The 72,089-nt window shown below is 38.5% G+C and overlaps 1 protein-coding gene and 1 pseudogene across 2 annotated transcripts; one reads left to right on the top strand and one right to left on the bottom strand.

Moving 5' to 3' along the window:
* Positions 1 to 19,743: 19,743 nt before the first annotated feature.
* Positions 19,744 to 71,116, bottom strand: GXYLT1 (glucoside xylosyltransferase 1). 2 transcript variants are annotated; one of them, XM_087442557.1, is made up of 8 exons: positions 70,881 to 71,116; positions 62,350 to 62,442; positions 49,560 to 49,731; positions 46,841 to 46,966; positions 43,773 to 44,024; positions 37,950 to 38,073; positions 37,138 to 37,310; positions 19,744 to 27,374 (listed from the first exon to the last, which is right to left on the bottom strand). In XM_087442557.1, exons 1-8 carry the CDS (start codon positions 71,099 to 71,101, stop codon positions 27,213 to 27,215), a joined length of 1,323 nt encoding a protein of 440 aa, XP_087298683.1. In that variant the 5' UTR covers positions 71,102 to 71,116; the 3' UTR covers positions 19,744 to 27,212. The 2 variants fall into 2 exon arrangements, with proteins under 2 accessions (XP_087298683.1, XP_087298684.1); XM_087442558.1 differs by lacking the exon at positions 62,350 to 62,442.
* Positions 23,485 to 25,090, top strand: LOC101398772 (cyclin-dependent kinase 16 pseudogene; annotated as a pseudogene).
* Positions 71,117 to 72,089: the final 973 nt, after the last annotated feature.

Genomic DNA, 72,089 nt, shown 5'->3' with positions numbered 1-72,089 from the left:
GTGACCTCATTATCTTTGGTTTATGTCAGAGAGTTACATACTTTCTCTGACTATCATATATGAAGTGCTTAATTATGTTAGAAGCAGGGCAGTGCCCCTTTTTGCTTCTAGATGATCAAAGTGGAATTTGGAGCCACTAAATTTGGCACTGGTGTTCAGAACTGGTTGTTGAGATGAGCAGAAGACTATGTAGGTCTGAGCTGCATGTATTTTCCAGCTTCACAAAGAAACTGAGGCAGAGGGGTTGACTGATCTGCTCAATAACATATTGCACAATGTAGCTAGACCGAAGTATGCAATTAATAGTACAGCTGTCGGCCCCACTGTCCAGCCCTTCTGATTAGCCTGCTGAACCATTTTACTTCTCTTTCAATAACTACCAGTGAATTAATTCAAGTGTGGGAGTGTTTTGGAGTTACTGTCAATAAGACAAATGATACAAGCCCCACCAGCAGCGCCCATCATTCAATTATTCATAATTAGGCAGTGCTAAACTAAGGAAGAATCATCCTGCAAGATCCTTGATGCCTCCCTGGATATATCAGCATTATTGTCAGAGCATCTGCCTCCTTTATTGCTAATTCCAAAACATATGATTTACCTCTCATTTTATTATATTGTAGAGTTTTCCCCCTTGAACCTGGAACGTGCAATTGGTATCCTGTTATTACGTTTTTCATCTGGCCACAGAAGGAGCAAGGGAAGTTACAAATATGCCTCAGTGGTATCATACTGATTCAGACATTAAGAGATTCCCACTATTTCTGCTACCTGGCTCCATCTGCTTCCATGCTATTGGAAGGAAGCTCTTTCTAAAATCTTGACTGTATTTGTTTGGCCTTTACTATACAATGGACTTTCTGTTATTCAGTAATCGTGAAGCATAAAAAAGTATGATATTTCTCTATAATAGGATTTATAAAGCAGAGAATTATTTCCGTATATGTTATTCAAAGATACAAAATTCAGAGCTTCTCAGGTCTTCGTTTGTGTCACACAATTTTTTTTTTTTTTTTTTTGGTGAGGAAGATTAGCCCTGAGCTAACATCTGTTGCCAGTCTTCCTCTTTTTGCTGAGGAAGATTTGCCCTGGGCTAACATCCCTGCCCATCTTCCTCTACTTTAAATGTGGGATCCCTGCCACAGCATGGCTTGATAAGTGGTGCACAGGTTTGCACCCAGGAACCCAGGTTAAGTTGCGGAGCAGGCAAACTTAACCTCTACGCCACCTGGCCGGCCACTGTCACACAATTTTTTTTAACAGAATGTTGACTGGGACTTTCCTGTTATCCTGATATTGCTGTTAACTTAGTTGTTCTTTGTACTGGTTTAACATACAGGGGGCCATCTGACAAAATATTCATGTAGCTCCACACTTTCAATTACAATCGTGTCTGTGAGCACATGTATAAAACTGCAGTAGGGCAGTGAGAGTTGGTGGTGGAGGTAGGACAGAAAGAGAGAAGGACAAATTACAGATGTTTTGAACTTCAGAGTAAAAAGGCTATCAAAATGCTCTGAATAAAATTATATTTTGTTGGTTTTTTTATTATATAAAATAAGTTTTTACTACTTTGAAATTATAATAAATGTAGTTACGTCACAAGTAATATCTGAGCAGGACTGAGAATACTTCAGAGATGTTTTGCTCATCAACTGACCTCTTAATTTAATTTTAAAAAAAACTAAATTGTAAATTAGTGTAATGTAAGTTAAAGTACAAATAAAACTTTCCCTTTAAAAGTAATTTTTGAGAGTAAAGCTTGTCCTATGAATTTTTGTCTTTTCCCCACCGGTAGCAATTTTCACCTAAGCTGTTTTTTTGGCATTTTGTTGAGAAGCGTTGTGTTGTCTCATAGGGTGGTAACACTAAGGCAGCAGGGACCCTCTGCTCAAACTGGATTCTAGAATGGGAAGCTGAAAGTGTGTCGATCACTATGGCCTCATACATATACCACAAAATTTAACATCTTAACCATTTTTAAGTGTACAGTTCAGTAGTGTCAAGTACATTCACATTGTTGTGCAACCGGTTCATCTCCAGAAATCTTTTCATCTTTCAAAACTGAAACTCTGTATCCATTAAACAACAACTCTCCATGCCCTCCTTCCCCTCCATCCCTGGCATCTATGCCCTTTTAAATAACCCCTGATTCGTTTCCTTTCACTGCTGTCTGATTGTCCCCACCAGTTTTCTGCTTCTGGGAATTACGATCATCAGCTTTGTCACTTTCCACTCCCTGCCCATCCCTAGCCCTCTTACTTTGTCACACTGATCCCCATTCTTTTCCTCGCCATCACTCCCCTCCTCTTCAGATTCCTAACCCTACTCATTGCTTTCTATTTCCTCCTTAGCATTCAAACTGGCTAGTGTAGCTCTTTCTTCTCCCCAAATTTCTTTTCCTTTAGATTGATTCCCAGTCAGCATTTTAGACCCGGGTTTAACACTTTGCTGATGGCTGTGTTAGCTGCAACAGCGGGAGCAGCAGAGGCGTTAGCAGCTGTAGCAAAACAAAAAAGACACCAAGGAGACAATGCAAAGACGGCTGCTTAGAGCATCCAGGCCAGAGTTCATTTATCAAAACTACACCTTCGACCATGCTCTTGTTAATAGTCTTCTACCTTCCTTTTTCAACCATAGCTCTGTACTTCCACTCTCTTCAAGCCACTCCACCTTCTAGCCTGATGTTTACAAACAGCGTTGCATAGAAATAGTCTTCTGAAGGATAGGTGGTGGTGAGAAAGGCTTCTCTGAGTATACAAATTCAGGAAATGCTGCATACTCTTTTACCCTCTTGGAAATTCCCAACATTCATTCGCATAATAAAAGCTCTGACAAGTCTTACGATGAAGAAATCAGTGTAATTTTGTCTAAAATAGCACTTTCCAAATTATTTGACTATGGACCTCTTAACTTGGTGATTAACACAGGTTTTTGGATTCACAAAGCTCTCGATTTCAGGACCAGCTTTGCTATTCACAAGCTACATCAAGTTATTTACCCTCTCTGGGCCTTGGCTTCCACGTCTGTGCGATAAGTTAAATAACACTACCCTTGCCAGATTATTGTGAAGATTAAGTTAGATAATTATGAAAGTATCTGGTATACAGTAGATGCTTAGTAAATGGTAGTCAGTTGTGGCCTAGTAATAGACACTAGACCAGCAAAAAGAAGAAAGTATACATCACTTAATGTACATGTAACTCATATTTTTGCTACCGAACCAGGTTCGTTTTGCCCACCACCCAGAAAGCCAATCACCGAGACGACGAGATTGCAGAGAGAGAGGGTTTAATCACAGGGCAGCCACGTGAGGAAATGGGGAGAATGAGTCTCAAATCCACCTCCCCAAAAACAGGGACTCAGGGTTATTTATCTGGAAGGGGGCAAGGTGGTCTGAAATGTGGAGATAGATTGGAGGTGAGGAGAGGTGAGGTAATTCATGATCTGCGCAAGCGTAGTCAGACTTCATGCCTCGTCATAGGATGCATGTTCACAAAATGGTGGTGTTGGCATGACCCGAGGGTGGAGTTTTTAGCCTCTTGACATCAAAATGTCACTTATCAGACATCTGCACGGGGCCAGTTGATGAGTGGGTGGTCTCAACCAGCCTGAAATGGACAAGGGGTTCTAATTCCTGAAAAAACAGCTCAAACATCCATTACCATGATGACCTAGGCTTCAAGAAGATGTGATCTATAGGAATCTAGTGGGAGTCAGATAGCATATTGCCTAAACAGCACAGTTAACAATGGGCAGGGAAACAGCTAAAAGCTATAGCCAGTAATTGCAAAAAGGAAAAAAACTTTAGTCTTTAGTCCCTAGCTACTTAATCATCAATGGCCAACTTTTTGCTGGTTTCATCTTCTGTTTTCCAGGGCCACACTAGAGCAATTAAGACTTGAGCATCAATCCTAGGAGCATTTAAATCCCAGCCCCCAAGACCCAGTATTGTTACAGGAACTCTTATGTCTCTCTACCACCTGTCAAATAAATTGAAATTCTGCATTGTGTTTAAAATTAATCTATCACTTTATTTTTTATAAATACAATTCCCAAGGAGAAACTGTCTTAATTATGTTTCTAATTTTAAGAGTATTTGCGCCATATTTTTATACTGGGTGAGTTCATTATAACTAAATCAATGATGTCTTTGAGAATTAATCTCCACCAAGGTTTGTGACTAAAATCGCATGCCTGGCCAGCCCCACGGCTTAGCGGTTGAGTGCGCGCGCTCCACTGCCGGCGGCCCGGTTCGGATCCGGGCGCGCACTGACGGGCCGCTTCTCCAGCCATGCTGAGGCCACGTCCCACATACAGCAACTAGAAGGATGTGCATCTATGACATACAACTGTCTACTGGGGCTTTGGGGGAAAAAATAAATAAATAAAAATTAAAAAAAAAAAATGGGCAGAGGATCTGAATAGACATTTAAAAAAATAAAAAAATAATAAAATCGCATGCCTGTCCCTAGCACAGCTTAAACTTTAGGTTGATCTACTCAGCCTCCTACAATAAAATACCTATAAATGTAGTTTCTTATAGCATATTCTAATCTCAAGGAAACAAGTTAACAATCCTCGAAACTATTAAAATAAAATTTTTATTTTTACAAGAAAGCTCTTTGCCTTTAGCAAAAACAAAAAAGGAAAACAGGAAGGAAAGGGAGGCCTATAAACTCAACTTTATGACGACATAAATACGATAGTATAGATTTAATCTAAATGTTATAGTAACAGCAAAAACAAAAAAAAGTCAAGATCAAGAAAAACTAAGAGAAGCTGAGGAAAAGTTCCAGATTAAAGGAGACTAAAGAGACACACAACAATTTAACCCAATGTATGAGCATAGATTAAAACTTGAACCAGAAAAAAAAAACTATAAAGGACATTATTAGGACAATTGACAATATTTGAATATAAGCTATGTATAAAACAATAGAATTGTATTTTTCTATTGTATTGTATTGTTAAATTTCTTGATTTTGATTATTGTACGGTGGTTATGTAAGAGAATACCCTTATGCCTAGGAAATACACACTGAAGTATTTAGGGTAAAAGAGGCACAATGTGTCCAACTTACTCTCAAGTGGTTGACAAAAAAACTCCAGAATGAGAAAGAGAGAGAGGAAGAGAGAAAGAGAATGACAAAGCAAATGAGGCAAAATGCACAAGAGTTGAGGATATACAGGAGTTCCTTGTACTATTCTTGCAACTTTTCTCGTTTGAAAGTCATTAAAATGAAAAGTTACCTAAAACTCATGATAACAAATATAAACATGTAACGGCTAGCTCAGGGCTTATCTTCTCAAAAACTCCTATATCTAACAACACCTGGTGCTGGGTATCTCCCACTTGCCCATCCAGATCTACCCCCACCTGGGTTTGACCTCTGGGAGGCTGACATCTAAGGACCCTATCATGGGCTCTGAGGATTTCCCAGTGGGAGATGCTCTCTGGGTTCTGGCCACCTCTACCTCCTTCCTCTGCCGCTTTAAACTTAGAAGTGATAATAGTTCCCCACTTTATGGGCTCTGGATATTCCACCAGCCGGTGTTGTTTTCACGAAAACTTGACCGCATATTTGTAAGTCGTTTCTTCATTAACTTCTCCTCAGTTACCCAGTTTGAACACTCCATCAGTTTCCCCCTGCGACCCTGACTGACATCCTATTCTTTCAAAGGTTCTTATTAAACAACTAGTCAAAAGCCAACTTCAGTTATAATTTCTAGATAAATTTGAATTTTATCTAGTATTTGATTTGTAATTTTTATGCTTCCACACTCCTAAGTTCCTTTCCTTTCTGCACACGGGTAGATATACGTTCTTCTTCAGCTACTGATATTGTCAGTTAATTGCTGCACCATTTCAGAGTGGCCTAACTGGACCGTTCCTTCCAAAAGGGGCTCGCACTCCTGCCGGCCAGGCTCTTGGCCTCTGTTATTTCTCTCACTCTCCCAGCCCTGCTGGACATGCCCTGCTACTTCATCTAAGGTCAGTGCTATCACAGTTTAGTTCAATATTCTAGACACTAGTGATACAAAGATGGCTGAAGCATCGGCCATGCTTTCTAATTGCTCACAATCCAAAGCCAGAACGTAAGTAAATACTGTTAAATACAATACACTCAGGGTATTGGTACCCTTAGTCATCACCTGAATTACTAAGTCACCTCCCCCAACCCTGTCTCACCTGGCCTGATGGTTCAGAGATGAATCCTTCCTAAGTGTCCTCCAGATATATCTGAGCCGCCTCCACGGGGGCCACCTCATGGACACTCAGGAGCAGGGTCTTTGGTCTCTTCAGCTTTGGTCTCCTTGTGTCCATGTGCCCCTGTTTTTGATGACAATGACATTTGTAAGATCACCACACCACTGAGCCCAGTTAATGCGGCCATCACTCCTTCCTCAGTGGTATGGTCTTCGCTCTTAATTTCATAATAGTACATCAGGGAAAATGTAGTCTATTTTAATAACAATTTACTAAAAGTCCTGGAATAACAGAAGATTATAATTTAAGAACTACCACTCTGCTCTGGGCTATCCTGGTGTCCATCACCTGACTAACTGGCTGCTTCAGTCCATCACCAGAAGCACTCAGACTAAACCTTCAGTGTTAAACACTCAGGATGATTAACAAATAGATCAAATAAATCCTCTAAATGATGGGAGACTCAGCAGTCATTAAAATTATGCTAAAGATCCATATAAACACTGATAATGACACCAAACTTCTTAATCTCACGTTCGTGTGCTGGATGCACAGTAAGCAAAACAGTGACACATTGGTGCTTAGAGATGGAGAAAGGTTTTATTTGAATTGGCCAAAACAAGAAGATGAGAGCATGGGTTCACTCAAATCTGCCTTCACAAGAGCAGAAAACAGGGGGTTTTATAGAGCTAAGGGGCTTGGCAGGGGGAGCTTCAGAGAAACAAAGGGGTCACTCCCGATAAGCCTCTGGGCGATCTGACATCTAAGCGTCGACAGCAGCTGGAGCCCAGCCATCTGGTGATCGCAACCTCCCCAAAGGCATTCTCTTTCCTCTGCAAAACAAGCTCACAAATCCTCAAGACCCCTGAGTCACCCCTCAAGTTAAATAGGAAAACAGCAAATTCTTACTGAATATCTACAGTAACCCTCAGTGCCTAGCTTCAATAATGTTCACAATGTTTTAAGTGAGAAAAAACCAGATTACAGAACATCTTGTAGAATTTGAATTCATATATACACACACACACGTATACATACATGTGCACATATACACATAAATATACACATGTATATATAAACATATGTATACATGTATATACAGACACTGGAATTACATATATTCAAAATACATATATATACACATATATATTATAGACACACACACATGCTATTGTCTACTTTGTTAATCTGGGAACTGGGTTTCCCAGAAGCCCCTTCCCCATCTGGCTCTGGGTTCAAGCGGGCAGCCATACTCTCTGAAGGAATTCTCAGTCAGATACACTGCCAGACAGACAGACTTGCCCGGCGGGTTCCAGCTTGTCTTCACTCTTCTTATTCCACATCCATCTCTTCTGCTGCTGCCACAGCAGCCCCCTCCTCCAGCCCTCACCCCCAGAGGAGGCCGCAGCTTCCCAGAGGCCTCCCCACAAGCCCCCGCTTTGCAGCGGGACACGGTGGGCTTTCTCGAATTTCCCTGCCAGCTCTGACTTGTCCACCTGCCCCCGCGCCTCAGGAGAGCTGGCTCTGTCTTGATCCTCCACCACACGCATCTGGACTTTCACTTCGCCAGCTCCCCCCACAATTGGGTAAGGTCTAATTCCTATCATCAAGCCCTTACTCTACAACATTCATGGCAGCTCTCCTTCCCTGACTGATACAGTATATGTGTGTGTGTCGGAAAATGTCCGAAAAGATACCAATCAAATGGAAACTCTGGTTGTCTCTGAGCGCTAGGCTTATAAGAGTCTTTTTTTCTTTTTACTTATTTGTGTTTCCTAACTTTTTTTTAATAATGACCATGGGTTAACTAAGTTTAAATAATTTTTTAAAAACTTCTATTTACATGACAGCAATTGAGTAACAACCCATTCTTAATCATTTGTTAAACAGAAACCCTAGTAGGCATGAATGGGACTCAGGTTGGCTGGCATCAACAGGAGAACTTTCTCAATATATGCAGCTGGAAGTACTCAATTTATTCCCTGGGACAATTAAGGCATCTCTGAAATATTATGGGTTGTGTTTTTTTTTTTAAAGGAGAGAGACAGGATAATTATAAATTTTCAGACTTTTAATCACCTTCACATTTCTTCATTGATACTTTTCTCAATCTTGGCAAAATAGATATATAAATCTTAATTTTACAAAGGGAGAGACCGACACACAGGGCAAATGAGAGTCAAGTAAGGAATTTATGATAAAAATTTTATATTTAGTGTTTTTCTAAATCCATTCCAAATAAAGATCAAAGATATTTGTGAGCATATACAAATTCTATATATATTTGGTCGGTCTTGGGTGGGTGGGAAGGTGGTTATCAGGGTTTTTTGTTTGCTTTTGCAGGGTACGTTGGTTTCTAGTAGGCAAAGTGGGCACATGTTTGGGATAATTTATATAAATATTGTAAGTTAACTTTACAGATGATATTTTGGTGTAAAAAAGTTGGCAAATGATCAGCAGACTTGACAATGCTTTAAAAATGAACATCTTATCAAATGAATCTGCAGTGTGCAGCATATGATTACAGAGCTGTGGATACGGTGCTAAGCTATCAAAAGGAAAAGTATCAGATAAGTTGGCCTCCTGGAGCATGAGGGTAGTGAAAAGCACATTACAGCACCCTAATAAATTGCCCATCTCAAATGACTTAAAATGGTATTAACATAAAAACCAAGAGAATGCCCCTTTATAAATGAAAATTAAATGATTCATTCAGCAGTTAACTACATTTTCCCCAAAAAGACAATATAGTAAAAAAAAAAAGGAAGAATAACAACAAAAAAGCAAAAGGATGCACATTTGTTGCTCTGAGTTTAAGAATAAGAGCACTAAAGTCTGCTTTTGCCACTTCTACGTTGCTTTGCCTTAGGCAAATATCATAGCATGTCTATCTCTCGGTTTTCTCATCTATAAAATGGGGATGGTACTAACTAACTCCTGGAACTGTCATAAAGATTTCACCAGATAATCAATGTAAAGCAAAAAGCATCCTACTTAGTGCTCAATATTAGGAAAGGCTTAGCTCCTTTAATAAACTCATCCGTGGGGTAGAGTAAGGAGCTTTCTGGAAGCACATGGAGCTTAAAACAGCTAGAGTTTAGCTAAATGAGTCTTTTGCATGTAATTAAGGCCACTAAAAATGTACAGATAGTAAAGTGAGAAGCATAGATAGAAAAGAGAATTAAAACTCCTTCTGTTAAAAACAATGAATGGCTGAATTAAGCATAGTTAACTGAACTCACGTATTTACCTTTGCTTCTTCACTAAACTCCACTCTAGTGATGGTAGAATAGGCGAGGCATAAACCCACGTGGTCCAAGAAAACAGGAAAGGAGACGAAAGCAGCAACAAAAATGTGAAAGCTGCAAAGCAAACGAACAAGTTGCTATTTTCTTTGCTGAAATGTAAGCAGGCAAGGGGGACAGCTCAGAAAAAGCTACTTGAATCCAAGAATCCTAGAGAAATACCAGGAATTGGAGGACAAGATGCTACTGAAAGCAGAGGAACTGGTGAACTCAACAAACGAGAATTCGCTGAAGCTCTTAGGCCTCCCCCACCCCAACCCCGTGCCTCGGTACAATGCCGTTCCTCCACTATGGCGGGAGCCTGGAGGTCGAGTTTGAACTAGAAGACTCTGAATTTAGGTACATCAGGGTCAATTGATGGTGAGGGGTGCTTAACCAAAAAAAAGAAGGGGGATGAATTTAGTGAAAGGCAACAGCCCCCTTCCCCTGCTTAGATCCCCCAATATTTTAGTCAGGCTCAAACCACGTAAATGAGGATTCCTTTCTGAGGTATCTGACCAGCCCAAGAAAAGAGATCTACACATATGAGAGAACCAGGAGTTCCCAATAAAACAGCACAGATTACCTGATAGTAAAGCCCATCAAGTGGTAAATCCTACCCATGTGCAGAGCTTCCACTCAGCTTTTAGGTACCTCAATACTAAATATGAGAAGACAGTCAAAGATCACTAGACATTAGAAAGATTCAGTCTAACATGAAAGACAGACCAAAACAAAGAATTAAAAAGAAACTTTGTGACTGACATAATGCAAAATCATTAATGTCCTCTAGAGGTAAGAGAAAAGAATGCGTATTTGAAACAAGACCAAGATGCTATTAAAAGGAACATTCAGAGAGCAAAAACTATTCTTGGAAACTAAAAACGTGAAAATAAATGAAAAACTCAAAAGAAGCATGGAAGATGAGTTAGACTTATAAAAAATAGGAGAGAAATGACAAGATTATTAGAGAACTATTCCAGCCCATACAATAGCTGAAAAATTGGCATTCCAAAAAGAGAGATAAAAGGCACAAAGAAAGTATTCAAGACAATTCAAGTACTCAAGACAATTTCCTTCAAGAAATGAAGGACCAAATGTCCAAATGAAAATATTTATTAAGTACCCAGCACACTGAAGGGAAAAAGACTCACACCAAGGTGAATCATAATGAAATTTCAGAACTCCAAGGAGAATTCCCAGCAGAATGAAGGAAAAAGAAAAGGAAAAAAATATCATAATAGTTTCAAGAAAGAAAACCATGCCATGTACAAGAGCTCAAGAATCAGAGTTCCAATCAGACATGTCAACAACAATGTGATGGTTAACTTTATATGTCAGCTTGACTGGCCAAGGGGTCCCAGATTAAGCATTATTTCTGGGTGTGTCTGTGAGGGTTCTTCTGGATGAGATTAACATTTGAATTGGTGGACATAGTAAAGTAGACTGTCCTCCCCAATGTCAGTGGACATCGTCCAATCCACTGAGGTGCTGAATGGAACAAAAACCAAGGAAAGAGGAATTTGCCCCTTTTTTCCCTGCCTCACTGCTTGAGTTGGAACATCTCATCTTCTCTTCTCTTGCACACGGTCTGGGATTTTTTTTTTCCCCAGCTTTATTGAGGTATAACTGACAAATAAAAATTATATATATTCAAGGTGTATAACATGTTTTGATGTACATATACATTGTGAAATGATTATGACAATTAAGCTAATTAACATATCTATCACCTCACATAGTTATCATTTCATGTGTGTCTGTGGTGAGACCACTTAAGATCTACTCTCTTAGCAAATTTCAAGTATACTATACAGTATTATTCACTATAGTCACCCTGCTGTACATTAGAACCCAGAACTTATTCATCTTATGACTGAAACTTTGTACTCTGACTAACCTCTCCCCACTTCCTCCACCCTCCAGCCTCTAGTAACCATCATTCTATTCTCTGCTCTACGAGTTCAACTTTTTTAGGTTCCTCATATAAGTGAGATCATGCAGTATTTGTCTTTTTGTGTCTGCCTCATTTCACTTAGCACAATATCCTCCAGATTCATCCATGTTGTCACAAATGGCAGGATTTCCTTCTTTTTATAAGGCTGAATAATATTCCATTGTGTATATAGGCATACCTCGAAGATGTTACAGGTTCAATTCCAGACCAACGCAATAAAGCAAATATCGCAATAAAGTGAGTCACACAAATTTTTTGGTTTCCCAGCGCATATAAAAGTTATGTTTACACTATACTGTAGTCTATTAAGTGTGCAATAGTATTATGTCTAAAAAACAATGTACATACCTTAATTAAAAAATACTTGATGGCTAGATAATGCTAACCGCCATCTGAGCCTTCAGCTGGTTGTAATCTTTTTGCTGGTGAAGGGACTTGTAGAAAACGCAGTTATCTGTGAAGCGCAATAAAATGAGTTGTGCCTGTGTATTTTTATCCACTCATCCACCCACAGAAGTTTAGCTTGTTTCCGTGGCTTGGCTATTCTGAATAATGCTGTAATGAACATGGGAATGCAAGTATCTCTTTGAGATACTGGTTCCATTGCAAACTGGGATTTACACCATCAGCACCCCTGGTTCTCAGGCCTTTGGACTCAGACTGAATTACACCTTCAGCTTTCCTGGGTCTCCAGCTTGCAGACAGCTGAGCACAGGACTTCTCAGCCTCCGTAACCATGTAGGCGCGTTCCTCATTATATATATATATATATATATATATATATATGTATGTATATATATCGGTTCTGTTTCCCTGGAGAACTCTAATACAAACAATATTGGAAATTAAAAGAAAATAGGACAATGTCTTGCAAATTTGAAAGGCAAATTGTCCAAAAAAGAGTTCTATACCCAACCAAATTATCCAACAGGGGAAGTGGGAAAAAAACACATTTTTAGATGTGCAAGGTATCTCAGTGATTGTTTTCCCTCAATATTTATTCTCCTCTTCTTTTTCTTCTTCAGTAGTAGATACAATAAATTTTATCTGGGCCCATGTGAAAATATGTAAAAATATCCCAACCTCCACTGCAGCTAGATATGTCCATATGACTAGGTTCTGGGCCAAAGGAATATAAGTAGACGTAATTTGTGATACTCCCCAAAAGTTTTATTAAAAGCTGGGAGTAGGCCCTTTCTCTTCCGTTTCTTCCTCTCCGCTAGCTGGAAAGCAGACATGCTAGATGGCACCAGAATGACATTCTTGTACCACTCATAGAAGAATGACATATTGGGAATGACAGAGGAACAGGCTGGAAAGAGATTGAGTTCCTGATGATAGTGGAACCTCCAAATCAGTCTTGACAACCCACATTTATGTGAGAGAGAAATAAGCTTCTATCTTCTTTAAGTCACCATTATTTTGGATTTCTGCCATTTGTAGCCAAATCTCATCCCAGGTAATCCTACCCAATATACAAGTTTATGAAGGTTTTCTTTGCAAGTTATTAAGTTCTATAAATATGGATATATAACATGGCGTTTACTTATTGCATTATTTAAATCCTCTCAATGTATCTGTTTACTTTTGGTCTTCTTGATGTGCAAATTCTGAAAGAAGATGGGCAAAATCTTAAAGATTGAGACTATGATGGTGACTTTATCAACTTCTTATATTTCTGGGAAATTTTGCTATATGTAAACATTTACAATGTTTGATACATAACAATTATGGTGTATTTTGGTAGACTACTATACAATATTGTTAAAAAATATTCCTGTCCCCTTTTAAACTTTGGATCTTGATTTTACTTTTTCTGATAATATTACATTTGATTTCTTTTGTTTTTATTTTTTTCCTTGTCTTTCCCCATTCCTTTATTTTCTTTCTTCCTTGGTCACTTTGCTTAGTTATTGCAGGATTAACCTCAGAGAGTTCTGAAGGCTAATTCTTTCAAGGGATGCTAGGCCTGCCTGGGAAATTGCCCTTAGCTTCACCCACTCTCATGGTAAGCACTCAGAAATTTATTGGGATTATTTTGTCACTGCGGAGTGGGCAGGCACATAGCTTGAGTCTTCAGAACAGTCAGGATGGGAGGAAATAGGCAGAGGAGGGGAAAAGGAGGAGGTGAAAATCCTGTGAGAATGGCAAGGTAAGATGTGGCGGAATCCTTACTCAGTGCAGCTAGACATATCCACAACTCTACGTCCCCACGGAAATCACTGGGGACTGAGAAGTCCATACCACCATCAAGAAGCTTGCTGTGTCATCTCCTGCTTTGTGAAATCAAGTCCGTAAGTTTCTACATCCTTTTCTATAAAGAAACCTTATCCTCTAATGACATGGGCATTTTTTCCACCAATTACATCATCATTTTGTCGTTCAAATCACCAGATACGTTTCTCGTCGAGAACGTGAGGCTGGTTTTTTAAAACCAAACATGAGAATTTTGTTCTGCTTTTTAAATCACTTTGTTTATACAAAAATGATTCATGCCTATTTTAAAGAACACCTAGCATGAAGAAGACTAGCAGGAGGAGGAGTATTAGAAAAAGGGGTGAAGTTAACATTTATTGCGATTTCACTATATGTCAAACAATACTTTAAGTACTTTCTGAGTATTAACTCATTTAATCCTCACAATGGCGTTATGAGGTAGGACCATTATTGTACCCATTTTACAGATGTGGAAACTGAAAAACAGGTAAGTAACTTGCTCAAAATTACAGTTATTGAGAGGCAGAGCTGCTATTTCAATCCTCCCACCCAGCTCCTTAGCGTCTTACACTTCGCAGCAAAAATAAGTTAACAACATTATCATCACCTCAAATTCCACCACCTAGAAACAACTATTATTAACATCAAGTGAACATCATTTCACAGATCCTTCTCTACATATATACAGGTAGAAGGATAGGTAGAAATATTTTTTAAAAATAGGATTATGCTATGCTTGTTATGAAGGAATGAAAGACTAGTTTTTGTAATGGACAACAACTAAGAGTGTATCTTGCTTCGAGGACTATGATTAATCTGACTGAAACTTTAAATAAATAAAAATTTTAAAATAAGATTAGTATTATGATACATTTTAAAATGACTTTAATAGTAAAGGCTGTTAGGGGCCGGCATGGTGACTTAGTGGTTAAGTGCACATGCTCTGCTTCAGCAGCCCAGGGTTCGCGGGTTCGGATCCCAGGCGTGCACCAATGCACCACTTGTCAAGCCATGCTGTGGCGGTGTCCCATATAAAATAGAAGACGACGGGCATGGATGTTAGCCTAGGGCCAATCTTCCTCAGCGAAAAGAGGAGGATTGGCATCGGATGTTAGCTCAGGGCTAATCTTCCTCACAAAAAAATTTTAAAAAATTGGTAAAGTCTGTTAACACTTTCTACAACTTCCTTGCTTTTCACCTCCCAATTTTGTGGACTACATTACTATTGTCAAAGTATATGTTATGGTAGATTCTGGTATGTAATTGTAATACCCCCACTATTTCCAATTAGTCTCATAATTGAATGGATTCACTGTTCATCATAAATTCTTTTGTCATGATGTCTTCACTGCTGAGGTCTTTATGTTGATTCATCGGTTAACTGACTGCTTTCATTTATAAGTAGGTTTTTCAAGAACGGTTTAAGGGTTTACAGTTTTTCGAGTTCATGCATGTTTAAGAATGTCTGTTTTTTGCCTTTATATTTGAATGAGATCTTGCCTGCTTAAAAATGTGTCATTTTCTTTCGTTCAAAACTTTGTAGACATTTTCTCAATCTGTTGAATGTTGCTGTAAGTCTAAAAATAGCTTGATTTTTTTGTTATGAGCATGACTTGCTTTTTCTAATATTATCTGAAGAAATCTATCCTTATTTTTGAAATTTAACAATTTACCCAGAATATATCTAGTTGTTAGTATGCAGAAACAAAATTTCCTGGAATAAGATGTGTTCTTTCAATTTGCTGATTATTCTATTATGGTTTTCATTAGAAGGAAATTTTCTTGTATCTTTAAATACCTTTTTTTTTTCTGTTCCATGTGTTCATACACTATTTCTAGTCTGTGGTCCTATTGGCTTTTTTCTAATTGTGATGATCTTTTTTTTAGTGGCATTTGACTCATTGTACTAAACTTTTCTCGATGTCAGCAATTTAATTAGTTTTCAACTGTCTCTTCTCTTCCTTTCTAATTTATTTATCAGATTTTTGTGTGTATGTGAGGAAGATTAGCCCTGAGCTAACATCCATCACCAATGCTACTCATTTTGCTGAGGAAGATTGGCCCTGGGCTAACATCCGTGCCCATCTTCCTCTACTTTATATGGGACGTCTCCACAGCATGGCTGGACAAGCGGTGCATTTGTCCACGCCCGGGGTCCGAACCTGCGAACCCTGGGCTGCCAAAGCGGAGTGCGAGAACTTAACTGCTACACCACCAATGGCATCCCTTTGATCCTCAAGTTGTTTCTTAGCCCGATAGTCTCTTTTTTAATCTCATTCAAATGTTTTCTCATTTCATTTTTGAGGTTTACCTTAATGAATTCATGACTTTAGTAAGTTGTTCAACAGTGTGAAGCACTTGAGGGAAATTTGTTCCTTAGGATATAATTTCTAGGCTGAATTTTTTTTTCTGTAGTATGACCACATAGTTCCCATGCCACTTTTTAAATATCTTGCTCATTCTTGGCCAGCTCTATTGAGAACTTCTGTATACTGTGATAAAGGATGGATTTACCTCTCATCCATCCAACAAGAATTTGTTGAGCACTTCTATGTCCCAAGAATATATCAATAGATAAAATAGAAAAAAAAATCTGTTTATATTCTGGTGAACAGGGGGAGAGAGTTGTTGAATAAATAGAGAAAGATAAGAAATAATAAACATAGTAAATAAATATACTACATTACATTAGAGGGTGATAAACACTGTGGAGGGAAAAAAAGAGCAAAGGAGGAGAATTGAGAGTACCCAAGTACAGACAGGTGCAAAATTGCAACTTTATTAAATAGGTAGTCAGTGTAGGTGTTCTGGTTGTCTATTGTGTTCCAAACTGCCCCAAAACTTTAGTGACTTCAAGTAACAATCGTTCTATTATATCGCATGATTTTGTGGGTCAGGAACTTGGGCAGGGCTTGTTTCACCTGGTGTCAACAGGAGTCACTCAGTGGTTTTCAACTGGTGACAGGGTTGGGCTGGAGGATCAATATGGCTACCCTGGTCCAAGAGGGTTCAAGATGACTTCATTCACATGACAGGACTTGGCAGGGATGGCCAGAAGCCTGGTCTCAACTGGGACCCTCTCCCCCGCCATACAGTCTCAGCATGTCTCCAGGTGATTGCTACAGCAAGGAAGTCAGACGTCTTACAAGGAAACTCAGGATTCTAAGAGTCCAAAGTGGAAGTTGCTAGTCTCAAAGCTAAGCCTGCCATAGTCTTGCCAGCATTGAGCTTCGTTCATTAAAACAAAACAAAACAAAACTCACTTTCATTAGATAAAAAAAAATTCATGGGGCCGGCCCCCTGGCATAGTGGTTAAGTGGGCGCGCTCCGCTGCTGGCGGCTGGGATTCAGACCCCGGGCGCACACCAACACACCGCTTGTCAGGCCATGCTGTGGCGGCACCCCAAATAAAGTGGAGGAAGATGGGCACGGATGTTAGCCCAGGGCCAGTCTTACTCAGCAAAAAAAAAAAGAGGAGGATTGGCATGGATGTTAGCTCAGGGCTGATCTTCCTCACCAAAAAAAAAAAAAAATTCACCTCTTCTGGTTTAATTTCTTTCACTATAGATGAGGGTATACATTTTTTGGAATAGAATTTTATTTAACGTCTTGATAAATACAATGGCTAGAGTTTAAACCCTTCTCTAAATTTATCCAAAAAAAACCCTCCATAATTTTATAAAATATCTTTCAATTAAAATTCATTGAACACATTTTGAGTGTCTACCCCGTACAATCACAGCATTAGATGACAGAGATAGTACAGTAAAAACAGAAATGGTTTTTGCCTTCAGAGTTTACATTCTAGAGCTGCGCTGTCCAACATGGTGGCCACCAGTGGCCACTGAACACTTGCAATGTGGCAAGTTCGAATTGAGATATGCTGTACGTGAAAGATACATGCTTAGTATGAAAAAAATGTAATATCTCACATTTTTATATTGACTACATGTCCAGATGATAATATTTTGGATACATTGGGTTAAGTAAAATATATTATTCAAATTAATTTCAAGTGCTTTTTACTGCTTTTAATGTGGCTACTAGAAAATTTAAAATTAAATATGTGCTTGCATAATATTTCTGTTGGACAGAACTGTTCTAAAGGATTAACAACCTCTTTTAACCAGTTAAGCAGCCCTATTAATATATTTTAAATACTGAAGAACAGTAGGCAAAGCACAGGTAAATTTGGTGGTCAATTTTTAAATAAATTTTTTTAATGTTTTCATGTAGTTGAATTTATTAATTTTTTATGTGGATTTTTTTTTTTTTTTTTGGTGAGGAAGATTGGCCATGAGCTAACATCTGTTGCCTATCTTCCTCTTTTTGCTTGAGGAAGAGTGGCCCTGAGCTAACATCTGTGCCCATCTTCCTCTACTTTGTATGTGGGTCGTCACCACAGCATGGACTGATTAGTGGTGCACAGGTCCGTGCCTAGGATCTGAATCTGTGAACCCCAGGCCGCCGAAGCAGAGCGTGCTGCACTTAAGCACTACACCACCATGCCAGCTCCAACTTTCATCCTTTTAATTTAAAAAAATAAAATTATAACAATCTGACATTTACTTTGATGCTTGAGGTACACTAGTTTGTTTATTTACAACTTAATGCTCCTAAGAGTAAATTAAATCACACAACTCAAAAAATGGGAAAAGTGGTTAATTACTACTTCCCCTATCAAGTTAAAACTCATTACTTACACTGTTATTCTTCAGAAGTCTGTGTGTTCATCTCTACTTAAGTACACTACTATGAAATAATATGCAGCTATAAAGAATGAGGTGGATCTAACATATCAACAAGGAAAGATGTCATGGTATATTATGTGAAAAAAGGCAAGTTGTAGAAGAGTGTGTAACTTGGAGCCTTTTTTAGAACCATACCTGTGTGTGTCTCGTATACATGCATAGCAAGAGACTGGGAGGATACACACCAAATGTTTTTGTGATGGATGGATAGGAAGGTCTTTTATTTACTTCAGATTTTTTTTTTTTTTTTTTGGTGAGGAAGATTAGCCCTGAGCTGACATCTGTTGCCAATCCTTCTCTTTTTGCTGAGGAAGACTGGCCCTGAGCTAGCATCTGTGCCCATCTTCCTCTATTTTATACGTGGGACACCTGCCACAGCATGGCTTGATAAGCGGTGTGTAGGTCTGCGCCTGGGATCCGAACCTGCAAACCCTGGGCCACTGAAGTGGAGCGCGAACTTAACCACTACGCCACCAGGCTTGGCCCCTTCATCAACTTTTAATTCTTCTGTATTCTTTGAATTTTTGTTTCAATTAGGACATTCTGTAACTTAGAAAAAATTTAATTAAAAATATGACAGATTGCTAATAAGTAGCTATTAATACATTTTGCATCATGAATTTAAAATAACTTTTAAACTCTTCTTGGAAGCAACAATCTTTTAAAACCCTTTATGCTATGATTGTGACTAGAAAACCCATTGTATAAATAATAAAATATGTAAAACTAAGAACTGGTTATCACATTACAGAGACTTTTTAAAGCAAAATTACACCCCTGCACAAAGGTGCTCTTCTCTAGATCTTTGATCCCCCTGGAAATTTTAAGAAATACTTGGGCCAGTAAAATAATGTATGGTCTGTTGCCTACCCAACAGCCACCTCCCCAACCCCCTACCCTTCCAACAGAACTTGATGTGGTTCCGTGTAAGTTCTGGGGCAAATCTTTATGGTGATGAGCCAATCATTAAACAGTTTTATTCCCCTTGCAAAGTGATTGTTTTAGACACAGACGTTGCTATGGCTATGAGGGCAAGTGAACATGGAACTTTCCTCTTATAAAAAAGACGTATGTTTCTACCTCTGGTTGTTATTTGTGACCTGGAACGCTGGCTGTCACTTTGAGGCCACGTGGGGAGACCAAGCTCATATGGTGAGAAGGGTAATGGAAAGACAGAAGGTACCTAGGTTCTTAACGACATTGTTCAGCTGCTGAATTAGCCAATCTAGAAACTGCCCTCTGCCTAGACTCCTAGTTATCAAGCATCCCAACCCTAAAGATTCCAAAACTGTTTTTGCTTGTTAGAATAATCCAGACACATCATTTGAAGAAATGAAACATTTATTGAGTAGATGTTTATTTAGTAACAGCAACACACAGTTTCTCAAGAAAAAGATGAGGTGAACTCCCCAAAACAGAACAATGCAACTTTCCATTATTCTCAGGTTACATCTGAATCTATAATGTTATATTCTCCTTTAATAAATGTCAAGATACACAAAATATTTGGAGGAAGATATCCAAATTATCCTAAAACCATATCCCATTTTAAGAGAAAGAGCAGTTTAAGGGTAGTAATCTCTACATATCACAGTAGACCAAGATGCCTTCCTGCAGCTTTAGAACCATCACTACTCAAAATATTACTATACTTATGCAAAACACTTGTGAAAAATTGAAACACCTGCAACCTTTTCTAGTTTCTGATTTTAGGAACAGGTGCAAACCACCATCTTCTCCATAGGTCTTCTGTTACAGCATTCATCAAATACCACTGGTCCAGCTCTCAAATTTTGATGACAATGCATGAGACGCAGGTATGTTCTGCTAAGTTTTGAATGGATGACATATTCTACAACTACACTACAAGCCCTGAATTATTTTTGTGCAACATTCCAATATTCCCTGAAGAGATTTTAAACAAAGGTTGAAAACAGCTATTTTCCATCATAGTCAAAGTCAATTTACTTTTTAAATGGAATATACACTGTTGTGTTCTCTTCAACTTTTACAAGGAGTTGCTATGGTGTTATGTGTGTGACTAGGCTCATAAATTCAGAATGTACATAAAACTAAACATAATCAAAGGTTCCACAGCAGGTCTAAAGTTTGATATTAAAATATCTGACCACCGACCCTCCAAATAGCGCTCACAGTATTAGTAGTGAGAGAAATTTTCATTTCTCTTTCTTCATATCTTTTCAAAGGCTCTTTGTTTGAAAACTGAGTTTAGAGAAAATTGCAGAATAAGCTCATTAGACATTTAGAATTATTGGTAGAGATGAGGTGACAATACATATTTTCCATTTAAAAGTAAGCTTGACATTGATTTGTATTGAATTTTAAATCACCTGGTCCAATATGCTATTCCATGTTCTTCTCATGATTCTGTAATTACTAGTTATTTGAATTAACATCATATTCATTTTTAGTTTTAAAAAAACAATCTTGTACCACCTTTTAGACTTAAGTTTATATAACTTAGTTTTAAAAATCTAGTTTCATGTTCAATGAATTAAGAAACAACAAACGTCAGAACACTTTACCAGACTTTAAGAGGCAAAAAAGGGTTGCTTTGGCAATGTATAAAAGGATAACTATTACAGTACAAATCATTATTTAATCTACTTTTATTAAATATTAAAATGCAATAAGGCAACTGTTGTTTTAAGACACTTGAAATTACATTTAATAAATGGATAACTGGCCCCACACCTGACATATTGCACCCCCTACTTTCCTTCTCTATTTACTCTAAGGAACCAAAAATTATTTAAAAGAAAAACAACAGATCAGTGTTCTTTCTTAAAATACCTCAAAGAGATTCTGATTCCTACTAAGGTATTTCTTACAACATAAACTTCTGAAAAAGAAGACATCGAATACTCTCTCTTAAGGTTTTTCCCTTTAATGCATTTCTGCTATCTCCCGTTCTCTTGAATCCATTCATAAGGGTTCAGCTGAAAGTATGCTGAGGAATCAAGAGATGTGATGTACTGTGTAAGCTGCCACTCGGGCCGGGCAGTGATTCCCAAACCTGGCCTCCTACCAGCTCATCTGGGAAATTGCTGCAGTAGATTCCCGGGCCCCCTCAGACCTCAGGAAGCCATCCCCCAACCCTAACCTCCCCTGTGACTCTATGTGGTTAGCTTCACATAAGCCAACATGTGGGATGACTGAACAGACAACATTAAAAAGGAGGATATTTGTCATGGTGTTTTCACAGGTCTTAGCTCACAAACTGGGATCCAGTGAAAAATATAATGTTGAATCATTAGCACTAAATGCGCAGTGGGCAGAGTGACCCGGAAACGACTCTAGTGTCAACAATCGAACAAAGGTAGCCCTGCTGCCCACTCCGTGAAGGCCACCACCCTCCTTGCCCTTGGAGGGCCTCCTGAACCGACACAGAGGAGGGCAGCCAGACAGCGGCACAGGGCGGGGGCGACTGTTTCCGCATCATCTCTCTCCATCTCCGTGTCTCAACTTTCCCACTCTCGTTCCATCTTTTCTCTTACTCTGCCTTTTGCCATTCTCACTCTCACTCCCTCCTCTTTCCTCACTTTCCTCACTTCCTCTCTTTTCCTTCTTTTTTCGATCATTCGTCTACATCATTCTTCTCCTCTCTGCTTTCTCTTCCTTAAAAACTCTTCCTTACATAATATAAGCAAATTCATACTGGAGCTATGATATATGTCAGAAAACATTCAGGCTAAGGAAGCAGAATGAGCCGCATAGGAGACAACAGGGCAAAACAGACCTTCAACAGTAAGGCTGGTGTGGGCTGAGATAAGCCATGCAGAATGCTTTCAAATCCATTCTCTCTTCTGGGTCTCATAACTTCATGACTCATGACTTCTGAGTCTCATGAGGTTGAAAGGGCATACTGATTGTTTACAAACCTAAGGCACAGAGAAGGTTAAATGATATGCCTGGCGTCCCTAACCAAGAGAATCCAGATCTAGTTCACAGTCTGGTTTTCCTTCCATTATACCAATAACATCTGACTGGAGGCAAAGAGCAATGAGTAAGCAGTAATATTGTTTCAGGCTCAAAAATGTCCAAAGATAACTGGGTTACTTTATACATTATGAACTATTTTTTCTTCATAGGGGAAAAAAATAGTATGTATCTTCTTAAAATATAAATCACAATACATATTTTCTAAAGGTTTTCCAAGTTCCTTTAAGACGGCTACTTCACACAAATAAAGTTTGACTACATTTTAAAGTCATTCCACTTTGGTAATACTGTAACCCAGAGATAGTTCTGAGGTCAGAATTGTTCTAACACATAGACTCAAAGAATATATAATGTAATTTATATAAACTGCATAGATATACTGTTTTATAAAAAGAAATACAATACGTTCTCTAAGTTGTTCTATAATTTAACCTCATTAATGCTGAGAACTGCATTTCTTGAGTATTCTCAAGGGAAAAGCTACCTTATCTAAAGATAAATTGAGAATACTCATTTTAATATTGTTATGGACTTTCTGTGATATCCTAAATTTTAGATAAAAATAGTCCCTAAGTGGAGAGTTTTCACCATAACCCAATTTATGGTAAAATGCCCAATTAGGTCAGGTCTGCATAAACCAGACGAAGAACCTTCCAACGATCCACAAAGTAGAGTGTGTGACAGTGTAAATAAGCCACAACACGTGAGACCACAGTATACAGTCCAACCGGATTAAACTATGACCACACTCCACGTAGTCCCAATCAATCAGAGTAGAGCCCACGGGGCTGAGTGTCTCTGTTCACTGAGGAAATTAAATCTAAGGAACTTATACTAATAACAAATTCATATCTTGTCAATAACTCCACGCACTTCCCCTAATATTTCAGAATCACATTTATAATCCACCAACTGTGCCAAGAACTATGGAATCCTAACTTCAACCTTCAAGTTGGCAAAATGATTTCCAGTGGTTCCCAAATTAGCTGACATCAAACTCATCTAAGGTGCTTATTAAAAATAGAATCAAGGTGCCGCCATGCCGGCCCTGCAGCGCTGAGGTTGCTCGGGCGGCCCCCCCCACCCCCGCCGCCAGTCGCCATGGATCAGATGAAGAAGGTCAAAGGGCAGCTGTCAATGATACTCCGAGGGGGCCGAGGTGTAGACAAGACCAATGGTACCCCTGAACAGAAAGGCCTGGATGAGAGTGGTGGTGGTGGTGGCAGTGACGTTGGAGAGGCCCCCCCATGTGTCACCCCTGGGGAAGCTTGCTCTGGACCAGAGACTGGACATGAGGACTTGAAGATGGGGTCTGACAGGCAAAGTGACCAGGCTCCAGCCACGTCCCCGGATGAGATGCAGTTGCCAGTGAGGGGGTGCATGCGCAACCATCCTCCACCCAAGATTTCCACGGCGGACATCAACAAGCGCCTGTCACTACCAGCCGACATCATCTGGCTGCCCGAGGGCGACCTTGAGAAGCTGACCCTCAATAGCCCCATCTGCGACAAGCCCCTCGGCCGCCGACTCCGGCACGTCAGCCAGTCCGAGATTGGCTTTGGGAAACTGGAGACCTACATCAAGCTGGACCAGCTGAGCAAGGGTCGCTAGGCCACCGCCTACAAAGGCAAAAGCAAGCTCACAGACAACCTTGCGGCACTCCAGGAGATGAGACTGGAACACAGACGGGGGGCACCCTGCACCGCCATCCGGGAAGTGTCCCTGCTCAAGGACCTCAAACACGCCAACATCGTCACTCTACGCGACGTCATCCACATGGAGAAGTCTCTCCCCCTTGTCTTTGAGTACGTGGACAAGGACCTGAAGCAGTACTTGGACGACTGTGGGAACGTCATCAACATGCACAACGTGAAACTGTTCCTGTTCCAGCTGCTCTGTGGCCCGGCCTGCTGCCACGGGCACAAGGTGCTACACAGAGACCTCAAGCCCCAGAACCTGCTCCTCAATGAAAGGAGAGCTCAACCCTGGCCTACTCCACCGGGGTGCTGACACGGTGATACTGGCCCCCTGACATCCTGCTTGGGTCCACGGACTACTCCACCCAGACTGACACGTGGGGGGTGGGCTGCATCTTCTATGAGATGGTCATGGGCCGGCCCCTCTTCCCTGGCTCCACAGTGGAGGAACAGCTGCACTTCATCTGCCATCTTGGGAACCCCAACTGAGGAGACGTGGCCGGGCATCCTGTCCAATGAAGAGTTCAAGACACACAAGTACCCCAAGTACAGAGCCAAGGACCTTTTGAGCCATGCACCCCGACTTGACAGCCATGGGGCTGACCTCCTCACCAAGTCGCTGCAGTTTGAAGGTGGTAATCGGATCTCGGCAGAGGACGCCATGAAACACACATTCTCCCTCAGGTGGAGGAGTGGATCCACAAACTTCCTGACGCTACTTCCACTTTTGCACTGAAGGAGATCCAAGTACAAAAGGAGGCCAGCCCTCAGTCTTCATCAATGCCTGACTCAGGCAGGCCAGCTTTTCGCGTGGTGGACACCGAGTCCTAAGCTGAGTTCTAAGCCACAGATTGAGGCCCCAGCAGGCAGTGGCTGGAGGGATGCCACACCCTTCACCGGGCAGCCCCCAACTGCATCCTCCCTGCTTGCTGCCTGCCTACCTGCCTGACTCATGCTCACCCGCCCACATGTCCCCTGCTGCCTGTCTGGACACGTGACCGCTGGCCTGTCAACAAAAAAACAGAAACCTAACGTGGCTTATTTTTGCACCCTGATTCTAACATTGGAGACAATCAGGGAAACTTGATTAAGGACTGGATATTCATTTAATATGGAGGAGGTATGATGTCACTGTAGTTACCCAAGTGTTTACAGCAGTGAAATAACATGACGTCTGGGATTTTCTTTAAGATACTTCAGCGAAGAAAAAAGGTAGAGAAGATGCAAATATGGTAAGATATTGATAAGTGTTTGATCTGGATGATGAGCACCATTGTACTAGTCTCTCTACATTTGTGTAATTTTAAAATTTCTTCATTAAAAAAAATGTTTGCAGACCCCACCCTAGACACAGTGTACCAGAGTCCCCAAAGGTGAAACCCAGGAATCCATTCTCAACAAGCTCCCCACGAGAGTCTAATACAGCCATACGCACAATGGTCTCATTTGTGGACCATTAGAAATGATCTTGTATACACCCTCCAAACTTCAAATTCTACGATTCTCATTTCCTACTCAGCAAACTCAATTTCAACACAGGTCACAAGTTTTTATATTCACCATGGCATTCTGCCAAGGATGTATAGATTGTGCTCTCTGTGCAGCTGTTCTAAGGGTACTGAGCTGGTTATCAACTTCTAATTTGCCTCTCGTACACCTTCCTCCTTCAATTTGTCCCTGATTGAACTACAAAAGACAGGGGACAACTGTACTGACAACCTCTTTCTGTATATTCCATGTCACCACAGAGGGCACTGTGTCTTCATAAGCCAATCACCACTATTTTCACATAAGTGATATTTTTCCTTCATGATTTTCCCTTCTCTATTTAAGCATTAAAATATCTAAAAGAGAAAAAGAAGATAACCATATAGTACTTGGTAAAATGAGATATGTGCCCAGCACAGTACATGCTAAGTACTCAGAATTTACACCTACTTTAGACAGGGGTCAAGAACACTAAGAGAAGTAATATTTTTTCTTATCTTCAAGATTAAAAAAAAATAACTGTCTTAAGTGATGTTCAAAAAGGGAAGATATGCACATTAACCAATCAAAACTACTTTTCCTATAGTCAGATGTAACAACCTTCTTAACTAAAATCATCCATGAATGTTGTCTAACGTGGAAGAAGGCTCTACACATTTGCTTCTTCAAAAATATTTTGCAAAGCCATTTTGAGGTAGAAGAAAAGACATTTAAATGGACTATTTTTTTCTGCTCCATTGTAACTAAAATTGCTGTTCACAGGAAGTATATAGCTTATGCATTTTGATCTATCACATTTTCCACTATCATATAAGTATACTATTTAGGATCTCACCAGATTCCAGAATGCCCAGTAAAGCTGAAAATTTTCATTTAAAGTGATAAAAAATTTCCCAAAATATCTGTTTAACAATCTCAGATCTGAGTTTTGGCAAGACAGTTTAGCATACACAAATGAAAATACTACATTTCACAAACACACACATAGAGACCAAAACTCCAAAATTTTCACCATTTTCCTTCTTTCTTGTACAGCTCAATTTTAAATGTGCAGCTTACTTATAACCTAGAAATAGTTTTAAACATGATTGTCACAAAAATATTTTAAAACAGAGATGAAATGTATAAAGGCACACATAGATTGTCAATTACACATCGGTTACATCACATTTCTTTAGAAACAGAACTTTTTCTGTTCCTGTAAACAACTTTTTTCTCACACATTTAAAGTGAGGTTAGTGCTGACATAAAATTATTGCTATACTCACAGTTTGAGTGTTTCTACTGTGTATGAGGTACATTTTCTCCATCCATACACCCCTCCAAGTGTTCTTACTCACTTGAGAATAAGAGTCAACCGAAGTCTGTAGGCTACAACCATTCAATAATATTTTCATCAATACTGGAATGATAGCAAATAACATTACAAAACATCAGAGATCAAAAATGTCTTCTTGTTGGGGTCCAAGACTTTAAGTTATTCTTCATTACAGGAATATATTGCTCATTTAACTTCTTCAGGGAAAAAACATTATTCTGAAGATGAATAATTTCTTCCTGAACACTTCATCCAAGACTTTTCCTTCACACATATCCTCCAATCCTTTGCTGTTTTAATTCATTTGATTCAGTGGTCACCAAGAATCACCTCTCCTTTGGTGGTCTATCAAAACGATCTCGTATGCTTTTTGCTAGCTGTTTGACAAATATTTTATAAATTTTTCCACAGTAAGTATGCACTGTCTTTTGTAGCTCCAGTTCTAAAGGTTTTAATAAGGAACGGATGTCGTCATCTTCAAAAGAACACTAGAGAAAGAAAATAAAAAGACAAAGATATATATAAAAATTTATATTCCCAACAACTTCTTCAATCAACTTAATATTGACAACCTCCATTTAAAGCCTCCCAAAAAGTTTATGCTCAACAAACATTTTCAGTGAACTAAACAGAACTATGATTTCACATTAGAGGAGGGAGAAAGTCATGGTAAATCACTGCGGGTATCCGGAAAAGCTTTTCAGAGAAGAGGTAATGGAGGTGGGTCATTCCAAGCCAAGGCAAGAACATGTTCAAGGGTAGAGAAGACCCACAGATACTGACTGGTGTGAGATGATGACCAAAAGCTCTGAAGGTATCTGAGAGAAACCAAGGAAAGCCAAAAATCACTCTGATAATAGTGTAGAGGCTGGACCAGAAAGGAATGAGAGAGGCGTGGAGTGGGAGAAATGCGAAACGACAGCATATCCCAGAGAACTCGCACTGCACAAAAGGATCCCAAGGATAAAAACATCTCAGGACCCCTAAATATCACCCACTCTTCGTGGGGATTCACATGGGCACATGAAAAACTCTAAAAAGCAAAACAGAAAATACATCTGTTGAATGTTTTTGGCCCACTAATTCCAAAATTTTTTGATCAGTCCTTTTTTACCATAAAATATATTAATATGGGTCCGGCCCGGTGGCGCAAGCGGTTAAGTGCGCGCGCTCCACTGCAGCGGCCTGGGGTTCGCCGGTTCGGATCCCGGGCACGCACCGACGCACTGCTTGGCAAGCCATGCTGTGGCGGCGTCCCATATAAAGTGGAGGAAGATGGGCACGGATGTTAGCCCAGGGCCAGTCTTCCTCAGCAAAAGAAGAGGAGGATTGGGGGATGTTAGCTCAGGGCTGATCTCCTCACAAAAAAAAAATATATATGTATATATATATATAAATATCCCGAGGAATACATTTTGGAAAACACTGTAGTAGTGGCTAAGTGGAAATAACTTGTGATCTTAGTATTTTCAACCAGGTATAGTTTTTGATGTAGTATTTGCAAGTAGGTATACTTTCAATTAGAAAGACGGATGGGGCTTGAAAATAGAACATTTTATGTGAAAGTCTGAAGTTAGCGAAAAATGCAAGATCCCAAAGGAAATTCCGAACCTGAGCTCTCGGGGGGCTGCACCTGACCTGAGGTTCTCCCTGAGGTTCAGGACATGACAATGAGGGAGAGGACAGCAAAGCCACCACTCCAATCACAATTAGAGTCTGGAGGATCTAGGACTCCGCGCCAATCTACGGAGAACAGGACGAACTTAGATGCTAATTTATAACATTGATTTTATCAGCGTAGAGATGCAAAGAGAGGATCCTAAACCTTGGGATCTCTTAAGCAAGAAAACGTGAGCATTAACTGCATGAAACCATCACTCTTGGGGTGATTTTTAAAACCCAAATCACATATACTGAAGATAAATATCCAAAATTGTTTTGAAGACCAAAAAAAAAAAAAGAGGAGAGGAAGGTTAACTAGGAAGAATGTAATGAAAATAATAACAGCTAGCACATGGGTACCTCGGAGAAACTACTGAAAGCTGGACTGGTTAAAAAAATGGGACTTCCTCCATGCCAGGCACCATTCTAAGATCTTTATATGTATCAATGCATTTAAGCCTCACACCAACTTGACAAAACAGGTGATATAACTATCCCCATGTACAATGAAGCAACTAAGGCAGGAAGAGAACTTCCCCACAGTCACAAAGCTAGTCAGTGGCTAAGCCAGGATTCCACTCCGCTGCCCGGCTCCAGAAGCCCAAGCGCTTCACCACCACACAGCACTGCCTATGCAGACAGGCAAACGAAACCGTGCCAAGGCGGTTTCTCAAGACCTGTTGAAAGATGAAGCTCAATTAACAGTGAGAAATTGGGAAAAGTGCTGTGCTGTCTATAGATATGCCTAAATTTGCTAGGGGTTAAAAGTGGCATCCACGTTGAAGAAGGCAACCTTCATCAAGGTTTACAACTTTATCAAGTGACACTGTCAAGTAATATTTCAATGTGTACAAAACACATGTGCCTGAGAGGTGGGCAATAATGGGAGACCGGACTGTGATCTTTTTCTTACTGTACAATGACAATAAAATGAAATCATTACAAAGGCATTTAAAAGTTAATTCCCGTACTTGAGATTCGGTTCGTTCATTTTCATGTGATTTAAATCCCACTGTTTGTGGTTAAAAAAAATTTTTTTTCTTCACCGGGAAAGTCTTTTGATGAATATTTTCCTGAAATAAAAACAGTGGCTCATGAATTAGAGCTCTTCTAGTCAATCATATAACCTACATAATTTGACCTTTAAGGGAGAAGATGATAAATTACCAAAATTTCCACCTATATAAATACACCTGAAGTCACTGCATTCTGCCACTGGCCTACTCTGCAGTGCCCGCAGAGCTGTGCAGTACATAACCAGCATCTAGGTGTTCCCTTTCCCAGAGACCACTCATGCCCTTCCCTGACTGCAGGCCTCTTCCCATTGCATGCTGTGCCTGACTCGTCTTTATCTTTCCTTCTCTGCCTGGTCCTCATCCTTACAGCTTCGTTCAAATGTCAGCTCCTCTGAGAAGCCTTTCCTCACACAGCTAATCACTCCCTCTTCACTGGCACAGTACCCAGTACACAAACTTTTACGAAGGTCATGCTTTATATAAGACTGTCAGTTGAAAGGCAGCAAATAAACGGTGAGGCTATGATGATAATTTGAGGCATTTTCAAAGAATAGAACATGTTTTAAAAATAAGGCAGTTCAATCCAACAAATGCTAAGTGCCAACTATATACAAGAAGGAAGTGCAGGAGGGAAACACTCGAGATTCTCTTGCAGTGATACTTATGCAAATATAAGCAGGGTGTGAAGTAAGTCAAAGTTAACACAGAAATACCAAGAAATATAATAATTCAGAATGAAACACATGAAGCAGAAAACACCTTATAGAGCAATAAAATGTTTTGTTGCCATTTTGAATTTGCAATTTTTAACCATAATATTTTTATTCACTCAACAACTAATATTTCACAAGTATGTATGGACTGTAAAAACTGATTTGCTGGCAGACATGGCCATGCATTTACATTTTAAACATGGTTCACATCCTTTGTAATTCATATTTGTTCACTGCATTCGATGGCTATGACAAAGATTCTGTCTGAAACTTGCATAAATACTCTTGTCTGAATGCAATTCTTTTAAAAATTATATTTCTTACTGAATTATAGATAAGAAAAGATAAAAACACTAACCAAGAGCACCATAAAACACTGATTAACTTCATTAAGTTGAAAAATGGATGGATATAGCTATAGTTAACACAGACTCAAAACAAACACAAAAAATCATTAAATCAGTATTTGAAATTTTAAAAATAAGATTTATTTTTTAAAAATCAAGTGTAATTAATCAGCTTAAAACCATTACTCAGCTTTTTAAAGGTGTATATTTATAAAAGATCAAAGACAAGATCAAGGAAAACTAGTAAGATTTAATTCCTTAATAATGGATTTGTTTAATGATCAAAGGAAACAAAGAAATCACATTTTTACAGGAAAGCATTTCTTTTTTATTCTGCAAAGTCTCAGAACCCCAAAAGTACTTTTCTTCATTTTTATCACCTTTTGACAACACATGATAAAGCATTATTAAAATATGATATTGATTTCTGAAGGCTTACAAAGTCTGCCACGTTAAAATGAACATTAACACTAAATTTTATAATTCTTCAGTGAGTGTAGCTCTATCATGATACACTAATTATTCAGAAACCTTATCTGTCAAGTTTATAGGGCAAAAACTCAAGCAAACAATACACTCAAACTGTAGCCAACAATGCTGTTAGCACTTTGCCTACCACCAAATTTGAGAAACACCGACTTCCAGGAGAAAACTCCAATTCCTTATCCCTGCAGATCGTCACCTTACCGCGTCATCCCCATGTCGGTGAACACTCAACGCCTGACCTCTCTGGGGATTTTTCACAACCCCTGAGCCTTTTTCTCAAGCAGTTCTTGGCCCACATAGCCCCTGCTCATCTGGCAAACTCATTCATTCTTCATGGTCCACTTCAAATGCCTCCTCTTCGATGAGGCCTTCCCTGGCCCTTCCAGGCAAATTGTTACACTCTCTCACAGTTCTAGTACAGTCTCTGTCAACAGTGGATTACAGTTAAGTATTCTCACCCTCACTGCTATTAAGGAGGCCATACCAGACCAGAGGTTTTTAGTCATTAGCAAATAATGAGAATCTAGCAAACAGGAGCATCAGCATTTCTCCTGACCCCACACTTAAACCAAACTAGCACTCCTACTGTTTACTTATGTTTTGTCTTAACGGCCACATAAGAATAGGCACAGTCTAGCAGAACAGAAAGCACATCGACATGAAAGATGAGTGGGCACATATACTTGTGCCCAGCTATCAGTGAATCGGCCGCATGGACAGTGAGTAATGTAGCTCACTTAGCAAAATCATAAATCCAACCCTCATCTGGATCTGCCCCAAGTCTTGGTCCCTAGCATATTCACAGAGACCTGGTTCATGCATCAATCTAGAGGTATGTGAAGTATAATCATCTCTTCCTATCCATCCACCTTAATTACACAAAAGGGGACTATAAGAACAAGGAAAAAAGGACAGGTATCTGGGGCAGGGGTTGGGGAGGGGCAGTATAATTGTTTCCCAAACTCGATACAAAGCAAATACATAAAAGAGAAAAGCCCATTTACAAAGGCAACAAAGAAGATAAAATACGTAAGCATAAACTTAAGATATGTTCAAAATCAATACGAAAAAGACTATTAAACATTCCTACCCACACATCTATGGACAGCTAATCTTCGACAAAGGAGCCAAGAACATACAATGGAGAAAAGAAAGTCTCTTCAACAAACGGTGTTGGGAAAACTGGACAGCCACATGAAAAAAAATGAAAGTAGACCATTATCTTACACCATACACAAAAATTAACTCCAAATGGATTAAAGACTTGAATGTAAGACCTGAAACTATGAAACTTCTAGAAGAAAACATAGGCAGTACGCTCTTTGACATCGGTCTTAGCAATATATTTTCAAGCACCATGTCTGACCGGGCAAGAGAAACAATAGAAAAAACAAACAAATGGGACTACATCAAACTAAAAAGCTTCTGCACAGCAAAGGAAACCATCAACAAAACGAAAAAACAACCTAACAACTGGGAGAAGATATCTGCAAACCATACATCTGATAAGGGGTTAATCTCCAAAATATATAAAGAACTCATGCATCTCAACAACAAAAAACTAACAACCCAAGTAAAAAATAGGCAAAAGACCTGAACAGACATTTCTCCAAAGAAGATATACAGAGGGCCAACAGCCACATGAAAAGATGTTCAACATCATTAACTATCAGGGAAATACAAATCAAAACTACAATGAGATATCACCTCATGCCCGTCAGAACGGCTATAATTAACAAGACAGGAAACAACATGTGTTGGAGAGGATGTGGAGAGAAGGGAACTCTCATACACTGCTGGTGGGAGTGCAAACTGGTGCAGCCACTATGGAAAACAGTATGGAGATTCCTCAAAAAATCAAGGATAGAACTACCATACGATCCAGCTATTCCACTGCTGGGTATTTATCCAAAGAACTTGAAAACACCAATGCGTAAAGATACATGCACCCCTGTGTTCAATGCAGCGTTATTCACAATAACCAAGACTTGGAAGCGACCTAAGTGCCCATCAAGGGACGAACGGATAAAGAAGATGTGGTATATATACACAATGGAATACTACTCAGCCATAAGAAATGATGAAATCCAGCCATTTGCGACAACATGGATGGACATTGAAGGTATTATGCAAAGTGAAATAAGTCAGAGGGAGAAGGTCAAATACCATATGATCTCACTCATTAAGTAGTAGATAATAACAACAACAAACAAACACATAGAGACAGAGATTGGATTGGTGGTTACCAGAGGGGAATGGGGGAGGGAGGAGGGCAAAAGGGATAATTTGGCACATGTGTGTGGTGATGGGTTGTAATTAGTATTTGGGTGGTGAACATGATGTAATCTATGCAGAAATAGAAGTATAATGATGTACACCTGAAATTTATACAATGTTATAACCAATGTTACTGCAATAAACAAAAAATTTTAAAAAAAATTAATTTAAAAAAGAAAAAAAAATTCCTGAAATACACAAGTGGAAAGACAGCCCTTATTCTTGATTAAGATGTCTCAACACCATCAAAATGTCAGCAGTCCCTAAGTTAATACGTGATGCTGATATGCTCCCAATAAAAATACCAACAAGTTTTTTATGTAGTTAAACGAGCTGATATTTGTGAAAACATAAATAAACGACAGCTGGGAAAACAGTGAGAAGGACAGGCTATGAGGAGCAAGTAGCCCTACCAGATACTAAAACACAGCACAAAGCCTTTCTAATTAAAATAGTGTGGTATTAGTACACAAATGGACAGACCAACGGAACAAAACAGAAAATCCAGAAATCACAAGTGGAACTTCAGTATATGATTAAAGTCAGTGTCTCAAATCTTTGGGTTAAAAACAGACTTTTAAATAAATGGTGTTGAGACAACAAAATAGTCATTTGGAGAAAGGTCATATTGGATCCATTCCTCACCCAATACAAAATAGGAAATTCCAAATTGAGCAGAGGACCAAAAATAATAAATGAAACAGTATATAAGTGAAGTTTTCTACAACCTGAGTATAGGTAGGAAAAGGCTTTCTAATTATGACTTTTTAAAAGAAAAAAAGAGGTTGCTAAACTTGATTACACAAAAATTTAAAAAACAACTCTGAACGGCAAAAAAATGCCATAAACAAAGTCAAATTGGGAGAAAATATTTACCACAGATATCACAGATAAAGGACTAATATCTCTAATATACAAAGAACTTGCAACAGTTGGTGGGGAGTGGTAAGTAAAGATCAAAACTCCCTCCTGGTGATGGTGTCACAACTGTAAATATGCTACAAACCACTGAATTATATACTTTAGAGGGGTGAACTCTGTGGTTTATAAAATATGTATCAATAAGATTATTTTTAAAAACCTATAGAAGAATAAGTGAAAGATTTAAAAGAAAATTCACCCAAAATAAAGATATAAAAATGGCTCTTAAGTATAGAAAAAGATGTTCACCTCACTCAGAAATGCAAATTAAAACTAAACTAAGATTCCATTTCTCACTCATCAAAATGGCAAAATTTTAAAAACTTGATAATACAATCCGTTGATGAGGCTGTGGGGAACAGGCCTCCTCATAAATTGTTGGCAGGAATGCAAATAATCTCTATGTAGGGAAATAGGCAGTATCTTCAATCCAATAATCCCTACAACACAAATATACATCTGGCAAGGCTATGCACTGCTGCATTACGTATAATTCAAAATGATGGAAATTACCAAAATGTTCAAACATAAGCAATTGGTTGAATAAGCCCTGGTACATGCACAAGACAGAGTATATACAGCTGTAAAATAAAAAAAAAAAAAGAAAAGAAAAAAGGATGAAGAAGATATTTATAAGTGCATGAATTTCCAGAATATTTTAAGTGAAAAAAGCAAAGAGCATATAGATATAAACAGTATGCTATCTTCTGAGTAAGAAACGGGGAATTACAAAACATACATGTATCTGCTCATCTATACAGGAAGGACAAAACCATAAAACAGTGAAACTGGTAACCTGTGGGGTGGGGGGTTTTGGGGTGGAGCGGATGGGGAAGGAGTGATGGACTTCTGAGTAAACTCTCCTATTGTTTTCACTTTTTGAAGTATATTAATATTCCACATATCAAATTAAAGTTAAATCGACAAGGATGGGAGAAAACAACCTTAAAACTGAAAGCATACTGAAACAAATGAACCCCCTTGTATTTCAAATGAATAAAATAACCACACTGAAAGGAAGAATACAAGAATTAATCCAAGTAACTGCTGAACACAGCAGTGAGCACACACCCCGGTCTGGGGCGGGGAGGGGAGAGGGAGGACTGGAAACAAATCCTGAACTTTTTAGTAGTTGGTTTGTGCGATGAAGGGAGTGGAGACGACGGTATGAATGGAGCATTTTTGAAATTATTATTATTTTTTTTTTTTTAAAGATTTTATTTATTCATGTTTTTCCCCCCAAAGCCCCAGTAGATAGTTGTATGTCGTAGGTTCACATCCTTCTAGTTGCTGTACGTGGGACTCGGCCTCGCGTTGGACGGAGAAGTGGTGCCTTGGGGCGTGCCCGGGATCCGAACCCGGGCCGCCAGCATCAGAGCGCACGCACTTAACCGCTAAGCCACGGAGCCGGCCCTGAAATTATTTTAAATGTACTGTAGGATTAAGCAAATGGGGAAATGTTTTATGTTAGGAGCCAGAATTCTAACTGTGTAAGAAAGGAGATAAAACAGAAACTAGAGTAGAAGGCAAGGAAGAGTCTCGCGGGGCAGAACTGGAGGTGTCGCTGTGAGCACATGATTTTGGGTATGTGTTTATATCTCTAGCTCTGTCGCTGAAAGGGCTTAGAAGCGAAGACACTCTTGTAGCAATATGCATGCCTAGCACCCAGAGCGCACTAACAGGAACCAGAGCTCCTTTGACAGGTAGCTGATTTCAGGGCCAGGGTAGGGAAGGTATCATAAGATGAGCCTGGAATATTTTGTAGTGACAGATAATGAGGAGGTACTCAAAATAAAGATGGGAATATGTCTATGGGCACCAGAAGTAGCCAAAAGGGGCTCCCAGTGGGCAAATTTGGAACAACTTCAGCATCAACATAAATAAAAAGGAATAATGCATTATAAATCATCAAAAAAAAATACATATCGATGAGTTCATACTGATAATGTATAGATCCATAAATGGGCAAAAAGGGAGGGCTCTTCCTTACAGTAGAATGCCGAGTGCCAAAGCTGTATGTGGAAGGAGTGCTAGAGTTGGACAATCACCAATTTGCAACTACCATAGTAATGACTGGTTTGAGCAAGAACCAACAAGAGATGCTAAATCTAGTATGGAAATTTTGATGAGCAGCAGGGTATTTACATGATTTTAAAGAGTTTCCCCCACAGACTGCTTATAAGGGGAAAAATAACTATACAGTGGAGAAATTGAACATCACTTAGACTGAGTCACCAAAATCAACATCACCAATGAGGGGGAGGTAGACAAAGGTGACTATGATACCTTGAGGACACAACGTCACTTATGTAGTATTCGACCAGGAGGCCATGCCTGGACCTAATCATATGGAAAATCAGACAAGCCAATAAGAAGAACATTCTAATAATAAAAGGGGTGAAGGGGCTCTATTCTCCCAAAATGTTGATGCTATGAAAGTCGATGAAAGATTCACAAACTGTTCTAGATCAAAGTAGACTAAAGATACATGGATGGTAGATTGAAGAATTGTATCAATATGGAATTTCCTGAGTTTGACATCTGAACTGTGGTTAATAAGAGAATGTCCTTGTTCTTAGTGAAAACACACCAAAATTTTTAGGGATATAAGTGCATGATGTATGCAACTTACACTCAAATGGCTCAGAAAAAAACAACGTATATACAGAGAGAACCAACGATAAAGCAAATGGGGTAAAATGTTAGTAACTGATGAACCTGAGTAAAAGATATGGAAATTCTTTGTACTATTCTTGCAAATTCTCCATAAGCTTGGAAGTGTTTCCACGTAAAAAGTTAAAAACATAAAACAAAAAACCAAATGCTTACATTTCTCAGTGCTTCATAAATAGCTCTAAATGCTGGTTGCTTATCATCATGGTAAACACCTCTGTTCCCATGAAGAATAAAGATTCCTTCCTCTTCTGCTTCTTGGCAATTGCTTCCATAAATACAATGATCTGGTCGATAATTCCAATGACACGGAAAGACAAAAAGGCTTTCTATATGAAGAAAGACAAAACAATGAAGCAAATAATCCTAATTCCACAGAGTCCACAATTTGCAAAAACTTTAGTTTAAAAATACAGCTCTTAAAAGATAAGATTTAAAATAGTGAGAAATATGTCTGGCCTTTAGATCTCTTCCTACTGAACCAATATTCAAGAAAAGTTTTACAGGCATATCCTGGAGATATTGCAGGTGCAGTTCCAGACCAACGTAATAAAAAGAATATCAATAAAGCGTGTCATGTCACAAATTTTTTGGTTTCCCAGTGCATACGGAAGTTATGTTTACACTATACTATAGTCTACTAAGTGTGTAATAGCATTATGTTTAAAAAAATGATGTACATACATTAGTTAAAAATTACTTTACTCCTAAAAATTGCTAACCATCATCTGAGCCTTCAGCGAGTTGTAAGCTTTTTGCTGGTGGTGGGTCTTATAAAAAACGCAGTATTTGTGAAGCACAATAAAGCAAAACACAATAAAACAAGGTAGGCCTGCACGCTGTCTTAAACAGTGATAACCATTAACATAAGCCAAAATCAAATAAATGCATTTCTTCATTTTTGACTAAATATTATCTATGATTTTTTTTTTACAAATGCAAAGAATAAAAGAAATTTAAATGATTACCTGGATTATGAAAAAATATGATGTTCAACAGATCTTGATCACCCCATGTGATGTTTAGTTTGTATTTTTTAAGCAAGGGCATAAGTATATCTCCCCACCGTAGTCGTACAGTTGTCATATCATTCTGTTGGTAAATACATTAAAAAGATCCTCAGGCTTCCAGGTTTAATATGGCAGCATAATGACAGTTCCCAATCTTCTCTTAGCAATCATTACAGAGCGACAAGGAGAAAGGTAAATTTTTGTTACAAAACCAAGTGACCCTAATGTAAACCTAGATGTGAGTAAGGCTGTCCAGCTGGAGTGAGTAAAGTAACAAAAGATATCTGAAGGTGCATGTAGATGTGATAAGACTAATAAACGTTGGGAAAGAAAGGGAAAAAGAAAGTAGGTGACAGTCTCAGTACTATGACTGTCACCTCATCTTAAATAGTTTTAGTACCTATGCCATATGTCTAGACACAATGTCTATGTCTACATCATGGGGTTGTTGAGGATTAATATATAATAATAATATATATATACCCAGCACATGGTACATATTCAGTGTTAGCTATTCTTATTGCTACCATGATCACTATTATTCTTAAACTGATTTGCTAATCTTTTATAATTGGCATCTCAAAGAGATCACTTGAAATAGATACATCAAAAACAGATACTGAATTTCGTCACGTGCCTTTTCAACCTCTACGGAGTTGCTCATAGCTCATTCTTTAAAAACTCGAAGTCAAATACCTAAGGAAACAACAGAGTTGGAAGAGAGCTCTGGATCGTGTGAATCTGGGGTGAGAAGGCTGAATAACTAAGCCCATTAGACCTACTTGACTCTTAAACTCTCCAGACTTGAACCAGTATTCCTCAAAATGCAGTGTGCAGTGTGCCCATCAGTGAATTTTTTATATCTTCTATAAGATTAAGTACAGAAATTAAGAGTAAGATTTAGAAACTTTTATAGCAATTTAACAGAATAATTTTGTCTATGTAATCTAATATTTTTTCTAGTAACTTACACCATTTTTACACAAGTATCGGCTTACGACAGATTATAAATTTTTAAAACATTGATCCTTTTCCATAGATAGTCTGAAAAACACTGTTATAAGCTATTCTAGGATATATAATAAACTCAGTGGGGGTATAAACAATCTATCCTTCAAGAAAGAGAAAGAAAAGCCAGAATTCCTGAAAAAAAATCTACATATTTAAATTAAATATGACCTGCCATAATTGCATTACCCTCGTGTGAAGTTTCTCAGAATGCAGTAAACACAGTAATTATAAAATATCAGAAATTCCCCCCCAAAAAATTTGAAAAATGACTGCAACAAGTTTTAATTAAGGAAATAAGAAAATATTTTATTGAAAGGATGACTCTGAAAAAAGTCACTGAGCATGTTAAGTAAGTGTTCTTAGGATCTGAAAAGGGAAATCTGAATTGCACAAGGACAAAGACCAGCAACACATTCAACAGCTATGAATAAGTATCTATTCAAAGAAATATATCTATTCAAAGAAAAATCAATGAAAGATAAAATTAAAGGTCTAGTGCCATCTTAAGAAAAAAGTCAAAGGGGGTGAAAAACCTTTCCAACTTAAAGGAAAAGTCCTGCTAGAAAAATATTTGACAAGAAGCACTAACACTAGTATTATGTGCTGATGATATAACCTAGAATGTCCAAGACAACCAATGAAAAACTGTGAGAAATGAGTTTATTAAAGAGGCATTATCTATAAAAGGAGTTCAAGTCAATAAGAAATAGAAAACAACCAAGTAGAGAAATGGTCAAAGGATATGAATGAACAGCCATTCACAAAGGAGGAAAGAGAAATGGCTAGAAAGTATATGAAAAGATTTTCATCCACACTGGCAGTATAGCCAGGAAAGTACAAATTAAAATATATGAGGTATTTTTCAGCCATATAACTACATATTCATACACAGTAAACACAAACAATAAAACCAAATCATCCATTCTCCACAATATCATGCACATTAAAAATGTGATAGACCTTGTGTACGGACATAAAAATCAGTCAATTATATATTTACAAAGTGAAAAGAGCAAGCTGAAGATGTATACAAGGATCCTATATATAAGTGCTAATGTACATGTTTGTTTCAAAATACATTTTTTTAAAGGATCGGAAGAATACAGAGCAAAGTTTATAATATCATTTGGGCAAAGGAATGAAATTGGGGAGAGTGGTGTGTAAAGGGGGGACATGTCTTTTTATTCTACATATAATGAATTATTTAAATTTCTTTCCTTTTTTGGGGGGGAGGAAGATTAGCCCTGAGCTAACATCTGATGCCAATCCTCTTTTTTTTGCTGAGGAAGATTGGCCCTGGGCTAACATCTGTGCCCATCCTCCTCTACTTTATATGGGACGCTGCCACAGCATGGCTTGACAAGTGGTGCACTGGTTGCGCACCCAGGATCCGAACCTGCGAACCCCAGGTCACCGAAGCAGCGTGCACGCACCTAACCGCTATATCACCAGGCCGGCCTCTGAATTATTTATATCTTTATAAGCATGATTTAGTTTCTTTAAAAAAAAATGTAGTTCTAATTTACTATTTTTAGCAAACCTACTACCAAAATGCACATGTGTTATATTAAAATCAATTAGTTTCACTTTTAGAATTATGTATGCTTCTGAAAATAGATGGACCCATTATCATTATCAGCCTATCTTATACCTAAACATAAAACTGACAGGTGGCTATTCATACTATGCTCCAACAATGTTAGAAACTGGGAACTCATCAATTCCAAAGATTAGTTACTCCACTAATCACTGAAAAGTTCTATCCCTTTTGGTAAGATATTCACTGATATTTCGTTCTCATAAGCTATATACAAAAGACAATAAAAGTCCTCCATCACCTACATCTTTCAAATACGTAAACACAACCATCATGTCCACCTCACAGTAAGGTGTTCTCTTTTCCAATATTTTTCAGTAATTCATCAATGGCCTGGTTTCTAAAACTTTCGTCTGTCCTCTGCCATTAATTATCTATTGAGTCACCACTTTATGCCAGACTCCATGCTAAATATTCTGAATACGAAGTTGTATGAAAGATACACCCTGCCCTCAGTAGGTGCAGAAAATAGACAAAAATTACTTTACAAAGTAACATATGGCAGGATATGAACAGGGTACAGTAAACATACAAGGAAAAGATTCTCAAGATGCCTTATTTATATTCTTTGGGTTTTCTCTAATAAATAGAAAAGGTTAAGAAATATCCTAATAGGAATTTGACACTGCAAACACAATCACAACACAAAATACAAAGCAATAGCTTAACACATGCTATATCACTGTCTATCAAGCATTATGAGAAACAAAGAACAAAAAAGTAGAATTTTTACTATTTTAATTTTTAATATATATAAGTATAATACATCAGCTCAGAACTGAACAGTCACAAATGGTAGAGACTGACTGCGTGACAGCAAAGCAAACTAAGAATTTAAAACACGGCCATTATTCTACATAGGTAGTTTTAGAGCTTTTCACGTGATAAGAACCATGGGGCAACATTCACGGATCTGTATGAAACAGTTTGGAAAGTTATTAGTAATTCAGTTATATCACTAGAGCTCTAATATTTAAGATCTGTGCCAGAAATTGTAGAATTAGTAGGAAAAAACAACGCAATGTTTGCTACAGATATAGTCTGGAAAACAATCCAGAAAAACAAAGAAAGATATATGAGAAAAGGAATTAAAAATAATAAATTTTGTAGAAATATCTCAGTAATCATAAGTATAATATTTGAAAACAAAGCAAGTCTGTGTTGTTCCCACTGGACAAGAATAGGGTTGTCTGGAACACAGGGACAGTAGGTGTGAAGGAAACTGTACCTACTGAATTAATGCACAGTCATGCCACTCATGGTTTTCTTCATTAAGTCATTAATGCACAGAAGAAAACAAAAGTTTGAAACTTTAGAAATTATTTCAACTCCCATATCTACATGTCTAGCTGGTTTAGACCATGCCACAGACAAAAGGAGGAGAGGGGAGAAATTGTTAATGTATTTAAGAATGACATTTAAATAAGTAAAAGGTAAGTAAAAAATAATCATAGATTTGAACGATATAGCTTGATTTTGAAATTTTTAAAAAATCAAATAATGGTGTTACGCTAAATTATCTCTACGGTTCTTTGCAACATTAAACTTCTCATAATTCTGTGAATTCCAAATGAAGAGTTACTGAGAAGTCACATTATTCCTTAGCAGATAATCTTACAGCACCATCTTCTGGTATAACATTACTGTGCATAGCCTAACACGAAGAAAAGGAAGAAAACTGATGGCATTACAACATCTGTTTTATTTAGTAAAACTTTATGGTACATGAAATTTTGAAACAAGATATATTAACAAATTGGGTAATTGAACAAAGATGTTCACTGTTAAGCAAGAGCACAGGTTACACTGGCCTCATTAATGCATTCAACTGTGGGAGACAAAACTGAAATGAAATCAAGATTTCAGAAAATGGGAAGGCTAAAAAAACTAGGTTTACTAGATCTACGCAAGGTAAGAGTGATGGGAATGATCTCTCCTAAGACTGAGATGTTGGGACATGGGTGGTGATGGCTACAAACAGCACCGCTACCTGTACAAAAGGTAAGGGGAACAACTCTAAATGAGGCAGAGATTTAAATCAGACACGTAGAAAGGAGTCATAAATACTGGTGTAAATTTTGGTCCACCAGAAGCCACAGAAAAATATCTGACAAATATATATGCCTGCAAACATACATATATACTCATATCATAAAAGACATAATATCCCTTAGTGTTTAATTTAGTCCTAACTGGATGTAAAGGGATAAATAGCATGTCTATATTGGCGTTTCTCAAGTCGCTGTTCTCAGCTAACATTTAAGTACTTACTATGTGTCATGCTCTGTACTAAGCACTTTAAAGGGATCTCTTTTAAACTGACAACCTAAGTAAGTCCATTTATTATCTCTGTTTTTCAGTGGAGAGAACTGACATTTGAAAAGTTAGCTGGCTAGTGGTTAAACAGTGCACAGGTGTCAAAGCTAGATGGAGAGCCAAACAGTTTGACTCCAGAGCCCACAAACCACAATGACTTAAAACTCAGCACACAGAACTCATCAACGTAGAACTGGTCAGCAGAACAACATACTCGTGTTCAGAATCAGAGCACTGAGCCTGCCTCTTCCCCACAATTTGAGAGACAAGAAACATGCAGGGATTTTTTTTTTTTAAGTTCACTTCCAGTAGCAGCAACATTTACTATGTGTTAGCCACTGTTCTAACTCATTGAATCCTCACAAAAGCTCTATGACATAGGTACTGTTATCCATCACCCTCATTTCACAGATGAGGAAACTGAAGCCCAGAGACTGCCAAATCTTACCCAAGGCCCCAGAGTTACTAAGTAACATCCAGGGTTTGAACCAGGCCCACAGGCTCCAAAGTCTGACGCTCTTAACCACAACTCTGTGTTCTCCCCCAAGACACATCATACTTCTGATTCAAGTATTCTGTGGTTGCACCACTACTGCCTGGAATAACAATGTAGGAAGACAATGCTCACTAATTAGTGCACTGTTATCTTACTTCATTGTAACACCATGTGGTTTGACCTACTGCAAAGCTCTAATAAACAGAATACTAGGAACACTTCTCTTCAACTATTCTAGATAAGTGGAAAAATTCTGAATAGTTCAACCTAGTTTTTTAATAAAACAAAACTAAACTGAAAATCAAACAGTTTGGAGGGAAAAAAGGAAAAAGTTAACCAACCACCTGTATCAGTGACTCACCTTGAAATACTTCCTTCTCATTCTAGTCATGTTCATCAACATGACTCCAGAGTTTACTCCAGTTTTTCCGTAGTATGGATGTCTGGCAAAGCGATTATACCATCCTATTCGAGGCTCTTCGTGTTCTGGTGCCATTGCAGCAATTTGTGTGGAATTAAATTTCTTTAGTAAACACCAAATATCATCAACGGGCCGTAAAAAAAGGATATCAGTGTCGACATACAATAGTGAGTCAACTTCTTTCAGGATTAACTATGAGGAGAGATATTTGAATCATTAAATATAATTCTATATATTTAATATACAACATACAAGAGGCTTTAATTACAAAAGATATACCTAAGAGCTAAGCTAATTTACAATAGTTTTTTAAGTTAATTTTTCCTAAATCTGTCATTTTTTACAACAGCGTATATAGAGATACTATGCTAATCTTTATATTAACTTTTAGAGAAGAAAAGCTATAAAAACAAATCAGAAGAAAAAGTCAACACTAACAATTGGAAGAATAAACAAAATAAAAGCTATATGCAGAGAGGAAATGTTTTTCACAATGGAAAATAACATTAACTTAGGTGAATTTATATTTCAAATCCTAATTTCCTGAAATAAATACAGAAATAAACCAACGCAAATGAAGATCTTCTGAACTTGCCCTCTCAGCCTGTAACACTAATGGCTGGCACCTTACATCATTTCGGTCTCAACTAGTAAAAGGTAGAGCCAAAATTGGAATTCAGACCACCCAGCTCTAGAGCTCATGCTCTTATTCCTATGCTTTCTATTTCCCAAGAATTCAAAGAAAAGGAGCACTTAGCAAGGGTGAAGACAAGTCTTGTCTTGGAAGAAAGATTGGCTATGTTGTTACTTTCTGGAGGATGTTAAATCTCCAACATGTGCCTGGCACAGGCATTTTCAAGGGTAATTTTTTTATTTCTGCCTTACCCACACTTTAGAATTGACTCCTGCAAATTTAAATTTACTGCCTATCCTAGGGTGTTAGTAAGATTCAACAATTAGGTTAACCTAAACCTTTTTCGTTAAGAATATAATGAGAATAAGAACTTGATCCTCATTCTGCTCCCTTTCAAAACTGCTACCTCCTCCTGCAGCTAAAGTTAAGCCATCACCTTAACGCACAGCTATGAGGCCCACTCCCCCCACCAGCTGATTTAGTATCAGGCTGCAGAAAAAAAATCTGATGGTTGACTGCAGAGCCTGAGTAGGGAAGGGTCACTTGTTCAAAGACCCCAATTAAAAGGATATGTGTGTGTGTGTCTGTAAGTCTGTGTCTTTTTGGCCAGGGAGAAGGGTGGGGGGAATTGTGTTTATAGCAACATTCTACTTCTGTATCACGATACGTCATGTGTTTACAGATCACCGTATTCTTAGCAGACTAGGAAGATGCTGCATAACACTGTTGGGAGCCACTGCCAGCTGGAGATCAGACGTAAGGTTAAATAATAACCACGTCAGTATTTTTCTATGGTTCCTTTTAGAGGAAGACAGAGTTGACACAGCTTACATTAGTTCTTTTAATCCATCTAGTTCAAAGGAAGAGAAACTCAGTAAAAAAGTTTATCCCTTGGAAAAATAAAGCATCAATTTACTTAAATCTGCTTAAAAAGCCACAGAAGTAACAGTAAAATATGAGGACAATTGGACAGGTTTCAAGTATTTGATTTTAGTATTTAAAATTCCATTTAGGAATTTAACCAGATTACATTACAAAATGACCTGGCAAATTTCATATCACAACCTCAACGAGTAAACTTGCTCATAATGCAGAACAAAAAGGAGGAAAAGCAGCTGTAACCTCGCGTTTCTTTCATCACTTCTTTTTAATAATATATTTGTGTTTATTTAATGTCATATTATGTTTGTTTGATGTCTGTCTCCCACATCAGACAATAAGCTCTACAAAAACAAGAAACCTGTCTGTTCCATTCCTTCCTACACCCCTAGGACTTAGTACAGATACTTGGGAGAAAACAGGCACTTAAACATTAAGTAAACAAATGTCACACTGCATGATTCAACACAAAAATTTTTTTAAAACTTATAAAGCCTCCAGGAAGTATCTAAAACTTCTCAGGCTTTTTTTCCAATCTTAATCCTTTATTTGTGTGCTCCTTACAATGGAAGAGGAGAATGAGAAAGATCCTAGGATCCAAATTTTTTATGCACAGCAACAAAGATACTGGTTAGGCAGATTCAGTTATCAAAATTATAACAACTTTAAATCTCACTGACATCCTGGATTTGGTAAACTATATTCTTAATATGCTAAGAATTGCCATAATATAGCAAGTAATAATAGCAAGTAACTGGGGTTTCTTCCCCATAATTCACATACTTTCCAGAAACTTCTGAGCTTCTTAAAATCAATATTTCTACTACCATTACTATTTTAAACATTACAGTGGTCCTAACAACCACTGTGAATTTTTAAACTATGGGTGAAATCAATTTAAAATGTAAGAGATAAGCTTGCTTCTGAATATTTTTAGATTAAAAAAAGACAATCAGGGTTTATCACCAGAGAACATCACCAAACACCAGCCCCACTGAATAAATGGTTCCCATTTCCCTTCGAGTTCACATGCCCTAAATTTTCTGTTTGTGTTAAAATACCAGTTAGAAAAAGTTGGCTTGGTTGGTATAAGACAGAAATGGTTATTTAATGATGCAATCTACCTCATTTCCCCAACTATAAATGTAGTCTGCAAGTGGAAGGCAATACTGTCACTGCATTTCTGCTGGCAACAGACTTGGCTCCATTAAGATCTGACAACCTCTATTCCTCCTTAGAGATAAAAGAGTTTATAGCAACTGAATAAATTAAAACGTAAGAAATAGTTTTTCATTTCATAGTTTACATTTTTCATTTTTAACAGAGGTTTTTATTGTAGCTTCTATTTGTTCTATGGAAAGTTTGTTTTTTTAGCATTCAAAGGGAAAATCATATGTGTGTGCTTATTTAACTGGATTTTTATGTAACTCTTCATTAACTCATGTGTAAAAGCAAGATTCAAAAAATAAAAAAGAACACTGGGGGAAAAACTTACTGGCAAGAACAATCTCTGGGACGCACACGGTTTAAAGAGTTTTTTCCACTCCGCTGCATTCTCACTTGGGAAAGTTATCGGGTATAATGAATAATTAAATGTTTGTAGAAATGACCAGCTGTCAAGCTAAAAAATATTTAAAAAAATAAGAAAGTTCAGATTTGTTTCACTTCCCATTTTCTCTGTAAACTCATAAACCAACAGATTATGAAACAAAAACAGCTAAAAAATAAGATATACATTTTATGCTGTAGACAGGTAAGAGAAAGTCAGATTCTTCTTTCCCATCATTTTGTTTTCATTCAAAATCTTAAAATCATAGTAATATTCCAGAAAGACTCCACATATAGATCCGAGGCACAATAAAAGTTATAAAGATATCAATCACAAAATCAGGAAGTTAACAGAGCCTTGCAAAGTTGTTCATCTCCCTCAACTTTAACTGATGTATAAATCCTCTCAAACTCTAAACAAATTAAACTCAGAAAAATTAAGCACTAATTTTATTCCCATAGTATGTACGATGCAGAAAACGCTTCATTCAAAGTCAGACCAATACGAAACTGATTAGAAAATATTTATCCATCTATGTAGTTTCAATATGCATGCATATTCCTGATAATAAAATATTCTGATAAATATATATCCAATGCTAATTTTTAAAAAATTATTACAAAAAGCAAAACAGATCTGAAAATTTATAATGAACACATTTACTCTTTAGTATCCTGAGTGCATTTCAAGACACTGAATTGTTTCAAATTCAGGTTATTACCTATCATGGTTGCTTCAATAGAATTGTTGATTCAAATTTCCTACAGAGTATTTGCAAACTATTTATGGGGGGAGAAAAAACTAATTTGTTTATGTAACAGGCTGAAGATGTTCTTTTTCAAAATTATGACTGTGTTCAAGTAATTTTTAAAAAGATTAATGCCTTCCAACATAGTTTAAGGGAATATCTTTACTTCCAACACTCTGCTTTGATGTCTCTGGTAATTAGTTTAAAACATTAGCATGTTATTTTCCCTCCATGACTTATAAATCACTTAGAGATCCTTTCAATATCAACTTCAAAATGAAATCTTAGTCATTTTTTATTAACATTCTAGTATTTAATCAGTAAATCTAAATTATTGCAGTAAAAGCATGTTCCATAAAATATTTGATACTCTTTCATCACAAGCAAAACCAAACATTCTCAGAGTTCACTACGAAGTTAAACTTCGTTTAAAAATACAGTAAATGTTACACAAACAACAACTCAGTCAGATTTGAACACAACACACAGAGGATGCATATAAGATGATGCTATAAATTTATTTTGCTTTTTTATTACATTTTCAAAGTTTTCCACAGTTAGTAGCAACCTGCTATTATCCTATGAACTGTTAGGACAAGATTAATTCCTCAGTTAATATTTTAGAGAACAATCTAGATAATGAGATCAAGATCACAGAAGCACTTATCAAAAATACAGACACTAGAAATATTTTAAAACAGTAAAGCTTTATACCTCTTGGAATCAAGGATTTTGTCAGTAAACTAGAAGACTTGAGGTCCGAAGTAGTATTTTTCATTCAATAGGCAAAATGAACTAATTTAAGCTGAAAAATCATCAAATACGTTTTTTTTCCTACATAGACCAAGCACAAAAATTCAAATCGGCTTCAAAGCTTAATTTAGTGTAGACAGATAGAGATAGATGGAAGGAAATAATCATTATCATCATTTTTACCACCAATCTCAGAACAAAAGGTAGTGAGATTTGAGACTTCAGGTGAATTTACTTTTTCTTAAATATTCTCCCCCTTGTATCTGTTATCCTCTTCTTGCACAGTATTTTTGTTGTTGTTGTTAAGGAGGTTACACGGCTGCCCTGATTAAAGAGTATATTTTCAACCCTCACAAACAGCTAGGTATGGTCACATGACTAAGTTCAGACCAATGAAATACTGGCAAAAATGTGAGGTGTAACTTCTGGAAAGTGTCCTTAGAGGGAAGGAGGGGATCACCCTTCTTCACTCCTTCCTTCTTCACATGGGCTAGAATATGGGTGTGACGGCTGGAGCTTGAGTAGCCATCTTTGACCATGAGGTAGAAGCCTTATGTTTAAGATGGCTCAGCCACAAGGAAGAAGTCAGAGTCCCTGAAGATGTGGAGATGTCACATACCCTAGACTGCCTACTTTTATGTGAAAGAGAAATAACCTTCTATCTTATTTAAGCCACTGTTATTTTGGATTTTTTGCCATTACAACCAAATTGATTGTAACTAATACAAACCAAAATAAAGAACTTTTTTTATCAAAGCAAGAAGCCACTTCCCTCCATACTGTCAATCAAGAATTCCCTCCCCTCAAAAGGGAATTAAAACCTTTGTGTACATTCTGGTTGAAGCACTGCCAAGCCAAGGATAGGAAAAAAATTGAATCACAGGACTTCTCAGTCAAAACATCCTGCAACTATAGTCAGTAAAATAAAACCTCCATGCTTGGCAAAGGACTTTAAGTAGCCTACTCCTTTTCAAAAACAAACCTTCCTCTTACATCCTAGATCCGGACTCTTAACATGGAGGCGGTAGCAGAGAGCACTCCCCACTCTAAGACGGCAGAGGTACAGAATAAACACTCTCGTTCAATGAAGGAATGAAACAACATTGTTACAGTATACCATTAAATATTCAACTCCATAGTCTTGACTAAGTCTCAAATACTTACTATGCCTTTAAAACTATCATGTAGTTGATCTTCAGCAAAAATATGGAACTGAAGAGGTTTGATGCTGAAAATTATAGCTGACTTCAACATGGTTATAGTTTCTTCCAGTCTTTCGCCACAGGCAACTACAGCTAGGTGCATTCTCTCAACGGGCTGTATTTTCAGATTATACCTAATAGAAAAGAAAACCACATTTTCCAACAGTTTTAGTATAGGGTAACATGTTTACAACATGGTATTTGGATCATGTTCAAAAACTGAAGTTTGAAATTTCTATTTAAAAAGCAACGACACATTGGGGCCAGCCCTGTGGTGTGGTGGTTAAGTCTGGCGTGCTCTGCTTCAGCAGCCTGGGTTTGCGGGTTCGGATCCTGGGCGCAGACCTACACCACTCATCAGCCATGCTGTGGTGGCGACCCACATACAAAATATAGGAAGATTGGCACGGATACTAGCTCAGGGCTAATCTTCCTCAAGCAAAAAAAAAAAAGAAGATAGGCAACAGATGTTAGCTCAGAGCGAATCCTCCTCACCACCAAAAAAAAGACACACCAAATTACCATACATTACAATGTTGAATCACTCGTATATTTCTATACTATCAAATAGCCTTTCTCAGCCAGTGTTCCTCACTAGGAACCACACGACAAAAAAAAATGACTATTTTCTCAATTCTCCCAAAAATGGTACATAACACCAATACAGATGCACTGGAGAGAAGTTAATTCACTACTCACTGAATGCCGTGGGGCACCAGGGCTCAATTCTCATAAGGAACTCCCCTTGAGATTTCAAGAGAAAGGGGAGTTCAATGAGAAAGGGAGCATCACTGATTTGAAGGTTTTCCTTCAAATATTTTTAAGACTTTATTAAAAAAAAAACTTAAACACATAAAAAAGTAGAGTGAATACAACAATAAATCCCTATGTACCCATCTCCCAGATGCAACAATTAGCCATTCAAAAGCATTCTTCTTTCATTCAAAACTCCTCCCCACATCCCTTCCACCAACCAGCGGATCATTATGAAGCAACCCCAGACATAAATTCATCCATAAATAGTTCAGTATTATATCCAATCTTTAACCATGTTGATTACAAGAAAAAGTTGCCTTTATGTAACTTTTTTCAGTGAAACACATTCAGTCCCATTTACTAAGTAACCAGTGAGACGTAAAAATTTCTGGGATGGTCTAGAACATACTAATGAAACACTAGTATGTCTTTTGGGAACGAAAGATTTCCTAAACCTGAGTCGTTGCCTAGGCTACGCTAGACTTTCCCTCTAACACGGAGCAGCAGTGCCCAGCACCAGGCCTAAAGAAGCTTGCAAACTTCTCACCCCTTAACAGTCTGGACTAATAATAATTCACTAGCACATAAAGAATAGAACTAATTATGTGTGACTGACTTCATTGTTATTAAATAACATATTTATAATATAAAATAAAGATCTCATCTGTAATTATGGCATAAAATAATCTTTTTGGAACCGACAGCTAAAGGAATTTAAGAATGGAAGAGAATACAAAACTAATTACACATTAAAGTATTATAGAGTATAAAACTCTGAGGGGCCAACCTGGTGGCGTAGCAGTTAAGTGCGCACGCTCCGCTGCGGCAGCCCGGGGTTCACAGGTTCGGATCCCAGGCGCAGACAGATGCACCGCTTGTCAAGCCATGCAGTGCCGGTGTCCCGTATAAAGTGGAGGAAGATGGGCATGGATGTTAGCCCAGGGCCAGTCTTCCTCAGCAAAAAGAGGAGGACTGGCATCGGATGTTTGCTCAGGGCTCATCTTCCTCGCTAAAAAAAAAAGAACTCTGAGCTAAAAATACACAAATGTGACTTTAACTCAACTTTTTCTTACAGAGACCTTTTCTGTAAAATGTGTAAGAATTAGAAATCATACTATTTAACATTAACAGTTGTATGTATACATGATTGAGATCTAAAGTAGCAGGGATGGGTGATTAATCATTTTTCTTAAATTTACAAGCTAAAATTACTGTAGTTATATCCTCAACATAGGACTTTGGAATCTTGAGTATTCACATGTCCCTGTGTTAGAGTGGACCTGGAACTGTGTTCTGAGGAAAATCTTGCTCTTGCTCATAGGTAGTCCCTCAACTGACCAGGATATCAGAAAACAGAAAATCATACCAAATAATATTAAATACTAACAATTGACTATATAAAACATACCTGAACATCAAATTCATACATCTTAATGTTTTAACATTAGAACATTTGGAATTATTTTATACTAATAGAAAAAGAATTAAGTCTGAATATCTATAATGTGCTCCTGCTTTTACTGTGGATCTATCCCTTCCTATTAACCAGCTTGTTTTGTTAAGAGCGTGGAGATATTTAAGACAGTGGTTGACAGACAAGGACAACACAAAACAGGAAAACTACAGGCCAATATCACTGATGAACATTGATGCAAAAACCCTCAACAAAATACTAGCAAATCACATACAACAATATATTAAAAAGATTATACACTATGATCAGGTGGGATTTATTCCAGGGACGCAGGGATGGTTCAACATCCACTAATCAATCAAGGTGATACACTACATTAATAAAATGAAGAATAAAAATCACATGATCATCTCAATAGATGCAGAGAAAGCATTTGTCAAGATACAGCATTCATTTATGATAAAAAAAAACTCAGACTAAAACAGGTATAGAAGGAAAGTACCTCAACATAATAAAGGCCATATATGACAAACCCACAGCTAATATCATCCTCAATGGTAAAAAACTGAAAGCTATCCCTTTAAGAACAGGAACCAGACAAGGATGCCCACTCTCACCACTCCTATTTAACATAGTATTGGAAGTCCTAGCCAGAGCAATCAGGCAAGAGAAAGAAATAAAAGAGATCAAATTGGAAAGGAAGAAGTGAAACTGTCACTATTTGCAGATGACATGATTTTATATATAGAAAACCCTAAAGAGTCCACCAAAAAACTTTTAGAAGTAATAAACGCATACAGTAAAGTTGCAGGATACAAAATCAACATACAAAAATCAGTTGCATTTCTATACACTAAGAACGAAGTAACAGAACGAGAAATCAAGAATACCATCCCATTTACAATTGCAACAAAAAGAATAATATACCTAGGAATAAACTTAACCAAAGAGGTGAAAGAGCTGTACACGGAAAACTATAAAACATTGCTGAAAGAAACTGAAGACGACACAAAGAAATGGAAAGATATTCGGTGCTCTTGGATTGGAAGAATTAACATAGTTAAGATGTCCATACTTCCTAAACCAATCTATAGATTCAATGCAATTCCTATCAAAGTTCCAACAACATTTTTCATAGAAATAGAACAAAGACTCCTAAAATTTATATGGAACAACAAAAGACCCCAAATTGCTAAAGAAAAAAGAACAAAGCTGGAGGTATCACGCTCCCTGATTCCAAAATATGCTACAAAGCTATAGTAACCAAAACAGCATGGTACTGGCACAAAAACAGACACACAGATCAATGGAATAGAATCAAAAGCCCAGAAATAAACCCACACATCTATGGACAGCTAATCTTTGACAAAGGAGCCAAGAACATACAATGGGGAAAGGAAAGTTTCTTTAACAAATGTTGTTGGGAAAACTGGACAGCCACATGCAAAAAAATGAATGCAGACCATTACCTTACACCATACACAAAAATTAACTCAAAATGGATTAAAGACTTGAATATAAGACCTGAAACTATGAAACTTCTAGAAGAAAACATAGGCAGAATGCTCTTTGACACTGGTCTTAGCAACATATTTTCAAGCACCATATCTGACCGGGCAAGAGAAACAACAGAAAAAATAAACAAATGGGACTACATCAAACTGAAAAGCTTCTGCACAGCAAAGGAAACCATCAACAAAACAAAAAGACAACCTAACAATTGGGAGAAGATATTTGCAAACCATATATCTGATCAGGGGTTAATCTCCAAAATATATAAAGAACTCATACATCTCAACAACAGAAAAACTAACAACCCAATTAAAAAATGGGCAAAAGACCTGAACAGACATTTCTCCAAAGAAGATATACAGATGGCCAACAGGCACATGAAAAGATGTTCAATATCATTAACTATCAGGGAAATAAAAATCAAAACTACAATGAGATATCACCTCACACCCGTCAGAATGGCTATAATTAACAAAACAGGAAACAACAAGTGTTGGGGAGGATGTGGAGAGAAGGGAGCTCTCATACACTGCTGGTGGGAGTGCAAACTGGTGCAGCCACTATGGAAAACGGTATGGAGATTCCTCAAAAAGTTAGGGACAGAACTACCATACGATCCAGCTATTCCACTGCTGGGTATTTATCCAAAGAACACGAAAACACCAATGCCTAAAGATACACGCACCCCTGTGTTCACTGCAGCGTTATTCACAACAGCCAAGACTTGGAAGCAACCTAAGTGCCCATCAAGGGACGAATGGGTAAAGAAGATGTGGTATATATACACAATGGAATACTACTCAGCCATTAGAAACGATGAAATCCAGCCATTTGTGACATGGATGGACATTGAGGGTATTATACAAAGTGAAATAAGTCAGAGGGAGAAGGTCAAATATCGTATGATCTCACTCATTTAGTAGTAGATAATAACGACAACAAACAAACACATAGGGACAGAGGCTGGATTGGTGGCTACCAGAGGGGAAGCGGGGAGGGAGGAGGGCGAAAGGGATAATTAGGCACGTGTGTGGTGATGGATTGTAATTAGTATTTGGGGGGTGCACGTGAGAATATGATGTAATCCATACAGAAATAGAAGTATAACGTACACCTGAAATTTATACAATGTTATAAACCAATGTTACCACAATAAACAAAAAAAAAAAAAGACAGTGGTTGAAACTGATGCTATTCTGGTCTGCCTGGGTTCCTGAAGTCTGAAGATGGGTTCATTTCTCTTATATGGGACATCTCTCACATACACAATTACTGGTAACGGCCAGCCTTTAGCAGAGCAGAAAAGCTCTTCAGCCGAAATATTATATCCTAGAAAACGTAGGAGTCATTTCCTTCCCTGATCCTTCTAGTGGGAGGCTGAAACTTAAAACTCCTCAATACCTTGATAACTTGCCCTTTGTTCAGGCTCACGGGCCAATTATTCCATAGATGAGGTTCTTTAAAAACAACAATAAAAGAACAACCTGTTCTTAAGAAAAAGAAACCTCCCCCAGATAATTCATAAAGTTAAATATTATTACACCACTTGGTTAATGGTATTAAATGGAGAAGTCACATATAAAGTGGTGTTCTTGCAAGAAGTATATTTACCATCCCAGAAGCAGTGGTGATATTTCATTCTTCATCAAGGTATTAAGATTATCATTAAATTAAGATATAATATTAAGTACATACTTTGCCTTTAAAATTTATATTCATCTACCAGGAATTGAATTTTATGAATAGTTTGAGGTAGGGGACAATTGCATAATTTTGCACATGGCTACCCAACTGTGCAAAACATCATTTGTTACAGTTACCGCAAGTTTATCCTTTCCCCACCCACCTGCTGTGCCTCTTCTTCCGTCTATCTAGTGTTAGCATAAGCTTGGGTCTTTTTAAAGCTCTCTGTTCTTTTCTATTGACAGCAATTGGAAAGAAGTAGCACCTCCCTCCCTTGTCTACACCCTCTATCCATTCCCCTCTTTTCTGTTGAGCCCCTCAGTTTATAACATTGAAACCCAACAGAGGGAAGACTAGACATCTACACTTTCTAGACCCATACCAAAGGGATGTGAATCCAGTTCATCTCAAATCAGTGGAAGCCACAATGACACAAGTAAAAGACAAGGCAATCAAGACATAATTTCACAGAGCTCTAAATTATCTCGTCTTTCAGGTAAATGCCTCCAGATCCTACTTCTCATGATGCCTCATTAAAGCACCAAGACTTGAGAATCTATAATGGGTTCAGATTGCTTAATTGGCCATAACTAGATCCTGCCCCAAAGCTAAAAGTCAAGAGATTTAAAAAGTAAGTCATAATAGTCAGGTGCTGATTTGCACAGAATTCTCTACACACAGAGACAAGAAGTATAATAAACCTTCTTATGAAAAATAAGTCAGGAGCCAGCCCTGTGGCCCAATGGTTAAGGTCAGCAGGCTCCGCTTCGGCAGCTGGGGTTCGCAGGTTTGGATCCCAGGCACAGACGTATATCACTCGTCAGCCATGCTGTGGCAGCGACACACATACAAAATAGAGGAAGACCGGCAGAGATGTTAACTCAGGGTGAAACTTCCTCACCAAAAAGAGAAAAATAAGTCAAATGTTCTTCAAGGAAAAAAAAATCCCTCTACAATCAGTCCCAGGGACTTCTCCTAGATATTTTAGCAAGGCTTGTTTTAGTCACACTGCCATCATCCCTTCCACCAATTTCTAAAAAAGAAGTACCATCAACTACACCACATTTGCTTTTCTATTACATGTCCCTTTTTAGCAAAAGCATTATACAGTACAGACTCCAACACCTAAACTGACAAGACAGAACGTACACTTTAAAGATGTCTCTGCCCACCACTCTGTCCCCAGATCCCAAGGACAGGGAATAATTGCAACTGGGAGAAATCCAAGGTAAGCTCCCAGAGGAAGGGATGACCAAAGTCTTCTAAGAAGTCACAGGGAAGCAGCCATTCAAGTAATTCTGGTCCAATTAAATGGCATAATCTTGTCAGGGTCTATAAAAATGTGCTACATTTTAATCACAGTGTGAACAAGAGAAAAGTCCCTATGAATTTCAAGAAATGTTATTCAAAAGGACATTTTTAAATCAAACCTATTTTTGCACAGATATATGATTAGAAGAAAGTCTTCGGATGATTCAAAGATAATACTTAAGGGCTCCCGTGGCTAAATTTGGCATAACCTGAGCCAACTGATATAGGCCTTATGACAGCAATGAATGATAACACATTAGATTAAAAAAATGAATCCATGAGTCTAAAATGACACTAAATAATGGGGTAAGGGAGAGGGGGAACTCTTCTTTAAAGATGAATACCAACCAATAAATATAGAAGGAACGATAGAATTACAAAAACCACTATTTTGCAATCACCATTGTAATAAATGATTTGAACAAGAATAATTAATGGATGCAAAAACCACAGAGTACCAAGGTATTACCCCACACATTACAAAAGAGATAAAGATACTATTACAGTGTGGAAATGTGACGCCACCACCTTAACCACATTATCAAACTTAACCAAAAATGTAAAACTTATGACATCAGGTGCCTCCTGGTGGCATGGCCCAAGAAGAGCACAATGTCTCCTACGCAGTATTCCTGCCAAAAATCCTGAATCTAATCATGAGGAGACAGGCAAATTCAGATAAAGGGACAGTCTGCCAAACAAAACAAAAATAGCATGTCACAAAAGACACCACCACCACCTCCCAAAAAAGTCTGGGGAACTGTTCTAGAGTAAAGGAGACTAAACAGACCTAACACTTGAATGCAACAAACAAACCTTGACTGGGTCCTGAATGAGGAAGAAAAAATATCAAGTTCATTAATAAGAAAATAAGGAAATAGGAATAAGAATATATATATTGTCAGTGTTAACTTGAAGTGATATGACTATATTGGAGAATGTCCCTGTTTTTAGGTGATACATGCTAAATATTTAGGCATTGTCATTACGGCTGTAGCTGTTTCTCAAACGGTTCAACCAAAAAAAAAGAAGTGGCAAAATGTCAATAATAGGTAACTATCCAATGAAGGGTACGCAGTGTCTTCACTATACTATTCTCGTAACCTCTGTAGATTCAAAACTTATCAAAGTAAAAACCTGAGAGAGGGAATCAGAAAAAAAAAGTTAATATTTAAAGACAGTTTTAGATGACAAATTCTAATACAAACACTGTTAACAGACTTCTAAGTCTTACGAATAGACTTATTTTAAGTAACCTTTTTTTTTTTTTTTTTAAAGATTTTATTTATTTTTTGCCCCCAAAGCCCCAGTAGATAGTTGTATGTCACAGCTGCACACTCTTCTAGTTGCTGTATGTGGGACTCGGCCTCAGGATGGGAAGAGAAGTGGTGCCTCGATGCGCACCCGGGATCCGAACCCGGGCCGCCAGCATCGCAGCGCGCGCACCTAACCACCAAGCCACAGAGCCGGCCCTTAAGTAACATTTCTGCTATAAAGACATCATAATAATTTTTCTTCTATTTTTTTATTTAGACAGTATGAAAAGCTTCCAGTGTGTTCTTCTAGCCTATTATTAAACTAGTGTTTTCTCTATAAAAGAAACAATGTATACTAATATTTGGACTAGAATTAGCATTTTAATGAAATATATAAAGTCAAACTAAATAAATTAAATTTCTGATAATCTCCCCAAACTAAAAAATAACGGCCGTGAACCTATCTTTAAAAACTTGCAATTGAACAAAATGGAAAACTACATTCAGAAACACTAATGATAATTTCTTTTAATGTACAGCTTCAAAGAAACATTTTTCCTCTTACTACAAAAAATGAGTTGTGCTGAATTAGCATACTAGGTAAAACTACTTTAAAAGTTGTATGTAAATCACTTTTGAAACAAATACAATACCTAAAAACAAATTCTTCAGGATTTTTACGCAAAACATAAAAGAGAGAATTTAAAAATTCAACATGAAATATAAGTATTAATTGCTAAAATACAATTTAAAATAATCTGTAAAAATATATCTCTTAAAACTAGCATAGGACCACTCAAGATAATACAGGTAACATTAAATTCACCTAAAATCACAGACTCCATGCATTGAAAATCAATTCCCACTATAAAGAGAAAGATTAAATATTCTAATAGCTCAAGTCATAGAAAAATTTGTACATTGAAACAGAATTTTATAATACTAAAATTAAGATTTTTCATAATAAAAAGATAACTAACATAAAAAATGAAATAAATTAGGAAAATACCTGTAATCAATGGCAAAAGCAGAATACATTATTCTAAGAGTTCATAAAATTAGCATTAGAAACTCAACAGGTAAATATCAATACAGAAAATATAAAGTACAAAAGGTTAAAAAGCTAAGTAAATATGGATATATGTTCAACAAATAATGAAATACAAATCAATAATAAGCTGTCATTTTACCCTAATAAGTGGTAAAATTACATCTCCCAATAATACTAAGGTTATGGGACACCAGTACACTCACACAATGCTGGCGCAGGCTTAAATCCGTATAATTTGTAGAACACAATTTAGTGATATAATTCATTCTTTTTAATGAATATTTTAACTCCTTTCATATGCTAGACACTGGGGATAAGCAAGAAAGCCACGATCCTAACCTCACACAATTTACAGCCTATTGTGCAAAGACAGAATTTTAAAAGATTTAATTAGAGGGCATGGTAATTGCTTAAGTAGGAAAAAAATAGAGATTGTTAGAGAAGCTCACTACACAAACATCCTACCTGGTCTGGAAGGGCTGGGGAAAATCACTGGTTATTTACTGGTTGCCAAGCACCTTGCAAGGCATGGGGCTTAAATGATGAACACCATGTGGTATCTACCTGCAAAGTCGACAGTCTAGAAGTGGATAAAGATTCACAACCACAACAGACGCCGTTGAGTACACTAACAGAGAGGATACAGAAAAGGGAGAAGCAGTGGGCAGGGAAGGGAGATCACACTAGCTGGATAAGAAGTGATGAACACATAGTTAAGGCAATAGGAAGGAAGAGGCTATCAGGACCAACGGTGCGGAAGGAGATGGGGAAGAAGAGCCATTGTGGACTGACACGTGGAAAGTCAGTTGTCAACCAGGATACAAAATACAGATGAGGGAAGATGTGAGGAGCTAGACCAAGAATACAGGTTTGAACAAGAGTGTCTGAGGCATCCGAATCAGCAAGGTCAAAATGACCAATACGCAGCTGGAAATACAGTCAGAATACAGCTCAGAAAAGAGCTCTGGATTGATCCTGTGACTATCCAGGGAGTAGAGAGAGAAAAGAGCAGAGTCCTAAGGAACATCAATATTTAGAAGTCAGGAATAGAGAGAAGATTCCAGGAGCAGAGGGATCAAAGGGCTGAGACACGTCTCAGGAGCCAGAGACTGACAGAGTTGAAAGAAAGAAAGAGGAAGTGGTAACCAGTGTCAAATGGACAAGAAAAGTAAGATTAGCCCCAGAAGAACAACTCAGAGGTCAGAGGCGACTGCAATGAGAGCTGGTTTTTACTCAGGTGGCAGGCGCTGCTCATAATGAGCGGGCTGAGGTGTGAAGTTGTTTTGTTGCTGTTTAAGGAAGCAAGGCCAGTAGATACGCTTGTAAGAAGTTTGCTCTTGAAGAGAAAGTGAGTAAGCCAAGAATGCTTGAAGGAAAAAGGGTTGAAAGCAAGCTGCTGTAGGGATTTTGTGTTTGGTTCTGTTTCAAGGACAGAAGAGAGAAGAGGTGTGAACATTCGGACAGTCAGGGAGATGACTCAGATGCAGACACGAATTACTACAAGCCTATACACATCGACGGTGAAAACATCTGTGATGGGTCTTGAGGTGATTTTTGCTTTTTTATGTTATTTTATGTTCACCATAGAATAAATTAATTGGGAGGAAATAATCCCCCAGATGAGCCTTGATCAAAATAAAATTACGTAAAGAATTCATATTACGTAAAGAATTGGGAAAGCTAGGCCAGGCCTGGGGAGGAGAAAATGGTGCCAGCTAAGGGCCCCCTGGTGTCAGGCAAAATGTGAGACCTAAGGTGAGAGGAAAGGGGAATTTCAAAGAAGCTTTATTACCAGGTGGGCAGACAAGCTCTTAGAGTCAGGCAAAAATGAGGTATTAGAGTAAACACTGAAATGGAGGGTGAGAATGATACGGCAATTGTATGGCATTTTGGCTTGTATGTTTGAATAGAGTGATTAACTGTGAGAGAGCCTAAGTTCTAAGTAAGAAACTAAGTTCAAGAGATTTTACATAACGACATGATACATGTAACAAAAAGGTTACAGATATAGACTACAGATGCAATATTACAAGTAGAAAGTATAAAAGAGAACTGTAACTTTTAAAATCTCAAATTTAAGAGAGTAACAAGCACGAGGGTTTACAACATTATGTATCTATCCACAAGTAATTCTTTCCAAGGAACACTTGGAAGCATTAGGAAAATAGTGAGAAGCCAAAATAAAAGGAGTAATAAGCAGAGGCTCCAGGATTCGGATGAGGTCAACTTCCCTGGGCTACTCTTGCAGTCGAGGAGAAAGGGAGATTATTACTCATGCTGTAACTACAAAAGGGCCCCGGTTGTATAAATCAGAGTACACAAAAGTTTTCAAGCTTAGTCAGCTCCAAGAGTGAGTAGATTTATGTCACATGGCTGGAGATAGCACAGTGGTGTTTGCCAATCTCTACCCATTGGCAAACTTTTTTAAGAATGAAAAATATGGAGCTCCAATTCTCCAAAATTATGAACAAGCTGAAGGGTACGACTATCTTTAAAAAGTTAGTTTTTACAAGTTTGAATAATCTTACTTGACTAACCCATATTAGAATTTCAGTCACTCAATTTTTTCCATAGCAATGAGATATAATTAAAATATCTGATTTCAACAATTCCCTCCCAGTTGTTCATGGGATGCATAAAGTATTGGGAACACAAGAATTTAAAAATATATACTCCTAATGTATATTAAGAATGCAGCTCTTCCCACCTAGAGTACTTCACCTCCTGCCCTTGAGCCTGGCTAATTTCTTGTTCATCAGGTAGTTGCTCCTCCAGGAAGCCTTCTCTGATGCCTTAAGATGACCCCACCTGATGACTCACCTGTTTCTCCCATCATCATAGCTACAACTTGTCCCCCTCTACTGTAATCTCAGGTTTACTAGAGTGAAAGTCCCATCAGAATGTAAGCTCCAGAAGGATGGAGCCATGTTAACCGGGCTCAGAGTCTGGTTTATGGCACCTAGCACTGTGCCTGGCAAACGGAATGAGCAGAATTAAAATTTAAGTGAACCACAAAAATACAGTAGAAATAGGTGACTTGCAAAGAAATTTTACTCTTAGGAAGGGCATTTCAGGCTATTGCCTCACTCTCCCCTGCCACTGTCTCAGGGAGATGGTCTGTTATCCCATTCCCATCGACACTTGTTTCCTTCATTGAAGGTTAGAGCAGGAAGCAGCCTGAGAGGTCAGCCAACCCAGTGCCTTCATCACCCAGCTCAATGAACAAAGCCAAACTATTCAGTAACTTGAAAGGTCAATAAACAATGTCGTATCTTTCACTCCATCATTAAACACTTATCTTTATCCTCCCACTCCCCAATATTCAATCTCTGCTAATAGCCAATTTAATGCTTCCCCAGTTGTCCCCATCCACCTACAAAACATTTTTTCAGCATACCAGCTTTAAATTAGATAAATGCCATATATGTGTCTGTAAATACCAGTGGAAGTCTATCTTCATCACCTGTTTATCACTTTATCACTTGTTACCTAAAATTACATCATAAATTCTTCTAAGAGCAATAGTTTATCTTAATAACATCTAAAAAATATTTAGAGCATTTTATACAGTATGTACTATAAAAATCAGTGATAACAACTACAAAGTGGGAAAAAAGAATAGAAAACCCAATCAGAAAATGATTTACTTGTATGATAGTATTACATTACATGAAAAGAAACATTTTTACATCCTATTACAGTCAAAAATGTATTATCTACTATCTAATCTTACCTACACTGATCTACCAATTAAATATTAAGTGCCTACCTAAGAGCCGCTTCCCAAAAGCAGTTCATTCCACAAACATCAGAGGGCAGCATCCAATAGGGATTCCAGTAACACAGAGGGAAATCTTTACACCTAACAGAGTAAGACACAAATAAAGAGTCCTACATGAGTATTTCGGTTTAAAACTAACAAGGAACTTACTCAATAACACAATAACTTATTGTTCTATTTTACACCAACAGAACTGCAAATCCAATTTTGCAAATCCAAGATTGCTATGGTAACCTGAGGATTTTTGGAAATTGACTTCTCCCTTACTTGGGGTGCCATTATTTTAAATAGAACTTTAAAACCTTTAGATAGAATACACTACAGAGTGGAAAACAGTTTTCTAGTCAGGAACTCTCCTACTATATTAAAATCTCCTCCTCAGATAACACAGAAAATATGGAAATACTTCTAAAATTTTCCTTCATGGACTATATATACTCCCCCTAGAATAAAATCCATTTCAGCCAAACACAATATTTGCTTATTCTGAAACAAAATTAAAATGCCATAACTGCTGGTGGAAAGGGAAGAGAGGATCTTTAAACGCTTTTAAACTAATCCTCAATCCAAGCTACTTGTAAGGTGTTTTAAATTGAAAAATAAGAAATCATGCTGATATTCATGGCTCAGTTTCATTACCTACATTATCTCAGTTTCACTATATTACACAAGCTAAAATGGAGGATCAAGGGTGATCTTTCTTCTTGGATTGCAGGTTGGAGTTAAAAAAAAACCAGCAAGGCCTCACATTACAAAAAGCATTTTTTTTCCTTGTTACTCCTTTTCAAAACAATAGTCTAGTTTGAAATTCACTACAGTGGAGGCCTGGGTACTAAAGGAAGCAAGTATGAAGTCAGGGTGAGTCACTAAACCAGGTCACCTCATGTCCCATCACCCGTAGCTGTTTTCTCTCACTATAAATTCAATTATAAGTTACTGTTCTTAAAGCGAAAGGTCTACGAAATTTCAGATTTGCAAACATCTCTGAGCACACTCTCACAAATAGCAAGTCTAAGGGAGGCTACCCAGGCTGCATACGGAAATCACCCAGAGAGCCCCATACCAGATCTATTAGGTAGATCTGTTTCTCTCTGGGAAATCACCCAGAGAGCCCCATACCAGATCAGAATCTCTGAGAACAGGGGCAGGCACAGGGGTTACCTAAGTAACGCTGCCTAGGTAATTCTGTTATGCTGCAAAAAAAAACTACAAAGTCAGAATTTTTAAATCAATGGAAAAAAGTTACATTGTAATTTGGTTTTCCTTTAAAGGGACACCATTTTCAAGCACAGCATGAAAAGTTAAATAACTTAATTTAAACAGTAGGTAAATCAGAAAAAGAAAAGAAAATGTGTGCAGCCCAGTAAAACATACAACTTGATCAGGAAACTTATGTTTGTCCCCTCCCAGACACGGTTACGTATTTTTTAAGTCTTGCATTTCATGCTAGAGACAGGCTCAATGGTAGTGGTATCAACTAACACAGGGATCTTTTCAGATTCAAGTATTTTCACAGCCATTTAAGCCTCACAACAAACTGTTCAAATAGAGATCTCCATCTTTCAGATGCAGACATTATTACAGCTTTCTTTCAACAAATCCACAATTTATTCATAATCAACACCTAAAGTGCACCTTTGTTCCAGGAAGGAAATAATAATCTGGTTATCCCATCTCCCCCTGTCAAACCTTACAACAGTAGAAAATCAAAATGGAAAATGAAGTCTCAAAGAAAATGACTCCCTAAATTTTTCTGTAAAAATTATTGCTTGAAATTATGTAATAATACCATTTTCTGCCTCAACTTGCACTCCTCAATCCCTCAGCCCTAGGCAACCACTATTTTCCGTCTATATATAGATTTGCCTGTTACAGGCATTCCACATAAATGGAATCATACAATACGTGGCCTTTTGAGTCTGACTTCTTTCACTTAGCATAATATTTTCAAGCTTCATCCACTGTAGCATTTATCATTACTCTTCATTCCTTTTTATGGCCAAATAATATTCCATTTTATGGATAGATATACCACATATTTATCCATTCATCAGTTATAGGCATTTGGGTTGTTTTCTACTTTTTGGCTATTATAAATAACGCTGCTATGAACATTCAAGTACAATTTTTCTGTGAACATATGTTTTCAATTCTCTTGAGTATAACCTACAAGTGGAATTGCTAGATCATGTAATCATTGTAAAGTAATTAATGCAGATGAAATTGCAGGGAAAAAGTCAAGTTTTAGGTAAGTTTGTTGACCATAAGCCAATGTTAGAAAACACAGTTTATAGAAGGGATGTTTTCTATCTGCCTTTCTTTAATGGAAATATGAAACATATGCACCAGTGAGTACACATGCTGTTTACCATTAAAAAAAAATTATAAAATACTGAGCTGCTGCCAGCAAGAGGTAGTAATAATTCACTTAAAGTTTTTTATCTCCAAAACTTACATTCTCTCACTTACAAAAAATTGGTTTTAAAGATCAAGACAGAGAGTAGAAACTCATGACGTACCAGTAACTGTTACTACAAGCAATAAATTAGGAAAAGCGACTAATCTGGAGACAGCACTTGTACTTTCAAGCCAGAAAAAAATAAAAGTTTAAATATATTGGAAAGGTAAAGGGAGTTATCCAAGTTCTGGTTATTAGCTGCTTTTGCTTTTATTTCTTAAAACTATTGGAAATGGAATATTAGATATACAGTACTCAAAGAGGTAACTCTATTAAATAACTTTAATGGGGAAAAACTGAGAGCCGAGCCCAGTGGGTATGACTTCAGTAAACATTGACATTCAAAATCAGTGAAGTCCATAAAGGCAAAGGTTTTTCACTGTGGATCAAACTGAAATAAAATTTTACTATGGCTTGTCCTCAAATTTCATACAGCCTAATGTTTCAGGTTCTAGGTGGCTTGTCTACAAGCAAACTGCTCAAGGGTAGCACAAGGGATCTTTGTGGTGAGAAAACAGTTCTGTATCCTGATTGTGGAGGTGGTAACCCAAATTTACATGTGATAAAACTACACACACACGACAGCAAGTAAAACGGGTGATATCTGAACAAGGTCTATAGGTTGTCCAATGTTAATTTCTGGGGTTATAATATTGCACTAGATTAATACGTATATATTCCGGATATCGTGGTATTGCACTACACTCATGTAAGATGTAACTATTGGGGAAACTGAGTGCAGGGTACATGGGATGTCTCTGCAACTTCCTGTGAACTTACATTTATTTCAAAAGTTAAAGAAAACTAATCAAAAACATAATTCTCCAAAATTTCAGTACTTGAAAAATGTTTCAAAAATTGAGACATTTCATGCTCTGGATTAAACAGAGCATTTAACAACAATGCTCTCCACAATAACAGTTCTCACACTTGAAGTTTACTTAAACCCAATAACAGGAAGTCTTTTATACTTTTAAATTAAACTGGAAAAGGTATTTTTTTATTTCAAAATGTCCATGATAGTCACGAGGCTATAGTGAAAACCACGCACAACTTACAGAGTCGGGGATAAGTTTAGGCATATCCAGCATAAGAATGTGGGAGTGAGTCTGGATGAAGGGCTGCAAGCCACGAATGCAGCTTTAAGTCCCAGACACCTACACTGTGACTGTGTGAGAGAAGCAGAGATGCCTCCAGCCACAGTAAAGGAGACCATTCCTATGATACTGCAAACCACCATTATCTGAAGATCAGGGCCTGGGTCACTCATTTTCAACTAAAAATTGTGTCTCCAGACTACTTAATTTCTAACTCGAAGTCACGTCTTCACTTCTCTTTCTTAAATCTCTAATTTCATGAATACTAAGGAAGTTGGAAAAGGACTGTTTATATACAAATGGCAATGAACAATTACAATTACCATTTCAAAACTGAGTTAGCATCACTTTACCCTGCCCCCCACCCCAAAAAAAACTGGATTGAAGCTTTAAATGTTAAAGAAGCGGGCAAAAAACCCTGTTGTAGACAGTTTTTCTATGCATGACAAAAGTAGAAACAATAAAGGAAAAAACTGCCAATCTGAATACGCAAAAATTTTAAACTTCACATGGTATACACACAGAAAAAAATTTAAGTCAACATGTGGGGGAAGTATTTCCAACAGGTATGACAAATAGATGATAATCTTAATGTTTTAACATAGGATTTTTAAATCAACAGTACACATTATTTTTTCATTAGCCTAAGCAGTTTCGCCTCCAAAATCATAGAACAATACTGTTTTAATGAATTAATTATGAGTCAGGTTTGTGCTAAGCACTTACAACCACGTGAAGTACGATCCTCAATGAACTAAAATACAAGGCACAGGGTATTGGTTTTATATAAGACATCTCAGCATTAACCAAGCTGAGATTAAGGTGGCTTTAGTAAGTAATACAGCTTTCTTCACTGTTCACTGCCCCAACTCCTCTCTTCTTCAAAAATAACTGCAGGGAAGAGGGGATAAAAAAAGTCTCCACCAAAAACAGTAGTGTGAAAATAGTGGTCCAAAAATGCTTAGCTAAATCGGTGGTTCTCCATCTTTGGTTTTATCACAATAACCCAGAGCACGTATCCAGAAGATTGATTCCCAGACTCCACTGCCAGGCATCCTGCTTTAGAAGGTCTGGACTGAGGCCTGAGGACATATTTTTCCCAGACGTCAGAAATTGAAAAGAATCAATTAAAATTTAAGTGATCAAAATGATCACCATTTCAGCTACAATTTTATTGTGCCAGGCACCATGCTCAGGAATCTATACAAGCTATTTCCTTTCAATTCTCACAAACAACCCAATATCACACATACTCTTACCTCTATTGAACTGATGAGGAAATGTGTTCAAGGTTAACACAGCCCTTAAGTGGTAAAGCTGAACTCTGTCTCCAAAGCCCTTGCTCTTCCCACACTTTAAATTCTCAGTACATCCGAACTGTGTTCACAGGACCCAACAAAAAACACTCAATGGCCAAACGAGATCGAAAAAGAGTGAGGCGACTCCACACAAAGGGCATGACGGGTCCAGAAATGTATCATTCAAATGCTTAGACATTTCTTGGTTCCCCACTACCACACTGCTGTAGAGCCACAAGAGGATGAGATTTTGATAATCACCATCAAGATTCATCAGTGAATTGGGAGAAGTTAATCACCCTGAGTAGCTCAAGTCACAAAAGGGTGTAACTCCTCCTGAAGAAGTACTGATGCCTGGTAATAACAACTGCTTTAGACTGAATACCTTCATACAGTCTGTCCATACTGCACAGCTTAAGAGTCTCTCTCTGAGGAAGAGCCACTGCCCACCCAGCACTCCCCTCCTTTGAGGCACCACACCTCTCCAACACCAGTCATGTTATTGTGTCTGCTACAGGCAAGTGCAAGCCACACAAAGCCAGAGAATCAGAGGTCCTCATCCCAGGCAACACTGACAGACGGGTCCACAGACAGACAGGTGATACAAGCAAGTCCAATGAGAGCCTTTTCCTAGAATTTTCTATTTGAGATTAAAGCAGCAGCATTGCAAGGAGCAGAAAGACCCCATGAACAAGGCCCGTCTACAGTGAAAAAGAATAAGAGTCTTCAGTCATTAAGGTTCCTGGAGCTGCCCAGGCATTTTTCCTTCAATTTTGTTCCTTCCAGCAACCCATATAAGCCTATAAATATCCGTTTTGTTTTGGATTTTAATCACTGACAATTAAGAATTCTGACTATTGCAAATTAAGGTAAGTATTATCTACATTTTACCCGTGAGAAAACTGAAGCAGAGAGGTGTTCAAGCTTTCAGAGCAAACAGAGCCAGAATGAGAACTCTGGTTTGTCCAACTCTAAGACCTGTGCATTTTCTAACTACCAGAAAATGGATTTAAACAAAATGCACTAATAGTAGATTTCACTAAAAAATTGTTCCTATCATTTTAGAGCTTTTACTTTGACAACTTGGAAGGACCTTTCCAAGTATTTTGTTGTCACGGAATTCCGTGCAATGAATACTTTCTATAAGATTTGACCAACAGAACCTACCGCGTGTGACCCTAGATCCCATGTTTTAAATGAAAGTGAGACATAATAGTTTTAATCTTTCAAGTAAGACTGCTTCCAAAAAAGTAAGAATGCAATGATAACTGAGTCCTACGGATAAAAGGAGGATGTTGCTTGCCTCAGAGCCCCATGTTCCACTGATGAAACGCTGTTTAGAGGAAGTTCTTATCACAGCAGCTTTATAGAAACAGCAGTCATAGGGGGCCGGCCCCATGGCTTAGCGGTTAAGTGCACGCGCTCCACTGCTGGCAGCCCAGGTTCGGATCCCAGGAGTGCACCGACGCACTGCTTCCCTGGCCATGCTGAGGCCGCGTCCCACAAACAGCAACTAGAAGGATGTGCAACTATGACATACAACTATCTACTGGGGCTTTGGGGGGAAAAAAGGAGGAGGATTGGCAATAGATGTTAGCTCAGAGCCGGTCTTCCTCAGCAACAAGAGGAGGATTAGCATGGATGTTAGCTCAGGGCTGATCTTCCTCACAAAAAAAAAAAAAAAAAAGAAAGAAACAGCAGTGGTAGAGCAATCAAGGGATACATAGTTTCCAATCTTGGTCCAATTACTGATGCCCTCTAGAGCTTGGTCAAACCATTTAGATGCAGGAAAAGAGGTTAAGGATACCTACTCCCTATTGCAGGGTAGCCAAAAAAGATGACTGAACTCTACAAGATATCTAATAAGATGTTATAAATAATAATATCTAAAATTAAAGAGTCCTGATGTCTCGGGAATTCTCCTGACCGAAATCAAATCATAGGGTAAAAACGTGACAATTCAGCTTTTCCATGTTGTTCCTCTGCCCAAATTTCTCCTTCTACATGCACATGTGGTGAAATGTACTTCACCACATTTGTACAAAGACTGATACACTTTTAGTTTTAACTTAAATGTATGCTTCATTTAAAATGAGGAGTTCTGCTGCTCACAGGACCTGTAACATACAGCTTTTTAGTTGCCGGATTCTGACACATGGAACTTAAGATTTCAGTAATGGCTCTATAAAGCATTTATTAAAACTGAGGTGTTTATTTTCTGAATTTCAAATAAAGTAATTTTGTTAGAATCAGCTGGCCAAGCAAATACAATTTATAAAAAATCTGTCACAAAATAAAGTATCTGAAACAAAGCACTAAAAATGGATGTTACTGTATCGAATTGAAATGCTAATATCACAATCCAATCCTGTTCAATGTTTTGATTAAAATGTTGCTTCCTTACAATTCTACCCAATACAAAAACAATTTATTTTCCATAATTTTAAATGCTTCACAATAACATAATAGACCATGACCAGCTTTTCATGAGTATCTCATTTGTCATGAGCTCATCCAGGTCTTCAAGTCACTGCCTCGCCCAGGACGGATAACAGAGAGTTGACACACCCGGCTCTGGAAGTGGTTCTGCTTTTACGAATAGAGTCCTGACGTCGTAGGAATTCGCCTGACTGTAATCAAGTCATAGTGTAAAAACACGACAATCCAGCTTTCTCCACGCTGCTCTTCCGCCCAAACGTCCCCCTTTCATTTGGGGAAAGACCATCAACTCTCAGAAGAATGTTAAGCAGCCTATAGCGGACTTGCATTCCCTCCTCCTACCGGCCCCATACGTTCTTCCCATATCAAAGCAGCCTTTGCCTCTTACTAAGGAAGCAGCAAGATGCCCACAAACAGAGGAGCCTATTTGTCTAGGAAGTGGAAACGCTCAGATTCTGTTAAACATTCATAATGCGTTGCATTCTTTTTTCCATTTAAATCCCATCTTGATTCCAACTCTGGCAGTGATTTGTGTAAATCCACTTAAGTCATTATGCTGCTTTTCAAACCCTGATTTTTAAAGAAAGATACCTCTATCCCCCATCTCACAAAAGACGCGAGCATGTTAAATATCGCTCGTTTCTTAACTTGCTGTAAGTTTCAGAACACACCGATTGTTTCCTAAAGAAAAATTCACAATCCGCATGAATGTTGTCCAGATTTAACTAACCGACCAATAACGAAAAATTTAAGCGATAACACACGAAAATGAGACGCCCCATTCCGGAGAGGGAAAAAAACTGAACTAGGGCGCCAGCCTGATGTTTAAATATCTCAACTTGAACTCCATGGAAACAAGAGGGAATTCCCACTAGCCAGACAGCAAGACGGCTTTTGTGGGGCACCTCTTATTTTCAATGACTCCTAAAAAGAAAAAAAAAAAAAAAAAAGCAACTGTCAATTAAAAGTTGGAAATTAATTTCTAACTGCTTTAAAGAGCGCATAAGGAAGGGGTCAGGAGACAAACACAAAAAGCGTGGGGTGCTCCCGGGCTGGAGCAGCGCCGGGCTCGCTCCGGGGCTGAGGGGAAGGAGGGAAATGAGGGGAGGGGGTCGGAGAGGGCGGCAAAGCCGCGGGAGGCGCGGGCCCGGGGGCGGGAGGCGCGGCACGGACCGAGCCCCGCGCCCCGCGCCCCGGCCCCGGCTGCGAGCAGGGAACGACCCGTACCTGTCCGAGCGGCCGGGATGCGCCGCGAGGCCCCCGCTGCCCGCCCCTCTCGCGGCGACGCGCCCGCCGCCCGCGAGCCAGGAAGCCGCTCCGGCCTGCGGCTTCCCGCGCCCGCCGCCCGCTCCTTCCTCCAGGGACACGGCGAGCTGGCTGAAGGCGTAGAGCAGCGAGCAGAAGCCGCAGGCCAGGCACAGCGCCACGACGCGCAGGTAGCGCCGCATCGCCCCGGCCCGCGCCGCCGCGCCCGCCGCCGCCGCGCCCGCCCGGGCGAACTGGAGCGGAGGGAGCGGCACTGCGCAGTCGCGGGCGCAACAAGTTCCTCCGCCGCCGCCGCCGCCGCCTCGCGCCCGCCCCCTTCCCCCCCTCGCCTCCCCGCCCTCCGCCTTCGCGAGCGCGCCGACTCCCGGGGCCGAAGCCCCGACGCCGCCTCCCCCGCCGTGGGCCCCTCCCCCGAGGGCGGGCAGCGCCCGGGCGCGCCGGCGCACTGAGCGCGGGAGGGCCGGGCGCGCCGGGGGTCAGCGCCGGGCGTGCGGACCCGGCTTGCGTGGGGGTGTCGGGGGTGCTGACCCCGGAGCAGGCAACTCCGAGCCCGGTGGCTCCGAAAGGCAGAGGGGAGGTGTGGCGAAACGAACAGGGCGTTGGAGGCAAGCTATGGTTCTTCCACATGGTAGTTTGTGACACTGAGCCACCTAAATTCTCTGAGCATCTTGCTTCATCTCTAACATGGAGATAATATTATACTCATCAGGCTGTAAAGATTAAAGTCACACCTTGCACCTAGAAGGCACTTGATTAAGCCATTTTTCAGCTCCATCCTCCTCAGCAGGGACTTCCCCAGCCTCTAAGTTTCTATAATACCGTCTGTACGAGCCGTTTTCACCCAGATATCTAATTACCTCGTAATGCTGTTGAGGATGCATGCCCCTGCCTCTTAACGCGGCTGTGCGTGCCTGGGAAGCTGCGGTCCTCCCTTTTACGTCCTTCTGACCTCCTCACAATTTATTTGCATGTCCAGAACAACTTAACATTCTCCCTAAAGTTAGCTTTCTCTTTACCTTTCCATTTTTTCTCCCTCTTTCTCAGCCACGTTTCCATTCCATTCATTTCCTGAACATTTATAGAGGGTCACTAGGTGCCAAGCACTGAGTGAGTACCTTGGGGTATGAAGACGCCTAGTTGAGGGGTGGGCTGCGACATTTGTAAATAAAT

This window comes from Ceratotherium simum, chromosome 17, assembly GCF_057802395.1.
Source record: "Ceratotherium simum simum isolate JZ-2026a chromosome 17, ASM5780239v1, whole genome shotgun sequence".
NCBI classification, from domain to species: domain Eukaryota; kingdom Metazoa; phylum Chordata; class Mammalia; order Perissodactyla; family Rhinocerotidae; genus Ceratotherium; species Ceratotherium simum.
This window is presented reverse-complemented; position numbering and strand designations above follow the sequence as displayed.

Coding starts and splice junctions, on each gene's coding strand:
- GXYLT1 (XM_087442557.1), bottom strand. CDS start 71,101: ATGCGGCGCTACCTGCGCGTCGTGGCGCTGTGCCTGGCCTGCGGCTTC. Junction 44,025..46,840: donor CCCAGAGATTGTTCTTGCCA/GTAAGTTTTTCC, acceptor CTCTCCTCATAG/TTAATCCTGAAAGAAGTTGA. Junction 37,311..37,949: donor CATATTTTTTCATAATCCAG/GTAATCATTTAA, acceptor TTCTTCATATAG/AAAGCCTTTTTGTCTTTCCG.